We start from the raw sequence: 61,149 nt of genomic DNA on the forward strand, positions 1-61,149 counted from the left end.
CACATCAGTGATAAAGCCGGGCTTCCAAGTGACTCAGCAAGCACGCACCACATGGCTGCAGCAATGTGAATTTGACTGATGAAGGGTCTCCCTCGCAGTTCAATCACTCCACTGCGGATCAGCAGACACGTAATTATCTTAAAAAGACAAGATCACATGCTACTGTACTTTAAAATTTAAATGTATCTTTCATACATGCACATTTCAAATCTCCCCCCCATTCGAACATGAAAAGAAGGCTTGGAGCTTATATGTATAACTTGTGCTTTATTAGGCGAACAAAACAACCAAAATGTATAAACATGCATCGTTGTCAAAGAAACAGGGTTACAGTGGCTTGATGGGGTGTGGGCATCCAAATCTGAGGTAGAATGGGGGCAGGAAAACCTCTCTCTGTGAGATATAGAAGAGCAAAAATAAAAAATAATACTGACTGCTAAGACAGATCTCAAAACGTTCCATCAATAACAATATAACACACCCACCGATACTGTCAAATTCAATCAACAGAAGGAAAAGAAAATGTAGCATGTGTTTCTCATTAAGTGATTAATTTGTGTTTGTTGTCTTCCTGTGTTCAACATTCATATTTAAACTCTCACAAAGGCCAACACCGTTCCGTCGATCCAAAAATAATGACTGAAACGAATCTATGTGCAGTTTATACGGGCATCAGTTTCAATTAAAATACTTCTCAGGGTTTTTCCGAATATAGGATTGGCAGTTTTTAATTTTATATACAAGTTCCAGGTTTATCAAGAAGATTTGCATTTAGTTTGATTGTTTTAGATTTAATTCTTGCTAACAGCTACATACAAAATATATCACTCAATTTTCAGTTATAAGTATATATTTATACATTTGTAATTTAAATACATACACATTCATACAAATTTTGACGGGGCCACTTGAGCTCCACTCCCCTCCTACCGCCCCGCAGCCAACTCTTTCAACATGACGTACTTTCCCAGGACAACTGTGGTGTAAACTGTTTCCACCCACTGTCATACGACCAAAGCTTTTAAATAATCAGCAATAGTTACATGTTTGTGATACTGAATTATTTGGCTCCTGACTTCTATTCAAACCATTATCTATCAAAATGATCTCGCTAACAGAAGGTGTAGCTGCACGTAGCAGGGCCTTGCGTCTAGGATCCTATCAAAGAATAAACCTGATTGGGAAGTCCTTCAGTTCAGAAGTGTTCCATAAAGCTGGGCCTTGGTCAGACTGTCCTTCCTGGAAAGTCCCAGGGAGCCAAATTTTTGGTTGTACGGAGGAGGAGGGGGTGGGGCTGGCGGCGGCGACTGGCTCGCCTGTGCAGGCATACTGTGCATTTCCACTTGGTAGTGCTGCAGTTCTGCGGCCATCTCCAGGGTTCTCTGGTTCAGAGACTCGGTGGAGCTGTTGGGGCTGGGGTCTACATAATCTGTGCTCTGGCCGCCAGATGCCACATTGCCCTCCCTGTCTTTGGAGCTCCCTGAGTGGTAGAGGCTGTGCTCCGACCCCTGGCTGTCCTCAGCTCGGTACAAGTGGGCTTGGCTATGTGCCTGTCTCAGCCCTGGGCTGCATTCGGGACTGGGGCTGCCGGCTACCCACACCGGGTCCATGACACCCGCTGCGTGATGGTAATAGTCAGCCCCTTCCTGGAAGCTGCTGTAGAGAGGCCCGAGTCGGATCTTGGCCGGCCGGACAGAGAAGTGCTGCTCTGAGAAGCTGTAAGGTGAAGCCCGGCCTGGGCTGCGGTAGGTGTGGGCACTTAAGTCCTCCACACTAAGTTGTCTCCATCGGCCAATCAGTTCCTCCTCCTCGGGGGCTAACGTGCTGCCCCGGCGGCTGTCTCCGTAGGCAACACTTGGGGATGAAGAGGGAGGGAGTGGCTCATAGGGCTCACTGAAACAGGAGGACATGGTGCGGCTGTAGACAGGCGAGCTACCGTTCTGGTGGTGGCTCAGCTCCGTCTGCTGGAAGGGATGAGCGTTGGCAAAGCCTCTTGGACTGTCCCTCTCCCAGGATGAGTCACTCTTTCTCTCATAGTCCCCTGCATCTCTCCAGTCCATGTAGAGGGAATGGTGGCGTGGGGAGGAAGCTGCACTGCTGGGTGGGCCGTTGCCTTTGTCTTCAGACCCCCCTCCGCTGAAGCTTGAGTAGGAGCTGGAGCCTGCACCCAGTGTGGCAGGGAACTTAGGAAAGTGCTCCTGGGTGAAGCCAGCCCTCAACCCAACCGAGCCCTCCTCTGGGTTGCTGTCGGTGGAGTTTTGGGGCCCGTATAGCAGCTTCCTCTCACCGTGGAGGTCCATGCTGGGCCTCCGCTCACGGTGCCGGTCGTCTGGGCAGTACAGGGCCGTGTCGCTGCTGTACAGATCAGATTTGTAGGCTGCACGTAGCCCCAGTCGCTCTCCTGGTCCCAAGCGCTCCAAGATAAAGGCATGGTCCTGGGTTTGGGGGCTGGGGGAGCGGGAGGCCTGGCTGCTGCTGCACGCCTCGTCTGGCTTCTCGAGCACTTTGGCAATGAGAGAGGCCGGGACGGTGTCGGGGTAGGTGTGACAGAGAGGAGAGTCCTCCATGTGCATGGTCAGTCGCTCCTGAAAATCAGCAGGCAGCTAGAGATGTCAAAGAAAAGAGAAGGGCAAGGAAACACATGATATGAGTGTTTCTGTACCAGCATATTGAGTTATACTGTAGCAAGAGCTCACTACTGTCTCTGCTGTTTTTTGAGAAGGGTTTGGCATACTACAACAGTTACAGGCTTTAAAAAAAGCACCTTCTTCTATTCAGTTTCTTGAACCCTGTACACTCCGCTACAAAAGACTCCCACAACTATCTTCGTCTACAATAAAGTGCCTTTAGACTGTGCGATCGTTAAATGCAGGTTTATTGTATGTCACACTGAGTGATAGGTCTAATAAAGTTTTAGCTGCAGTCAGTGTCAGACTGTACGATTTCAATTTGCCAGACTGTCAAATTCTGCAGTGAATGTGTGGCGAATCGTAGTGCCACGATGGAAAGCAGAGTCATTAGGTTGCGTCATCCGTCTGCGTGGTGCTTACATTTTGAGTCTGGAAGGTCCCACAAACATATTTTTCATTACTCACTTTCTGGATCTTATTAATTTAATCATTTTACTGGCTAAATATCAGATTCACATATGCAAGTGGTCTAACAGATGTCTCTCTTTTAATTAATTTCTGATCAATTCTGTTGTTTAGTTTTTTCCAGTTAATATCAAAGATAAACAGAACTAGAAATTGATGAAAGAAAATATTAATTTTAATTGTCTTGTGTATGTATATTTGTTTATATTTTTTATTATAACATTAACAATGAGAACTCTGCACAGCATATATACTCAATGGATGTATCTTTGTAGAAAGATATCTATCTATACTATAGTTCACTTTTCTTAAATATGTGTCAGTGTGTCACAAAGTACAGTAGGTGATTTCTGAGTTATCACAACCACACACACCTGTGCATTTACCTAATCTAACTGGAATTATGTGTGTCACTCTTAAAATTTTAAAGGAAATCAGAGTGTCATTTTTAGAGACAAGAGACAAACTTAAAGGTGAGAAAACTGAGGAAAAGAAAAGAAAAACGTCTCTCTATTCCAATTCTTTCTCAATAAAAAAAAAGCCTCCATCCACTCTCTGTGCCTCTCCATAGCAACAAGCATTAAGCCAGCACATCATCAACAGGAATCTAGTCAGTTGTTCCTAATTGGCAATGAGAGGCAAGCTAATTATAACTTTGTAGATAGAGAAAAGACAAACACCACAGAGAACATGAAAAGACATTTTATCATAACAGTTTTATTACAACTTGGACCAAACTAAATGCCATTTAATTACTGTCCACACATTTTTCATTTGGGCTTGTTTTGAACAAGACCACAATTAGCTTTTATGTGGCGTTTAGAAATCGGAGCCCAACCATTTAATACCCTCCCTGTGCTTGTTTTGCAGCAAAACAAACGACTGAAGCACTTCAGTAGGCGCTGAAGAGCCACTGCACTTCTCAAAATGCTGCAGCGCCATTCATCAATATGCTTTCGATTAGCTCCCACCCACAGGACCAGCAAGCTGATGGACATACAGTCGGTGCATGTATAGCCTCTGACCCCCATTATGTTTGGCAATATGCCTGCAGATTTTAACTCTGTAACAGATCCTGTGCTGTGTACAGTATGTTTGTGCATCCTGCATATGTCTAGGGGGATATTTTATGAACCTTACGCAACCAAATGCAGTTTGCATTGATATTTCCATTAAGCCATATGAGCAAAATGTGTAGCGGCATTCTTTAACCTCGTGGACACTTGCCAGCTTTAAAATCCAACCTTGTCACATGGGCAAGGCACAAGGCCCAGGGCTGATGCAGCGGAAAGTGGCGCCAAGCTATGCCTAGTATTAAAACACTCATCAATACCCACATGCATTTCTTTTCACAAGCAGTGGTGGGGGAGCTAGATGAGGCTGCGGTGTGCTCTTCATTTACATTTTGCCACATACTGTAGTTTTAGCTCCTTGAACAGGCAGCTGTCCCTCACATTTGTGCACAATTTTTCCCTGAAGTAGTTTTCCATGGCGCTTCATGCTTAATCACTGTCACACAATTACATGATTACTAAACCTGGTGCTGTATAATTACACTCTGACTTGGCTGCATATTGAGTGACAGGAGGAGAAAGACTTTACTTTAGACTCACTGATGGGTGCAAACACATGATTCGTGCTACTGTTGCCTTTCATATCCGAGCCCACATGTAATTTCAGTTCAATGCCAAAAGAATTTAATGAGAATGAAAGCAGAAGGCAGTTGTGAATTCTAAATAATATTTCTCCTGTTTAACACACAATAAATGGACACGTGCCACAGCACCATCGTTTGAAGGAAAAAGATATATTCAATGAGAAGCACAAATGTTTAAGCCTGTAAAGAGTGACTGTTGAATTTGCCTCCTGTTTGTTTTGTCAATGTGCTTTTATTCTGTGAAAAAATCATCACAATAATGTTATAAAGATTTAATAAATTGAATAGTTTCGGTAAATATAAACAACATTTAATCTTTATTTTTCAGCGTGAGGTAACCACACTTAAAATATATTACATAGATATTTAATATACTGTAAAGCAGTCATGGCTTTCAAAGCATAACTACTGTTTATAAAGTAAATGCCTGTATATCTATGTTTGCAGGAAGCATGTTAAGCTGCGTTTTATTAACTCCCAACTTTTTTGAAACCTTGCCTCTTTCACTTCTCTCAGGTGAAGGTTATTTAGCCCAAAAAAACTGCTTTAATTCTCCAATCTCTGCCCCTCCTGCAGTGACCTACAGCAGTCACCACTCCACCGCGTCGTCTCTTATCTCTTCTGCCTCACAGAGGGCAAGATGACCTTCAGTTATAGACGAGACAGCAACATTTCTTTTTTTTTGGCCCATCTTGTGTCATGAGCTGAAATATCATCTTAGTGCTGCCTCACATCGTCTCTCCTCTTCTCCACAGATTACAGCTATTTACCAAATCATTCCCTTTTACTTAGCAATCACATTATAGTTCGCAGGAAAAAGGTTACCTTCGGCTGCTTGTGACCTTTGTGAAGTGAAAATTTAAATGTATTCAAATGTAAAACTTAAAGGGATTTGTAAGTCGGCCCCTGAGAGCTCAACACACTGCAAATTAAGAAAACACCTTCGACAATTTGTGTGCAGAAGTTTGAAAAATTGCTGCAAGGTGAGAAAACAAACAAATACAGAAAACACAACCAAATGCAGAAAAGCTGCAAGTAGTGCAGACGACAATCGAAAGACACTAAAAAATGATGCATATGCCCGGACACAGCTGGGACATGCTTGTTGTAACACCAAAAAAAACCTTATATTTTAGCTAATTTTCCAACACGGACTTACAGATAGCTTCCACGACTTCACTTGTGTGCATCTCTTTTTAGTGTCTGCAAACAGTTTCTGTTGTCGTTTGTGCCACAGAAATGAAAATGTATTTGTATTTTATTCCTATTGGCAAATTGATGAAGATCTTTCCTTAATTGCTTGTGTTTTGTCTGCTTTTATGTTTTTTTTTTTTCTTAAATTGCAGTGCGCTTAGCTGTCAGGGCCACCGTAGATTTGATTGAAATCTTAATAAAATTGATGAAACTGGTGAAAACATTTGAAACGTTTAAAAAAAAAGAAAGAACGGCACTAAATTCAACAACAACAACAACAAAAGATTTGAGCTTGATTACAAGAGTGAGTGACATGTAGAAGCGAGTGTAGGGCTCACCTCAGAGAGCTGGGCCCTGTAAAGAGATTTGTTGCACTGGAGAAGCTGAGCAGCCAGGTTGCAGTCCTTCCTGTACAGGTCCTATGGTGCCACAACATGACCACAATTGGAAGACAAAACATTTGGGGATGAATATTCATGTTGGTGAGTATTTTCATCATCTCCACTGATCAGGTCCCTGCAAATGTCACTTTTGTGCAGCATTATGAAGGTTAATAAGAGCAAAAGTGTCTCTGAATGCTGGTGTTTGATGAGTTTTGCTGTGACAACCTTAGTGAAGCATGACCAAAGAACTTTCTATGTTAATGATAGTATTCCTGTTATTCCCTCTATTATCTAGTGTTAGAACAGACAGGTAGGCCGCGATAAGAAAACCAGAAAAATGTTGCTAACTGTAGTGACAAATTGAGCAGACAGTAAAGAAAGTGGAGCTGATTTATGTGTATTATTCTCTAGAGATGGAAATATAAAGAGGCTCTTACATTATCTTCTCGCAGCTTCTCGATGGTGAGTTTCGCCTCCATCAGGTGGTTGTTGAGAACGATGATCTCTCGGCTCAGCGCTCGCTTCTCATCGTCATGGTGCTGAGACTGACGACAAGAAAAAGCAGTTTGGGAAATGACCAGCATGGAAAGCTCGACTACATTTATAAACACATTCAAATTAAATTAGAGTACTTCACAGCACTGAGCACATTTGCCATGACTTGTCTATATGCTTTAATAATTTATATTAAATAATAAAGTTAAAATATAGTTTAAATATAAACTAAATAACCAAATTCTCATTGATTTTAGGCTTTTTAAAGAGCAGCTTTATTCTATGAAAACTGGTTTCCTGACATATGTACAACATAAACAGGATGTATTGTCTGCAGAAGACTGCGTATGAGATTCTGGCTCTAAATATAAATAGATAAGTAGATACACTAAAGATACATTAAGCAACTTCACACATTGATGGTGTTTAAGTGGCAGCAAGAGATGCTGTAGCTCTTTTTTTTTTTTGTTGGTTACTATGGGTAACAAAGAAACCATGACGTCAGTGAACTAAGCACTCCACAGAAGTACATTTGCTTTTTTTGTTTTGATGAAGACAGAGTTTCATCTTCATGAAGCACATGTTTGAAAGAGAATTTCGCCTTTTTTGTGCGACATTTTGCTGCCATAAAATCTTTTTTTGAGGTTTTATTATTTGACAGCTGCAATAACAAAATGTGGCCTTGTGTTAGTTTAAGTGTGCAAAAGTTTTGTCTTTTCTCTTCAGACTTTTCCTCCTTTGCGCAGTGTAGCAGTGCAAGTAGAAGCTCAAAGTATATCACTGTGTTTATCTGTCTTGTAATTACATCCTCTATAGTTGGTGCAGGGCCACGGGGTCAGATGGGTTTGTGGCACCTCTGGAGTAAACAAGCTCTACGATTACATAGAGACTTACTCAGCACCTCTCTCACCCTTGAGGAGGGAAATACGTGAGATGAATCAATAACAGCTGATGAGGACACTTCACAAGAAAAAAAAAGAAGAAAACTGTTGGTCTTTATTTTAAAAAATGACAATTTCTCTTCCCACTAAAGCCGAGTGACCTTCAGCTCCTTATTAACCTAGTGTCTCACTGCTGTAGCATTGTAATCACGACAAGGACGGCGGGCCGTGATGATTATTATCTTTGGCTGTAACAAACCCATTCGCTGAGCGTTTTCAGTTGTCTATTCAACAGCAGAGACACCTGATTGTCATACAGTGTTCTCAGGGAGGCTAGTTAATTGTATCTTTCCACCGGCAAAAGCAGTGTCTGACAAATGAAGTGAGGTGCGGTGCACTGAGGAACAATGGGTTTGCTATCACTCTGCCATTGGAAGGAGGACAGCCAATTGTAATAAGCCATAATTAACGTCAGTGGTACCAACAGCAGGGCATATTCATATTCAAATTGGCTCTCCAAGTGTTCTGTACCATGTCTAAACCCCATGACTTGCTTATGTGCTTTTTCTTTCTTCTGTGTGTACAGGTACTTAACCGCAAGCATTGGAATTTATACAAGCACACACACACACACACACTCACACACACACAGAGGCTTAAACACTTACATCTCTGTGGATCTTCTCCTCCAGATCTTGGTTGATCCTCTGCAGTGCTGAGTAGCTGCTTTGTATTCTAAACGACACAATAAACGACATTGCTCACTTGCAGATAATAGTTTGTACGCACAGATGCAGTTTGTAGTAGCAGCCAGAGACCTCTCCAAACTAGAAATAAGCATATCGGCAGGCTCAGCAGTATACAAGTCAGAGCTGAATCGCACGCCTCAGGTTTCAGTTTATAGCACTTGTAAGTCTCACTCTACTGATATGATGATTTAGTGAATGTTTTATTCTGTAATTTGTGATCCAGATGGCAGAGACATATACTGGATAAAACAACAGTTCCAGATAGAAATCACTCACTCTCTGTGCCAGTGGATCCCAACGTGGGCGTCCCAAGATAAAGTTTAATTTTTCTCACTTTCATCTACATCTTCCCTTTTTCTTATGAAATGTTGGATACTGTGAACCAGTACAACTTATACTTTATACTTTATACTTTATGTCATGCATGCTATATTATACTATCATTGTATCCTGTATATTATATTGTGTTAACATGTTATACTGCTTTATTACATGTATGTAATATGTCATATTTACGCTGTTATAGTAGATGGTATTATATTCTTACACTATATACTATACATTGCAGCTTCTTAACACACTATGTCACTGTCACAGTACTGCACTATTAGTAGCTTTGTCATTTTAAGGTTAATTTCTTTTTTATATGCTTCTATTTATTTATCTTTGAATTTTTGAATTACTTTGTATTAAAATATCTTATCTTATCTTATCTTATCTCTTTGGTTCTTAAGCAGTTACTTTGGAAATATTTTATTATATAAGTTTTTGTATTTCTTTATCATCGACAGGTAAGTTTAAAAAAAGGTATTAAGTATAAGGCAAATAGAGACTCTTAGTTTCTCTTTAGATCCTGTCTGTGTTGAGATGTCCTGTACTGACACACAACTCAATACACTCTCAATACACGACTTGATGCAGTTTATCATTGCGCCTTGCATTTCATCAGATCTGTGAGAAAAGGTCAGCTGGTCCTCATTAGAAGGACGTACTGTCCTTTCTTATTTAGGCTATAAGGGTCTCTTCTCCTGAAACCTCCACAGTTTACTACATCTCTCCTCAATTTTAAAGCTGCTGTTCACTGGACCTGAACGCAAAACTGGCTAACTTTAGGTACCCATGGGTAAACGCTGCATTGTGAAAGTGCAGCACTTTGTGCCATATAAATGGAGAGAAAAACAAAGAATTTATAACTTGAAGATCTCATCCCACTGGATCAATTTAAACTTCAAACTGTTTGCACATGTGTGACTGAACTATCTTTGTTAGATGTCCATGTTTCCCTGCTGTATTCTTGTTTCTCTTAGCGACTTAAATCTTAATGAAAAACAAGGAATTTTGTCCAAAATCTTCTCACAACCCAGATCCTCAAACTTTTTCTTTGTCCCTGACTTCTCTTTTGTATATATATATCTATAATATAGATATATATATAATATATCCTAGGTAGTGGAAAGTAAATATATGTACTCAAGTACTATACAAATTTGAGGTATTCACTTTATGTGAGTATTTCCATTTTATTCTCCTTTATATGTCTGCTCTTCTACATTTCAGAGGGACATTATTCTTACTCTGCTACCTTTATTTGGCAGGTGAAATCAATAGTAACGATTAGATTTTTCGCAAAAAATTATATGATATGCTCATAAAATACACCAGTGGCCTGATCCTCAGGTTGAGAACCACTGTCTAAATTAAACCATTGTTTTGAAACTAGTCTGACTAGCTACAACAGTAAAACATTCCTTACACATACATACACTCAGAATAATAATAACTAATAATATAACATTCACAGAGGGAATAAAATTAATATATTGTTTTTAGTATATATAAGAGTCTGTTTACAGGTCCTGGGGAATATGACTGCAAAAGTGAAGTAAGTTTTATAAAACCCTCCTGTGGTTCCAGATGGAGCCGCGTGAAATCTGATAAACTGCCTCAAGTGATGTCATTTGAGTCAGTGTCGCTTGCGACTAAAGACAACAAGTTTGAAAATGAAAGAAATCTGGAGGTGTGAAAGTGAGCTTTACCAAAACTCTGTTGTGGCTTGAGGCTACATTAGCTGCTTCTAGCATAACACACCTGAATATCCACTTCAGCTGTTGCATTGTGGGTAATGTAGGCACCAGGTTTTGACAAAGAAGAAGAATGTGCGTAAGAAAAAAGACATCTCCAGTTCTGCTGCATAGATTTTTTGATACTTTTTTTGTCCATTATGAGTCAGACAATGTTATTAAATCTCTTTTATAATGCCACTACTTTAAAATTCAGGACTTTTTGTGTTATGAATTGTAGTATTGGTGCTTTTACTTGATTAAAGGATCTGAGAACTTGTTCCACCACTGTGTTGTACAGGTTGTCAGCCTACCTGCGCAGTTTATCAGTAAACTTGTCCAGTTCCTCCTGTGCACGGCGCAGCTCCGTCTCCAGGTACTGCCTTGTGGAGTCAAACTCACTCTGCAGCAGCTCCAGCTTGTGTGTCGTGTAGGAAAGCCTCTTCCGTAAGTCCTCCTTCTGCTCCAGCAATGAGCTGCACACACACACACACACACACACAGCAGATGATTGTGTTCAGGGCATATGGTGGAGCAAACGAGCTTGTAACTTGGGTATACGCGTATCTAAATGGACTTAAAAGGGTCTACATATCTTTTTAATGCACCCCTGAACGGCCATGCAACAGTGATGAGAGACATCATGAGAGGGTGATAAAAGCGGAAAAGTTGTGTGAGAAAGTGCTTTGTATGAAGAAAACATGGGACCAAAACACAGATCTCTAATTAAGAATCCAAGCAGGGGTAAGCAGGGATACTGAGATTTTTACTTCATTAGATCTTGGAGCATTAGATCTCTTTTTCAGCATTAAAGCTCTGCAGCACATCACAGAAAACCCAATCACCAGTGAGATTGGTCCCACCGAAAAAAGGAGAGGGTGTAATCTGTGATGAAATATGAGCCAATGAACTCTAATACATCACATGAATAGACTGTGAAGGCTCAGATTTACGGAACAGCGATACCCCCCACATGTAATTCACAGAGACAGCACAATGATGACTATTTTCAGAGTATGTGCATTACCTGGGCTTTAATCTAATAAAAGGGCAAGTGTGAGTGGGAAAAGAGGAAATGCCTGTTGCCATGATGGATCTGAGTGTGCACGGCTGGGCTTAATGGACCCTGTATTGACGGACAGATGGAGGAAGGAGGGTAATGACTCTATCTGCAGCCGGATAACAGATGAGTGGATGGAGATGTGGTCACGTTGCTCTTTTCCCTTCCTCTCTTTGTCTCTTTTTCTCTCTTTTAACAAGATCATAGATGCAGAGGGTGGGGGCTGAGAAGGACGGAAAACATAAATCAGGGGACTGGTTCCCTTCAGTGCTTTCAGGTATCATCCAGTTTCCAGCTCATTAATATGCATGATAATGTTTCTGCAATCAGTGGGATGAAAAGAAGACTGGGTCAGTCCAGAATGACAAGTAAGACTAAATATAACCAGTCTGTAATTTTAGTTTAAATTCTAGTTGTTGTTTTTTTGTCTTATGAACCACTTAAGCTGGATTATTAATCACAGACAGTTGATTCACAATCAATGCCAAACACACAAAACCCAGTGGTATGTAATGGGTGTGACACAAATGTATACAGGACCATGTATTGACTTGGTTTCCTTTTTGTTTTCTCTAATGTAATGTGTAGATAATGGCACGTGATCTCATGTGGGCTGGGCACCTTTAGGTGTACAAAAAAATAAGATGCAGCAAATTTAAGCCTTTTTTGTTGTTGATTGTGCTCCAAAAAACTTCTCACATGAGTGTTCTGTGATCTGACAATTTATGGATAAGGTTAAGGTATAGTTAGTAAAATGGTTATAATAAACTATAGTTGACTGTTGGTAGGAGTAGCAAGGTGTACCATGGTTTTTGGCATCAATTTACTATGTCTGCCTCTGACACAGCTCTGCACCAAGAATTGTTTGTACAAATAAATACAAATACAGTACTATGATAGGCTAATTGCTATATAATGATGTACTTTTCTTGGTACAAATCCTATTAGGAATATTTATTTCACACTAGGTCTGGAATATTGTCTATTTTTCAGGTGATTGCCACAATCTACAACAAAGTCAGTGAGTAAAACAGTACCTGCCTACAGAGTGATTCAATGAAAGTCTCAACTGACTGGTTGGCATTTCAGTGCCCCGTTACCCAGCAGCCCCCACCTCCTGCTTCTCCCTGATTGGCAGGCATTCGCAGGGGAATACAGGTGTTTGTTGGTTGATATAGGCTGAGTTCACGTGAAGTAGCTCCAGGGATGAAAAATCCCCCATTAGTGACCTCCTCTGTGAGCAGGAGCTGAGTCAGACATAATGAGTGCTTTCATTCCGGTGAGATGAGATGACGAGGCAGCATGACTTCTGGGCTCGGAGAGGCGGGATGAGGCTGCTTTAGCACCACTGGGCGGTGAGAGGAGACACCTCGTGGGCGGATGAACGGACAAACAGATAAAAAAACGGAGGACGGATGGAAAGATGGTGTCTGAGAATATCGCTCTTACCTCTTTTTCGGATGTTTGCCGCCATTTCGGGGGACTTTTAAGGCGGTTTTGCCAATGTATATCTTTTTCATGGTTTGTCTGTGTTCCTTCCCTCTCATGTGTTTATAGGGGTTGACCACAGGGAGCCGTCATGTGTGTTAGTTTTCCAAAGGAGACCAGCTAAGTCTGGTCTGCCGAGTTACTCAGTGCTCTACCTGTGTTGACCCTGCCAAACAAAGCAAACACACAGGTTGGCAACTATTAGTAACTACAGTTCAACCACGGATCCTGTTTGAAGACCAAAGTCAATATATATTTTGAAATGATAGTCATTTTAATGGCAAAATCCCCCCACGGTTTTGTACTTGGCAGGAAAAAGAAAAAGCTGAAACAGCATTTAACTCTGCACTAAATTCAGAGTAACAGACCATTTTAAAGGTTAGCAGCTCTTAAAAAGGTTAAAATCCCCCCACGGTGATGTAGCTTCGAGGCTAATGTTTTTTGTTTTTTTCGGTGTACATTTTCCTCACAATGTCACACTGTGTTGTTTCCTGCAAAGACACAGTGGAAGTCAAAATGAACGTATCTAAGACATCAGCGGTAAATGTCAAGTTTTGGTCTCAGCGCTTCAGACGTAAAGAGCAAGGGCTTCTTTCTGTTTTGCAGCAAAGTTCAACAATCACATAAGGACAAATCTATAAAGGGAGAGGCAGGATATATTCCACAGCTTGCACCTTTGTGGAATTTATCTTGGTTCAATAAAACTTATTTGCACAGTTTCCTTTAATCTGGAATTCCCACTGCATGTATTTGGAAACTGGGACGTAAAAATAAACAAGGAAAAATAAATAAATAAAACTATTTATTAAGAGTTTAAAACTAAAACACTCTTTTTTAAGATTGTGTGGGTGTGGTTTGATCAGATTTTGACAGTGGTCTGGCAACATAAACAAACAACACCATAACTGTTGTCACATATCTGATTAGTACACAGAAATACATCTTTAAACCAGTGAAAAGAGCACAAAGAAAAAAAAGAAATCTCTTATGTAAAATGACAAAGTGGTCTAAATTTAGCAAACTTTTTTGACTTCAATGTAGAATCCCGTCGCTCATAGTAGGAAGCTGAATGAGAAAATGTGTTTTCAGGCCCCTTGAAAGAAAATAAAATGTCTTTGTAGCTTTTATGCCTGCATTCGTGTTCTCGCTGGTCACCAACCTGCATCATGGTGGTTGATGAAAGGCCTTTGTGACAAGCAGACATCAGACTTATCAGTGAAAACAAACATCCCTCTAACCCTTCCTGCAAACACAACGTCTTCATCTCCTATATGTCCAAACACAAAGGACGTGAACTGACACATCCACCCAGGTCCGAATGAAAAGAGTCTGACAAGGCCAATACACCGAAGCTTCTTTTCCAAATACCAAAAACCGTCCCCTCAACCCCCTGTGTCTCGATGGCTTCCACAGCACAGGTGCAGCTGTCAACCCACAGACAAATGGTGCGGGTTATTAGATGAGACGGCCCGTCAAAGCTTGATCAAAGCTCCTCTGATCCGAGTCCTGGACCGTCCACTCGGACAGGAAACAGTGACCGACAATGCATGTGACTGCAGTAAGTTATAGCCGAGAAAAGCATCACGTTTGGGGATGTTGTATCCGTAGATACCGTACACACGCACACACACGCACACACACACACACACACACACACATTGACATTGAGAAACATGTTGATCCTCTGACACCCAGTTGTTGGGAGGTGATTTATGCTGCTGGCTGAGGAGGCAGGGAGACATGTACTCCTCCAGATGGTGACAGCTCACCACCGCCACTGGAGCCTTCACTCCAGCTGCTCCCCTCTGAGTCATAGCAGACCGGCTCTGGATGTGTGTGTGTGTGTGTGTGTGTGTGTGTGTGTGTGTGTATGTGTGTGTGTGTAAGATTTGGTGGGTTTGAGCGTGTCTTTGTGCACATATGACGCTGTTAGTTAGTGTATATATAGCAATTTATGAGTTTATACATGTGCGTGTATGCTCTTATACCTGTGCGTCACCATGTGTTTTTGTGTAAGTGTGTGTTTGTGTGCTGCGGCATGAGCTCTGCCCATTCAATCCCCTTCTCCCAGGAATGAAATAAACCAACAGTCTCAAACATAAAAGTCAAAAAGGACAGCTGTTAGCGACACATTTCTGGCCACGTTAGGTGTCCGCTGTCGAACCGCCAACGCACAACAACTCTCACTCCTTCGCTCATTCACTCGCTTGCTTTTTCTTCCTTTAGCCGATCCTCACACTGCAGCAAAACCATAGACGGGGCTCGTTCAGATGCCGCTGCCTGCCACCCACTCATGCCATGCTGACATTTGAGAGGAACTCAGAGCATTGAAAAGAAGAGGAAGGGGAGGTGGTAGAGGAGGAGGAGGACATTAAAGTTGGGGACTGGGTGAAGAGGGAAAAGCAGGAAGCGTTTGAGGGGAATGCTAGCCAGAGTAGTGGCAATTTAGCCAAAGACAGGAAACATGGAGAAGCCATCACCAAATTGGAGAGGAAAAGCAAAGAGAGTGGGTGTGAAGTCAATGAAAATCATAATTTCTCTTTCTTCTTCCTCTCCTCTTCCCCGCCTTTTCTGTTTCTCCCTTTCTGCCTTCCTGATCGCATCTACCTTGCAGATAATTTGGCTCTCAGGAAAAGCCCTTATCACAAGCCCAGACCTCAGCATTAGAGTGGGGGGGACCCAAGTGGCTGACTCATCCAGCAGCAGCAGAGAAAGAAGACGAAGAAGACGCTCTTTCTGCCCTGTATGCCTTCAGATTAACAAGGTAGCTAACCTGCAGCAGTCACTCAGCCCAGTGACACGTGAAGTATGACTCAACCACCTCAACTCTCAAATTAGGGTACTATTCTGTGAGTGTATGTGGGTTTATGTCTCTGCTGTTCCTCTGTCCAGCATTGATTAACTCGGGAGCAGACACCTAAGTAGTTACACACCAACTACCAACATCATTAGCAGCAGCAGGGGATAATGACCCGCTGAACGGATTTCATGTGCTGCTGATGGCACTCGGCACAGGGGAGTTTGTAATCACGAAAACCATCCCGAGAGGATTTTTAGGATGAGCGGAAGAGGTTGGATGGAGGCTAGCTGAGCTCCAAATACGAACCAAAAACATAATCAAAATATACACAGTTCTGTTGTATTGAAACCCCAAAAACATCAAACACAAAGAACAAATTGAGTCCAACATCAGAACAAACTGTAAGCAGACATTTAGACATACAATTGGGAAAAATCTAAAGGGGTTTTGCTTCAGGTACTGGCGTAGCGGTTTAAAACCCCCAAATTGGGACCCTTAAGTGTTCATGCACAAGCTTATGCGCGCACCATTTCATCGGGATGGCGGGGACAATCGACAAGTCGAGTATCATGGATGGCATAAATGCAGCATTTTTATTGCTGGCTACCTTACGAAGGAGAAAGTCTCCAGGAGCTCTTTAGAAAAAGCTGACTTTCTGACACTTAGCATACTGACAGGTCCTGTCAGAAAGAGCCAAAAGCGACATAAGCTGATGCTTGCCCATAATTTAATAGGCATTATTTTAATTGTGGTGAAAACCAGGACAATTTTGTAGTGAATATTGAAAACCAGGGAGTGTTTTACAGATAAGGGACATCTAGTCAGTGAGAAGATGAAATAAGATCAGAGATGGGCAGTTTTAGTATACATGAATGAGTTCAACATCTAATTACGCTTATTTGCAGAGAGTTAAAAAAAGAAGATCAATACCACTCTCATGTCTGCACAGTAAATATGAAGCTACATGCAGCACCTGGTCAGCTCAGCTTAGCACAGAGAGTGGAAACAGCAAGCCTGTCTGTGTCCAAAGGTAATAAAATCTCACTGTGTTACTGATAAATTATGTAGGTTGAGATAAATACAAGTTTGGAGTCAAGGCAAGATTACCCAAAAGCCATGGGAGCACCGACATAAACACACATGTACAACCACACACTAAGCGCGTTAAACACACGAACACAAGCACATTCTGTCCTACAAAAAACAGCATCAGCCTCCAGACAAGAAAATCATGTTACGGTGCCAGTGAATCCTTCTGAGAGCTGTCCTAGCAAAACCACCGAGACCTCGTCTTCTTCCGACCCAGAATCCACACACTTACAATGAAACTTGGAAAACTCTCACTCAATTTGTAATTCAAAAGTTTCCTGGTGATTTACTGGGCGTTCAAAATCAGTGATTCTGAATTGCTTTAGCATTTAAATGTTTCAATAAAGTTGAGAGTAAGAAAATCCCAATTCTGTCCACACTCTTTGATTGAGTATCCTTCTTTTTTGGTTTCCTAAAATAGGTTACTAATTATCGTGGCATTTGGCTCAATAATTATCTTTTTTTTTTACATTAAAATAAGGCCAACGTTTCAGCCACAACCAAACAGGAGATGGGACGGAGAAGCACAAGCAGCTTTCAAAGGGGTTCAGCTCATTAAAAATAGAACAGACACAAACACACATACGTGGACACACACAGACATGTGCACAAAAAAAACACACACACACACACACACACACACACACAGAACACCACCCACCATCACAACATATTGTTTACGAGTGCAGCTCGAATGGACAGGTAGTGATTAGACACAACAAAGGAACCACCTCTGCAAATCTGCTAGGATACAGTGTACTGCTCTGTGTTCCCATGTACGTGTGTGTGTGTGTGTGTGTGTGTGTGTATAAGCATTTGCCTCACGCTGTTATACACATATAGCAGGCGGCTCAGATGTACTTACTGGTCCATCTATAACTCTCAAGAGATAGCCTAAAAAGCCTCCACTCAGGGACGCATGAATGGCGCTTTTACGAAAAAAGAGACTATACTGAGAAAATATAGGAAGCAATATAGCACTAACAGCTTTCCAACATAGTGCCATTAATCCAGTGGCATATAAAAAAAAGTATAGTGTGACCTCCCGGATCATGACAGGCAAACAAGCAACAGAAATCGGAAAGCAAACAGGAATTTATGTGTTTAATTTCCTTTAAACCTCCCTCACAGTTTGATACCTCTAATTAGGAAGGTCACAGTCATTTTACATTTTAAATGTGTTCAAAACAATTGTTAGAAAATACATTTACGCTTTTTTTTTTTGTAGGGAGTTATGAAAGTTACTGTGCAGTTAATATAAGGCTACAGCCAGCTGCTTGTTGGCTTAGCTTGGCATTGACTGGAAGCAGCTAGCCTGTCTCCGTCTAAGGGTAATGAAATCTGTCCTTCAAGCACCTCTAAAGATCATTTATTAAAATGTTATATCTTGTTTGTGTAACCGGTTCAAAAACTGAAGTACAAAAACAATAAGCAGTGTTTTTTATGGAGATCTATCTGGTCATAACTCTTGACATGCGTATGTCGAACTAGTCCTTCAAGTTGTGTAAGTTACACAGTTTTTGTGTGGATTAAACAAAAAATATATAACATGTTAATTATTGAGCTCTAGAGATACTGCTAGTCGAATGTTCTTACCTTCAGACAAAGCCAGGCAAGCTGTTTCACGTTTCCAAGTTTTATTCTAAGCTAAGTGTATTTTGGCTTTACATTTAACAGAGAGATATTAAAAAGTGTCAATCTCCTCATACAACTTTCTGAAAATATGTACAGCTACAGCCTTAGCTGGGTTTACCATTAGGGTATGGTGGCTTATGTTAGTTAATGTTAGCAAAATTACAGCTATACAGCATTATACAGTCACTTCACCGACTCTTTGACTCCACTAATGTTACATCTCTACTTGAGCATTTAGCATCATTCAATTAGATTACTATATAAACATTCAGCTCAAGTCAAATCACCAAAACATTTAGCTATGGCAGCTGCTAAATGCAGTGAAGCCATTCAGCAATTTGCATGGCCGACTGCTTCATTGTCATTGAGGAATAAATCTGACCTGTACAGTCTGACCACTGGGGCTAAAGAGGGCAAAGGAGAAGAGGAATAATGGGGTTCAGATGATAAGATGCACTTAATGACCCCCAGAGGAGCTGTCAGCGCTTCACCAGAGAGAGAGAGAGACCTAGACACAGAGTGGGAGAGAGAGGCTGACTGTTCAGACCACAGAGGATCGCGGAGCGCATTAGACCAACGCCGTCCACTTAAACAGATCAAAACTAACCTCTAGCCTCTTCAGACCAGCCTCTCTCCCACAACACTTTCAAACACATGAATGTCTGCTCTTCTGTATCACCACTTCATCTGTAATAAAAGTGATTCTGGAGATCTAACTCATCTGGGATGATAAAATGAGTTTAATATTTCTCTTGTTGACATTAATTATATTCATATTTACACTGGTTATGTAGATTGCACGGGAAGTGACTCCCACCTGAACAAGTGAAGAAAATACTTCATCAAATGGTCAAGTTAAGTTGAAATTAAAGGAAATACTCTCATTCGCAAAGAGTTAGATGACACCACTCATATATCCGTCATATCTGTCTTATATCTACAATTTGAAGCTGCCACTTGCGGCTGGTTGGCTTAGTTTAGCATAAAGACTGGAAACAGTGGGGTGCAAGCAGCCTAATTCTTTCCAAAGGTAACAACAAAATCTGCCTAGCAGCACTCATAAAGCTCACTAATTAACATGTGTCTGGTTTTTCTCATTTGTTCGATCCATAAAAACAACTCCTGGCTGTAGCTTCATAACTAAAAGGACAGACATGAGAGTGGTAGCGATCGTCTCTTTTAACCCTCAGCAATAAAGTGAACGAGCATAATCAAAATCAGAATCACTTATATTGGCCAGGTATGTGCACACATATGAGGAATTTGAGTCCGGTATTAAGTTGCTCTTAATGTACAAACACAGACAAAGCATAAATAAACAGGACTTAACAAAATAGACATAATAAGAATAATAATGAAATCCTGAATAGATATTGTGGAGAAACATAAAAAAGAAAAATGCAGATGTGAAAGGGGTCACTGAATAATTTAATGGGTGTAAAAACAATATGAATCACATGCTATTAGTAAAGTATCTATGTTGGTTTAATAAATTTAATAAAACATATTAAACTTGCGCATCTGCATTTCTATGACTAATGGGTATTTTCCATCTGCTGATGAAGATCATGTGATGTGATCGAAAGCTTTTCTCTCAGTGATGCTGGCGAATATTTTGAACTTTTGTAACTATTTATTGGCAAATTGACCGTGTGCCATTTAATACTGTGCTTAATTTTAGAATAATGATTAATTAGTAATAAATTCGTTTTTTAGAGTAACAACACTGACTGACAGTGTGTTTAATGGAATCATTGAAAGCCATAAAACAGTGTTAAACTTTGGTTTTCTTGCCACCCAAGGACGCCATTTCATGATCACTCTTTCAGAAAGCAGCATTAAATTTTGGGGGCTGTCAATCATCCTGGAGGAGCAGTTGTCACTTAGGTTTTTTTTGTTTTTGTTTTTTCAAGAGGTGTCAGTCTCATTTCTAAAATAAAAACCCCTTCAAATGGTTTTCAGCAGAAGATGTTTGACATTTGCTTGAATATTCACTTCTAACACTTTAAAAACTTGAAATCTGTTTATCCGACCAAGAGGGCTCCTACGCTCTGAAACTCGCTGCTCCAATGTGTCTCCATGTAAAATTTACATCTCTATCTCTGCCACAGGGCCCCCGACACAGGAACCCGGCCAAGGGAGGGACAGAAATTGCGAAAGAGAAGGTGAGAGAGTGTGAGAGAGAGGGAGAAAGAGAGAGGGGAAGAGATTTCAGGACATTTCATCATTTAGACTGGAAGGCGTCTCTGAGATGAGGTGTGGGGGGGGATTTAGAGGTTGGGTCAGACTCTCAGGTAGATCCAGCTTCCTGTTTAACCTCATCACAGCTTCTTCAGAGGCCTTGTTTCCCATTCAGCAAAGAGCGAGGAGGAGAAAAAAAAAAGCACAGGACTACCCCCACTTATCTCGGCAGAGCTGCTATAATTCAATTAAAGCTGTGACACAGAGGTGAGGACAATTGATGTCTGATATTGGAGAAACACCCCGTCAGATTAATTAGCCCTCATCGGCTGCTTAAACGGCTTTTAAACTGTAATCTGCCTGAAATCGTAATAACACCATTGGTAATCGAACACAAAAGGGAAAGCTCAGGAATCTATTTCCATCTGTGCTGGATTAATAATGGTTCATTAGTAATAGTATCAATTACAAGGTGCCTACTGTAGGACAGTGAGGTAAAAAAGAGAGAGAGAGAGAGAGGGAGATGAGGGAGGAACTGCAAAAAAAAAGCAGATCCTCTCCCGCATCTCGTCATGTTTGCTTTGCTGCTTTAACTCCCGTGTAATGCAACTTTAATCAGAAAAGTGGCTGAGCACTTGTAATTTTGTAATGAGCTCATTAAAATCTGTTTATGCAGGCGTCGGTTCAGTTATTACCAAGGCTTTGTTTGAACATTTGAGACTGTCAGGCTTATTTTAATACATAGAAATCGTTCATTAGAGCTACTATAGCTTAGTTTTTTCCGTACTGGTAAAGCAGCGTTATCATGCAGAGTAATTAATCAGTGTTATAGGTGCATTCCGACAGGTGACTGTCTTGAAATCATGCAGAAGCAGATCTGTTAGAGTCGAAGAATAGACATTTTTACTACCATAACACAATCAAGACTAATTTAAAAAAAAAAAACCTCTTGATTGATCCTTTAAGAAAATGCTTTTACAGTAACGCCACATATGCTGCAGTGAATTTTCTGGACAAGAGATTCCCTGCGTACAAGCATCAGCCAAAAAAAAAAAAAACCTTTTATCTTTGACAAACTCTCAGAGAAGCAGATCATTCCCAACAGCACTGCATCAATACACAGAGAGCACGAACTGACACTGTGAGTGCAGCCACATCACATACAGATGAGCACATATACACACACATTCACACATATTCACACAACCAAGCCAGCTTTGTAATCCAAATCAAAGATGCAAACGTTACCTTCCGCTCACGCAGAGCTTCATCCTGGAGACCAAGAGATAAAATCCTGCTGCCTGAGCCTCGCCGGGAGAATGGAGAAACCCCCTTTCTATGTGCTATCTGGATTGGCTTACCCAGCTCTCCCTTAAAGCTCAGAGAAACCCCACTGCACGCACACCACCCCGCCACCACCACCACCACCACCACCACCGCTGCCGCTGCCGCCGCCTCCAACAACCACCACGCCACTCCAACAGCAACAGCAGCAGCTGAGCCAGGAGGGAAGACAGGGGGGGAGTGAGGGAGAGAGACTATGCAAGAGTGGAAAGACAGAGAGGAAGAGTGGGAGGGAAGGAGCTTAAAGGAAGAAGACAGGGAGAACGCGGGGGCGTGATGATGGAGTGCTGAAAGATATGTGCAGAGAGAGAGATGGAGAGAGAGAGAGAGAGAGAGAGAGAGAGAGAGAGAGAGAGAGAGAGAGAGAGGGAGAAGCTTACCTGATGGTGTCTATGCCGTTCATCTCTTCATCAGGCACCTAAAGGAAATGACAGCATGTTAGTGGAGGGGACCCATCAAACTGGCCTGCCAAGTAGAGCATCGCTGCAGCACACACACTCACCGGAAAGCAGAAATGAAACATACATATTCAGCAGGCATGCTCTCTGTTTCCCTCTGTTTTTGTTTATGTTTCGTCTCCCCCCTCTCTCTTTCCCCCCTCCCGCTCCCTCATTCGCTCCTCTCCCTCCATCTCTGCTCGTGAGCAACGCTCATCAGACTGCACCTGGCTGTCTACGTCTGCGCTTACTCGAGGTGAGAAGAGAACAATTGTATCATACCAAGAGTGTGAGGGGGGAGAGAGTGAGAAAGAGAGGCAAAGAAGGGGAGAGAGGGAGGGGGAGTGTGGAGGGAGAGCGGAAACCTCCATTGCAGCCAGACTGCAGATACATGGCAAGCCCCCCCATGAGGGATACTGGCAGCAACTCAATATCCTTGTCGAGGTGCTGAATCGGAGAAAGAGGGAGCAAAGACACAGAGAGAGAAAGAGAAAGAGACAAAGAGGAGGAGGAAGGGGGGGTGTGCGGAAAGAGATAGAGCAAGGGGGGAGGTTGAGGGGGAACAGGTGGTTCAATCTGTTGAATCTTACATCTCAAGTCCCAGGCTGTTCAGGAGAATACGTTTTATACGCGTCTGCTGCTGGCCCTTTTTCTGAAGGCGATGAATTATGCATCATCTTGAGAATATTCCCCAGTATTCTCATCTTCATTCAGATTTAGGGTGCAGGCCTGATCAAGTGTGGCATCCATGCTGCTGTGTTATCACGCTTCATGATATGGTGCACGCTGGAAAGTAAGCGTCAGTGTTAGGGGAGGGGATTGTCTAGTCGTTCACTTGTGTCATTAATGAAGGAAGCAACCGTTGTGAAGAGATTATTTGATCTCTGGGGTCAGTGAGAAACATAACCGATAGAAAACCAACACAAAAAAAACGTGCTTTTAAGCCGGGGGGATGCTTAACGAGTTGAGTGTGCATCTTCAGTGAGTGCGCAGCAGAAGGCCGTGTGCCTGTGAAGAATGTTTTCGTTACTGCTCTCGCACAAGTACAAGGACTCGTGTGAGGAGATGAAACTTTGGGTAGCGACACACACTCGCACACTACACTGAGATGAACACCAACAGCCTCACATGCCTGCCTCTCCGCCCCCACACCACCCACCTCTTTTCAAGCAGTTGCTAAGGTGACGGCAAAGGCTGAATTTTAATCAGACAATAAATTAAGGCAATGTGATCTTCTCCTTTATTATTAAATGACAGCGGTGCTGCTTTCGGAGATCTGTCAAGTATGTTTTGGGTTTTCGGGGAGGAACACTAACGGACTGCAAATTAGAGCTCTTCGTGGACAGTGCAATAACTCATCACTCAGGGACGCTTCACACTGTCCAGGGAATGCAAAACATAGTGATGTTTGAGCTAAAAAAAAATTCTATTTTATGGTTTTTAATAACTAAAATAACACATTTTGAAATAAGTGGAGGATAGCCGGATGGATTATCATCTACCAGTGAGATGAGTGTCATGCTGAGACTGCAAATACACTCACTTTTGATGCAGTAATTGCTAATTGAGCTTTCAGGTCTGTCTTCCAGTGACATGCACACTGCCGCTGTAAGTCTAGGGGAAACCACTGGTTGCTATTCCTAAAGAAAAACAGTTCTTTAAACAGGTTCTCTGCATCCACAGCCATTTTAGCAAGGTGAGGTCTCAAGCTGAGTAAATGATTGATGTCACGCAATAAATGCTGGTGAGTGGGCTGAGTCAGTAAATGACTGCATTGTTAAGTTGAGATTGTGTGGAGGAGCTGCTGATGGGTAGAATGCTAATGAGCTGACCCATAAAAACCTGTTCACTGGTCAGCATGAAGCACCGCTCCTGGGCACACTCACATCACACATCGTCATCCATCTGAACTTGAACGGTAGCTCGTCTGTGTGGCTCAGCGGAATAGCTCACATTAAGACAAAGGAATCAATGTTAAAATTTTTTATTTTTAAAGGTTACTTCAAACTTTTTGGCCCTTGAAAATTATTTGTGACTTTTCTTTAAAAGGTCCACTGTGTAGGATTTAGTGGCATCTAGCGGTGTAGTTGTATATTTCAACTCACTTGTTTCACCACGTGAACAGGCCTGTCTAGAGCCAGTGTTTGGTTTGTCTGTTCTGGGCTGCTGTAGAAACATGGCGGACTCCAGAGAAGGAGACCTGCTGCATCTGTAGATAAAAATGGCTCTAATCTAATGTAGCAAAAACACAACAAGTTCCATATACAGGTGATTACACACTATTGAAAATATACCTATGAACATTTTATTCCATTTCTGACAATAGATCCTCCTAAATGTTACACACTGGACCTTTAAATCTGCAACAAATGATTTTTGGCAGTGAACAACAAAGATGATGTAAAATGATGATATTAAAATTGCAACTATTATGTTAGTAATGGAAATATTTTCAGAATATTGTCCTTTCTTGAGATGAATTCATCAGCAATGGCCCCAAGCCAATTTGAGTTTGAGACCCCTGATGTAGCTCGCTCCAACTTTGCCTGTCTGCTCTCAGCTGCTGAGCAGGACGTGTACAGTTGGAGTCTTTAGAGCTATTTTTTTTACTAAAAACATCTGCCTGCTGTGACTGAAAGCAACACTAACAAGAGCAGTGACAGTGAACCAATTAAGTTTGATTATAGCAGCTTTTTTTTTTGGTGGGGTTTTTTATTCTTTTAATTCTACCTCACATGGGTGTGATTTTATTTCTCTGACTTTATGTTGCCTCCTGGAATGCTTTTAATCCTGGTTTCAGCCACGTAAGGCAGTTTGTAACTTTGTTTTGAAAAGTGCTGTATAAATAAATTATTAGGATTATTGTTTTTATATTTACCAACAGATCAAATGACAATGTGTATGTCAGAAAGGTCATTCATGTAACCCACAGATAATAATCACCTAGCTAGCTAGCTAGCTGTTGAAGTTAGATCTATAACGCCCATTTTGCTTTTTGCTTCCCTTTCAGTATATATATACAGTATGTGAGCGTGTGTATGCAAATATATGTGGGAATAAGGGCATGTCTACATATCTACCATTTTTGTTTTGTGTTTTTTCTTGTGAGACATGAAACATTAGACATGATGTGCCTTCTGGGACAATAAAGCTTTCTTTCTTTCTTTGTTTAATAATTTTTGATTTATTGCTGCATGGATTATTTCCTGCATGCTGTTGTTAAAATCTTTATTAAAACAAAACCCCACAGTGTAGAGTACATTAGACAAAGAACTTGTAACTTAATGATTTGCCCATCTCTTCCTGTACCTCTTTACACTCTGAATAATAGGGCGGTAAAGCCCTAGAAAAATCAAGAACAGCTCACTCAAATCATCCAAAGACTCAATTTATTCAGATATCACTTCAAACTCTGTGAAAAACAATTTCCGCTCCAATCATAACATATGTTCTGAGGCTTGGCTTTGATTAAAGACTGGGATGACTTTCATCACTCACCATGTTGATGCCCCTGGGCAGAGAGGCAGATCTGTAGGGGTATCTGGGGAAGTCACAATGAAACTCCGGAAAGGGACTCTTCATCTCAAACCCTTGACTGAACTCTGGAGGAGGTGGGATCACGTGGGTCTCGTCTATCTCCTGCTGTGGCGGTGTCTCTCTTATCTCCAGGTCCTGTGGCTTCTCATCCCTCCTCACACTGTCAATGTCTGTCTCCAGATAGGTTTTCTGTGCCGAGTCAAGGGGAGTCTGCTCTTCTTTGGTTGTCTTCTGCTCGAGTAAAGAGGCCTGCTGTCGGGCCATTGAGCAGGGCAGCCCGGGGCTCCACTGTGTCTCCTCTTCGGTCTTGTCTTCAGGCTGAGCTGGGATTGTAGTGGTGAAGCTGGAGGGCGAGAGTGGTTTCCCAAATGCTTGCAGGCAGTTTGGGTCAAGCACGTTGGAGGTCACCTCATCCAAAAACTGCGAAAACTTCAGTTTGGCTTCAACCTTTTCCTCCAGCAGACACTTTAGTTTTACACTTTTAGTGCTGCCATGGGTCCATGCGGAGCCCCTCCCCTGACCCAGCCCACCGCTGTCTGTCCATGCCTCGAGCTTGTTGTGGTTGCTGCCTCCTCTCTGCTCCGCCTGTGGATGAGATCCACCATGAGGCCCCCTTGAAAGACTCTCCCACCTTCTCTCCTCTCTCAGTTGCGTCTGAAAAGCTTCCTGGCTTTGCTTCTTGATAGAGCTGTGCAGGATACAGGTCGCTCCTGAACTCCAGCTGTACAAACTGCCAGTGCCCTCGCTGCTGCCTCCTGAGCTGTTGCTGGGGACACTGGGGCTGGATGGCTGGCTGGGTAAGGACTGGTAAGATGAGGGACCTATGAGGTCCTCCAGCCAGAGGTGATCACCATTAAACATGGGAGCTCCAAAAGAGGCCCAAGACTTTGGTGATGTCTGGTCCTGCTTTTCTCTCCTTCTCTGGGAGAGGATGCAGGCTGCGCTTTTTGTCCCATCCATCGGCTTGAGTCTCGTCTGCATTAATGTGTTCTTTCACTAATTGTTGCAACTGGCAGATGATCCACGGTCCAGTGAGCAGTTCCAATTTTAAAGAGTTCTACCCCAATCCTGTCTCATTATTGTACAAGCCTGCCCTAAAAGAGATCCAATACATTTCACTCTAGGCTGAACAGATGGCCTCCTTTAGTGCCAGGATAACCCCCTGCTATGTCAGGCAAGGACATCCATGACTTAAAATTTAATGCAGAGAATTATGGAGACATCCCATTAAGTCAGTCTAATAAAACAATCACAGCTTATTTGCCTACAAACACCATAATATCTATATATGTTTACGCTGTCTGAGGCCAAAGTCAAAGACAGTGAAAACCACAGCTCTTCTGCTGTTAATCTGCAGAAGCTTCAGGTTTTGGTTTAATGAGATGGAATTTTAGCACAATCATAGCAAGTGTCTTTGCTAGTTGAGCAGAGCGTACTCCGAGGGTGCTGTTCTTAATTAGACCATCTATTGATAGCAGAGCAGGCAAAGCTTTTTCAGCTTTTTCCAGGTCAGTGGTCGTAGAAGAGCATTGATCCAACAGAGCACATAGCAGCTGACACACAGACTAATGAACAGTCTTGTTGAGTAATAGATTACGGTAATCTTAACGCATAGCTCTCATTAACAAAACAGTGGTCTCTAAGACATACTGTATGTTTGAAATATAAAGAGACTTTCTCTTGTGGAAAAATAGTTAAGAATAAAGGTGCAAATCTAAATTAATACAGCTGTACTTGTTTCAAAATATAAAATTACACCTTTTAATCTCTATAATGTGACACATTTCCACAAATGAATAGTTCAATGTTTTGAATGTTTGTCAGTGTTTGTCAGGTTTTTGTAGAGAGTTAGATGAAATAATTGATACCACTCATGTCTGAGTGTGAAGTACAGAGCTGGAGCCAGGAGGCGTTTAGCAATGCTTAGAGGTGTTGGTAAGCACATTCTTTAACTTTAGCTCTAACTCTAATTCTTTACCTCTGATTCAAGTCTTTATGCTACGCCAACCACCTCCAAGGTCAAACAGCTACTTAAAATAAACAAATAATTGTATTATTTACAGTATAGTAGTAATTCCTTTACCGTTTTCAAGCCGTATTAGTAAGTTGTATTAGTTAATATTTATTATAATACTTATTGATAATTCCACAATTTCAAACATACAGTATATCTTATCTATACTATTTAGTTAAAGGAACAGTGCGGACCAGTAGAGCCAATGTTTGTCCATTTTGGGCTACTGTGCAACATGGCGGCCTCCGTAGAAGAGGACCTGCTCCCTCTGTGGATAAAAACTGCTTTATTAAGGTGACACAAACACAACAATTCTTGTATCAGGAGACTTCAGAGCTATAGGGCAAATATTACTGAAGCAGAGTAGGCCGTCAGACTTTGTTGAATGACTAATGTTTTCAACGACAGGTGCATCAAACTGAACAATAAAGATTGTCGTCCTACTCCATGTGCTCCAGTATACTTTGGACTAAATACCTCCTTCTTCATCTCACACAACAATTCTTATTTTCAGGTGATTATACACTATATATTGATAAGATCATCGTAATCCGCTACTCAGAAGGACCCTTAAGCCAAATGCCTCCTAGCTACAGCTTCATTCTTGGTATAGATCTTCTTCATCTAACTCTAAAGTAAAAGTGAAAGCATATTTCTCAAAATGTCAAACTATTCCTTTAAATTACATATTTAAATTTGTTTTGGTAACCGTATTGAAGCAGTGTTTGTCTTTGCTTTTTCTACTCCCTATGCACATAGTAATTCTACATTCATGCACTAACACACACACACCCAGTCTTGCACCCATTTATTATCTGTGAAAACAAAATATGTAGTTGGCTAACTTTACCTAATTAGCCCTGGCTGCTGTTAAATACATAGTTTCACATTTTGTAATGCTTCTTTATCTCCCCCTGAATTTAATGAAATCCTGATATGCATTCAATCTGTATCATGAAGACAGCTTCCACATACTGAACCGTGTATTCATATGGGCTTACTGTAGCTCTAATGTTCATCAATATTCAGGTGGTTACATAACTGCATCGATAACACTTCTGTTAGTCTGTGCATGGGAGGAGTGTAAGAGAGCGGGAATGGCAAGTGAGTGGCAGCAGTTTGACAGAAATTAAATGCTGCACACCAAGCCGGGCCGGGTGGATTCTCTTTAATGTAAGACCCTAATCTAAAGCAGAAATTAAAAATAAAACTGAACTGAAAATGAGGGCTTGTTAGTCTCCTAGAATATGCAACGGGTAAAACCACGTGCAGCATCCATCATTTCAACTTGTGGTCTTCTGTACTGTGTGTAATAATGTACTTCCCACCACAAACAAAAATAATGTATTCTTGGCTGCAAAGATCTCTCAACCATACGTCTTTAATATTCCAAGCCATTATGATCTAATTTGATGTCTGAGCATAAGACCATAGAGGAGACCTTCAACTTGCCCTACCTATACAGTCTTTCCCAAAGTCTTTCCCTTGGATCAGAGAGGGATGATATACTGTACGGTGCATCTTGTCATGCAGGAGCCAGACTGTCTTGGTCTCCAGGGGTATCATTAGCGCTGCATCCGATATGTAGGGTTTTAGCCACGACTGGGTGGCCTGTTATGCGCATGCGTTCCTCCAGACTTGGGCCCCACACCCTGCCTGCTGCTACAGCCCAGCCAGCTCACAGGACACCCAAGGGACCACCCTGTCTGGTACCAGGGAGGAATCACCAAGCCTTCAGCACACAGAGACATATCTCTATATCATTTTCTCTCTGCTCCATCCCTTTTCCCTCTTTCTTCAGGCCTGCTCCATTGTGCCGCCATTTCTCACCATTTTCCAGACAGGCTCAGGCCTCTTCTATGATGAATGTCTTTAATAATCTATTTTCAATCTCAGGAGGAGGAGAGGGGTGGGAGCCAATTTAGAACTATCGCCCTGACGGGAGAGACTGTCAGCCCATGGCTGCCCAGAGGTAATGGTGCTGAAATGGATTCCTGCTACAAGCGCAGAGGTGGAGATAATTGGTGATGCTTGCTTGCTTAGTGATTGCACTCTGCTTTCCCTTGCTGGCTAGTTGTGTCGCTGCCTGGCTCCTGACTGGGCTGAGCCTCTGCAGGGGCCACATTCTGCTTCCCTTACTAAGCGTGCAGAGCAGACTAAATGCCACAGCTGATCAGCTCTGGCCATGAGGAAGTATGGCCTTGTGCCGCTCAGCTGTTACTATGGCAGTGTGTTTTGTCGCTGCTCAGCCTGTCCTCATCAGATCAAAGTGCTCTTCTCCCACATGTGCACACAGCCTCATGCCAAGCACTGGCTGGACAGGAGGTCAGTTTGATGCTTCTCAAAATGACAAAAGCCAGTTTAACTTGTGGCTGAATTACAACAAAAAGCAGCATGGAACATATATTAGAGATGGCAGTGACAAAGAGCGGGCCGATCCCTTCCACACAGGGCAGATAAATCTAAAACGCTGGAAGAAAAAGTAATCTCCTATTTCCTCTCTGCACCATTTAATGTTTTTACCCTACAAACTGATAAAATGTGTCAGTGAATTAATAGCTTGTATGAGAGCACCAGAAAGCCGACCTAAAACATAAAAACGATGTGCTATCAGCGAGATCACTGCCTCCCTCTCCTGCTCATCTTTTAAAGCAACAGGCAAAGCAACGATTGATTTCAGATTGTTAGAAGCATTTTCAGAGAATCACTTAACCTGTTCCAGTCTTCAGGTCTGCATATTGGATGTTGGAGTATAGAGCTTACTAACTGTGTCTTGTATCTTTAGCTGAGCCCGTCAATACTTGCTAACAGGAACAGGTGCGCGTGTGAAAAGCCAAGATGAGGAAACAGCGTGTCATCAGATGTGGCATTAGTAATCCATCTCATGCAGAGACACTTGTCAATGCCTCCGGACCTGTGGGGTCGCTTTCAGAGAACCACACTGTGCAATCAAATGAGAATGGGCTAAATTGAATAAGGGCCAGCTTATTCTGGAGGTGTAGAGATAGGTTTCCTGGGATCCCTGCAGAACACACAGTAAGGTCTGCAATAACATCAGTCAGACAGCAATTACAGAAGCACATAATGCATACCATAAGGGCAATAAGCATCTGTTTCAAACACAAAGCATGTTAGCACAGACAAAACAAGTTTCTGGTTTAATCTTAACAAAGCGTTCACCAACAGCTCTGTGCTCGATCAAATACTTCATACAGCATCTTATTCTATAGCTTTACTTCTTATAGGTTCAGAGTGGATGTACCCTGTATGATATTTCTATAAGGATGCGCTACTGGGGAGGGGGACCAGCTGACCTCAATACATGTCATTATCATACCACAGTTTTCTGTCAACAGAGCCTGTCATGCAACTGTGTGTGTGCTCCCCCAACTCAGTCACACAGCAAATGGTGACTGTAGCATCGTGCAGCAGATTAACTGAGCTGTTATCACGAGCGTCGACAGACTTCACGGTTGAACAGACGAAGAAACGAGCGCCACCTGCAGAAATTCCCACTTCATCGACAGAAAGGCAACAGAAGAAGTCCTGGTGACACTTCAAAACAAGGGACACAACATTTTGAGTCGTTACAAAGGAAAAAAACAGGAACGAATGAGGAACTAACTTCTAGTGAACCATTAGTTATTGAGCAACTCCTAATGAAACAAAGAAAAAGAGAAGCCCTAATGATTAGTTAATGATAGGTTAATTAAGTAACAAGTCTGAGGAACGGATGGAAACTACTTGGTAATCGATGAATCATTAATCAGTACTTCACTAATAATTCCTAATGGGGGACTATATAGTAAATAATGATCAGACTGGAAGATCCTCATGAATCATTAGGTAACGACTGGTTCATTAATATCGGTGAATTGATCATTCTGACCACTTTCTTAATGAGTTGTTCCTAATTAAGTCTAAAGCAGCCGTTGAGTGGCACAAAACTAGTAACGACTCATTTATTACTAATGACTTAAACATTAGTTAATTAGTTAGCATCCCATTAAGACTAAATAACAGAAACAGCTCTCTGTTACGCAATACAGCTCAACCGCACCAATACCTACATCCTCTAAAATTATCATAAAGTTGAAAGAATACCTCTCTAAAATAATATAAAAGAAAACCTAAACATTATCTGCATTAGATTTACCTTACATTAGGTCCTTTAGTTAAATTTTGGACTAGGCTACTTTACTTTCAAATGCCATTAATTATTTAGCTAAACTATTTGTTCTACTAATATTATTTTCCCATACAACTATTCATAACCATAACCTCACTTAACACAATTGCAGCAGAGGCTGAAGGGAATGTCATTAGTTTTGAAGATATTTTGTCACAAACCAAAGTACATTGACAAATTGAAATTGTGGCCTGATGATGGCTCTAAGTAAAAGGTTAAAGGACCAGTGTGGTCGATTCAGTGGCCTCTTGTGGTCAAGTTACAGGTTGCAAACAACTGAATACAGCTCAGCCTCCCAGGCGTGTAGGAGAAGCTATAACGGCCGCAAAATACCCTATCTAGAGCCAGTGTTTGCTTTGTCTATTCTGGGCTACTGTTGAAATATGGCGGTTCAACAGTACCCGCTCCCTCTGTAGATAAAAATTCTTATTTTCAGGTGCTTAAAGGCTAATAAAAACATACCTATGAATATCATATAGCATATATCATATATATGTTACACACTGGACCTTTAAGGGATGATCAAAGTTATTACAAGAGACCTTTTTTTCCACAGCAGTCACAAAATAGTAAAGTACCATGTTACTAGCACTCTGACCTGAATGGAACTGAATCCTAATTAGTATCCTTGATAATATGGCTGCTGTGAAAAAGGTTTATTCATCCTGAGGGGGACATGGATGTCTGTACCAAATTCCATGGCAATCCATCCAAACTTTAAGAACTTATTTAGCCAGAAACCATAAAGATCATTCTCTGAACAGCACGTATATCTGTATCAAATGTCTGTTTTTGAGACATTTTAATAAAAGCTAAATTATCTGCTTGATGGTGGCGCTAAAGGAAAAGACAGAGAATAACCAAAGTCATTATGCTTCGTCTTCTGAGGACCATGAATGCCTGTACAAAATGTAATAGTATCATCCACAGAGTCTCACCCTAGCGTGGCTAAAAACCACTTTATTCTAGCCTGTGCTCTGTGTAAACAATAGACAAAGTTTCTGTGCATCCATGTGTAAAGCTACAGTTTATTAAATAGATATCAATTATCTCATTATGTTTACTAAACGTTCCCAAGATATCCAGTATGTAGTGTGCATCAAGGCACCCACCGAGGTAATGTTGGTCCAAATAAATTACTTTCAGAAAACATCTACCTACAAGTTTCTGGCCACCAACCAAGAAAACATATTTAGAGCAAATTGCTTGTCAAGAAGATAAATGTGGCAGCAGTGTATGAGAGTACTGTTTCCACGGTTATTTTTCGGTAACTTTTCTTGTGGCCTCACACACACACACACACACACACACACACACACACACACACACACACACACACACACACACACAGACACACACACACACACGGACACACATATACAGACACGGACACACACACAAAGGTTGCCAATTATAGTAACTGTGTGATGAGGTTTCTCATACTGAGCCCCATGCTACCTTTGCCTCTAATCCTTTGTTATTAATTATATCTTCAACAAGCCTACACAGTTCTTGTGGTGTCAGCACCGAGTATCCATGGCAACAGCCGGTTGGTCCCAGCTTTCAGGGATGCGCGCGCGCACACACACACACACACACACACACAGACACACACACAGACACACTCTGCTGCCTGACAAAACCGTGCCTTGCTGACAAGATGAATAACTCAACTGTTGAAAAATATACAATAAAATTAAAATAAATCCTGCCCCCTCCGAGCATTGAGGCTCCCATGCTTCTCCTTTCTCACACTCTCATAGGCAGGAAACAATACTCAGCGCCATTACCATAGTGACCAGAATTGGTAAAGATGCCTGTTGCTAAATTCAAACCAAGCAAAATAGGATCAAGCAAGACAATCTCTAAAAATGTGTCCCTTCCTGTATCTTCAGTATATAGAGGTAGAATTCACCTACATTTACTCAAGTACTATACTATAACTTACAAATTACATTAATTGTGTGTTTCCAAGCATTTTTAAAATAATTTTATACTTCTACACTGCTACATTTCAGAGGGAAATATAATACTTTTGACATTTATGATGGGCTTATAAAATATGATACAGATTGTTAACTACAACATTAAATGCTACTTACACCCGGTTGCAACAATAATAACATTACAATGGGATATTTAAGACTACAACACTGCTCTGCTTTGAGTGCTTTTACTTTTCATGCTTTTACTACATTTTACTAATAATTTTATTACTTAAACGGAAACTAACTTTACACATCAAAGTCTGCAGGTCTTGGAGAGTAGGCTACTACTGCACAATGTGAAAGCTGTGTAAAGCTTTTGTGCTTCCACCGGGGGCTACACAAGACTGCCTCAAGTGATGTCACTTGAGTCGGCGTCGGTTTGGGGGCTGAAGACTACGACTCTGAAAATGAAAAGAATCTGGAAGGTGCAGAGCTAGAAAGAAGTGAGCGTAGCAGACTTCTGTAGCCGGCTCCTCATCTCTGCTTGAGGCTAGCAGCTCGAGGTTACATTAGCAGCTAATAGCATAGCACGCCCGAATCTCCGAGGCCAACAGTTCGAGTTGCACTGTGGGTAATGTAGGCGGCAGGTTTTGACAAGGAAGAAATGTGTGGGATAAAGGCTGCAGCATCAGTTTTGATAATTTTTTTTTACCTGTCCACCATGAGTCCAACAATGTTATACAAGTGCAGTTAGCAGTCAGTCTGTGAGAACATAGAAACACCTGAAAATGTCTGAACTCTTCCTTAATATTTATTTTATTATTAATTAATCTTAATAATGCTATTTTCTGCTATATATAGGCCTACCTTAATGAGGTGTTATTTTCATCTAAGAAGGATAAACCTCAGATATTTTAATATATCTGGTACAGCAGGATAGCTCATTAACTTCCAATTAGGCCTAATGTTAGTTCACTGAAAGCAGATTAGCATTTTGTTGTTCTTTGCAGTGATATTTTGGTACCTGGAAAAATGGGCCGAGTGAGAGAGTTTAGTAAAAAGAGAAAGCTTCAAAGCATCGTACGTTGTCTCAGATATAAACATGTTTTCGTCAAGTGGGTTCTTGTTGCATTGATTTATATTTGGTGTATGCTTTATTTTGATTTCACCTTTAAGTCTAAATCGTGTTTTCTGGTTATGTTTTCCCGCTTTTCATTATTCTGTATAGCTTCTCCAGAAAATGAAGACACAGAAAGTGGGGTTTCTTAAATTGCTCCTCCTCTCTGTAACGTCCCAATCTAGTTAAACATGAGCTCCCTCTTGTGGTTTCTTCCACTATGTGCATGTAAGATGAGAATGGATCTCCATCAGCTGAGGTTGGCCTGACACTGACATCAAGGTTTAATGACAGGACAGATCTGCCCAAAGATACACGGCTGTAGTTTCACCTCCACTGGTGAACTTTCACAAGGAAGTGACTCCTTGCCAAACACGAGGCCGCGGGTTTAACAAGAAATGTTTAATCATCCTGGTGGACAATTACAGCCAAATAGCACCATCTACTGCTGAATTGTACAACAGTGGAACAGTGGTGGGGGAAAGTTCTTAGATCACTTACATAAGTAAAATTGTTATATTTAACAATATAAAAATATGAAATCAATACGATATCAATACACGTGTAGTATTTTATACTTAATATACAGGTTGGAGGTCTACTCCAGTGATTCCCACTGAATCTGAGGGTTATGAGATGATTAATTGGATATTAGCACAAAGCTGTGCTACATATATTTGTATTAATTTTTGGGACTTTTCAGCAGCCTTAAACCTTCTGCAAAGTATAGAGAGGAAATCCTTTAGTTATTATTATTAGACAACTTTTTGTAACAGGTCACAAGCCATAAAGGTTGGGAATCGCTTGCTTCAACACGATATAAATTAATTTAAATGAAGCATGATCTACATGCAATCTAGTAAAAAGTACAATATATCCCCCTGAAATACATTGGAGCGGAAGTATAAAGTAGAACATGTAAAAGTGCCTAAAAATTTTACTTAATCACTTTCAACCAATGGCAAAGACCAGCCACTGAGGTTTCTCCACATTCCTTTATTCATCCAACTACTTCATCTGCACTCAATGCACTCATTAGCTATAAAGGTTAAAGGGGCTAAAAGTTAAAAAATATAAATATAATATAAATATATAACATATAAAATCATTAAATGTTTCAAAAATGATTTTATTGTTGTCACAAGACGAATACAATCGATACAAAATACCACTTGATCTGTCATTGAGAAATATCACCAGACATGATATATGTTTCCCAATGAGTGAGTGTAACTGTGAAACTCCTCAATAATGTTTAGTTATGCATACATTTTCATATCTGTGCAATATACAGGCACATACAATGCAATCTGCAAACATATAGAACATATGTAGTTCAACCTACAATATATAAAAACACATTAGAAAAGTGTAGTAACATTGTGCTGCATGACATCCAGGTCCAATGTAAAAGCGTAAACTCGCAGAACACGAGTATAAAAGTTTGAGGGATATAAAGCGTAAATGTTTTATGCAGTTTGTGCGCATTAACAACAAAAACAGTAACAAAGAATGACAGCATCAGTGAAGCCATACACACTGTGCCCTGATATACAGCGGGTAAAATGAGTATCGAACACGTCACCATTTTTCTCAGTAAATATATTTCTAAAGGTGCTATTGACATGAAATTTTCACCAGATGTTGGTTACAACCCATGCAATCCACACATGCAAAGAAATCAAACCATATATGTCCATAAATTAAGTTGTGTGTAATAATGTGAAATGACACAGGGAAAAAGTATTGAACACGTGACGAAAGGGAGGTGCAAAAAGGCATGGAAAGCCAAGACACCAGCTGAAATCTATCAGTAATTAGAAAGCAATCCTGCCACGTGTCAGTGTAAATTAATATCAGCTGGTTCAGTCCCAACTGATGGCCTATAAAAAGGTGTCTCATTACACAAGAAACATCTCATGATGGGTAAAACCAAAGAGCTCTCTCAAGACCTTCGCAACCTTATTGTTGCAAAATATACTGATGGCATTGGTTACAGAAGGATTTCTCAACTTCTGAATGTTCCAGTGAGCACTATCCGGAAGTGGAAGGAATATCATTTCACCATAAACCGGCCACGACTAGGTGCTCCTCACAAGATTTCTGACAGAGGAGTGAAAAGAATTATCACAAGAGTTGTCCAAGAGCCAAGGACCACTTGTGGAGAGCTTCAGAAAGACCTGGAATAAGCAGGTACAACTGTTTCAAAGAAAACAATAAGTAATGCACTCAACCGCCATGGCCTGTATGCACGCTCACCTCGCAAGACTTCATTGCTGAAGAAAAAGCATGTTGAAGCGAGTTTAAAGTTTGCTGCACAACATTTAGACAAGCCTGTGAAATACTGGGAGATTATGGTCTGGTCAGATGAGACCAAAACTCAACTCTTTGGATGCCATAATACACAGCATGTTTGGAGGTCAAATGGCACTGCACATCACCCCAAAAACAACATACCAACAGTGAAGTTTGGAGGTGGGAACATCATGGTGTGGGGCTGTTTTTCAGCAATATACGGCACTGGCAAACTTCATATAACTGAAGGAAGGATGAATGGAAAAATGTACGGAGACATTCTTGATAAAAATCTGCTGCCATCTACCAGGATGATGAAGATTAAACAAGGGTGGACATTTCAGAAAGACAATGATCCCAAACACACAGCCAAGGAAACTCTCAATTGGTTTCAGAGAAAGAAAATAAAGCTGCTAGAATGGCCCAACCAATCACCTGACTTGAATCCAATAGAAAATCTATGGAAAGAACTAAAGATCAGAGTTCATAGAAGAGGCCCACGGAAACTTAAAGATATGAAGACTGTGCGGTAGAACGGGCCAAAATCACACCTGAGCAACGCATGTGACTAGTTTCTCCATACAGGAGGCGTCTTGAAGCTGTCATTACCAACAAAGGCTTTTGTACGAAATATTAAGTATAATTTCAGTAAGCGTGTTCAATACCTTTTCCTTGTGTCATTCCATTTTATTACACATAACTTTAATTTGTGAAATTATTTATTTTGGTTTCTTTGCGTATGGATTGCACCGGTTGTTACCAACATCTGGTGAAAGTTTCATGACAATAACACCTTTTTTAAAATATATTTACTGAGAAAAATGGTGATGTTTTCAATACTTATTTTACCAGGTGTATATAGCCCTTTAAAACAGATATGAATATATTACACATGCAAAATGTAATATATTGTTTTGGTTGCTATTTGTTTACCTGGCTGTTGATTTTTAAGTCTATAAAAGATCCAATGCAGGAAAAAAAACAACTACTATAGCAGAAACATTCTACCACCCTGGTCTTAGTGAACATGCCAAAGACTTATAAAAAAAAAAAAAAAGTAAAGAAACCGACTAACTCCAATGCACATATACTGATGTATATATACTGTCAATGCTCCAATGTAAGAAGAAAAAAAGAAGATAAACAGGTACACCAATAGTATGATTAAAAGGCACTGATAAGTAATGAATCTGGTGTTTCTCCTCCAAAACAGTATTAAGTGGAAATAGTGTATGGCACCTATTGTAACTCTAACTAATTGAAAATACATTCCCCCACTCATCAATAATACCCTATCCCAAAACAAAACAGCATCAAATATTTATAAAACCCTGAAAAAGTAGGAAACTTTGTAGACTGCATTACCAATTACATACCTAAATCCTATAAAAGTAGCTGTTATTTTTTTTTTATTTTATTCAACGTAGTGCATCCTTAATAGTTTAACCGTTTTTAGGTTACTCCTTTTTTGCAGGCTGCTCGATGAGTTTCCCCTTGTGGTACTTCTGTCCGATCCCGTAGGGGACATGTGCAGATATGGTCCCTAGTTCCTTGGCCCCGTCAATGTGGAACATCTGGTCGTCGAAGAAGATGTGGGGTTTTATCTTCTGCAGCAGAGGCCCTTTGGGCGCCCCGGCCAGGAAGAGAGCCTCGTCGATCTCCAGGCCCCAGCTGCGGAGAGTCTTCAGGACACGAGCCCCAGAGCTGGCAGCGCTGCGGGCCGTGACCAGGAAGGTTCGGATGGGACAGTTCATACGCTCGTTCTTGGCGTAGAATTTTCTCTGTAGTTTCCCGAGAGACTCCAGGAAACACTTTAAGGGACCCTGAAAAGAGACAAAGAATTTAATTCATTCATAAAGTTTTGAAATAAGCAACACAGGGACAGATTAAAGTGGAATCAGTGAAGGAATGAACCCAACACCAGCATCTTTATATAAATGAAATGTTTATATGTAGTTAGGATTATTTTATAATTAATAGAAAAATCTCTCTCTTCCTCTTTGTTATTCTTTCTTTACACTAGATTGATCTACACACTGGTTGCAGCACCTTTGAATCTGAAAAACTGCTCTGTGATTATGCAACTGCTTTTTGATTGAGCATATTAATAAAAGCAGTATGCAAATGAAAAGTTTAAAAACACACGCACACCAGTTCACACAAGGAGTACAGTGATGCCTAAGTTGATTTAAAATACATTTAGAGCCAGCAGAGCAGGTTCCCAAACCCTGCAGACATTTTCCACAGCCTTGCTTTGACCCCTACAGGTGTTGTTGTGATAGCTGATAAGACTGGGTGAACTCTTCTGTTCAGCTTGTGTGTTTCTTATTGCGCCTGTGGCTCCTTGACCTCTCCTGTCACATCTGTTTTATTTATGTTATCTGGGGTTTCTGCCACTGTATACAGCATGTGCAAACAGAAAATCTAAACTAATAACAGAGAAGACTTAAGAGTACTTAGCAATGGACAGTTAAAAGAAAACAAATTGATGCTGCATCATATTTTTTATTCCACATACTCGTCTTCCAACTCTTTTTCTGTGGATTCGCAGCTACAACCAATCATTAATGGGCCGTTCACATTCACATGAATCCCAGCGAGGAAATCTTTTGAGGGTGACCGCCACTTTCTAACCAAAGGGTTGAAAAGCTTCTGAAAGAGCATTTCAGCCATCAAAGCACAATAAATCTATCAGCTGAAACCCAGACTGAGGAATTTGTTTATGAGGGTAAATCTGCAGTATTCAATGAAAAGAGGAAAACTCAACAAACCTAAAAAACCTGTGCAATTTCTACAGAATGTCTCTTCACCCCTTGTTCTTTTATAAACAGTGTATTCTAGTGCCAGTGATGTTAAAGTACACAGAAACAACCATCAGTTACCTGAGCGAGAGGTTTGTTCTCAAACTCCTTCTCGTGCTCAAAGAAGGTGTCCAGGCCGTGTTTCTTGACAATAATCTCTGACTCGTCCGAGAAGAGGACGGCGTCGCCATCAAACGCCACTCTCAGCTGCGTGTCGCTCAACTGATTCTCTTTATCTGTTTCTTGCATAAACATGGTGGCTGCAGCAATGCCTGAAGGAGGGAAGGGATGGTTAAAAGCATGCTTGGGGTCAGAAATTGTTCATCTTTAAAAAGGAATATTCTGAAGGATTTCAGGACTGTAAACCTGTTGCCATCAAGGGAAGCCTGTTCTGATCATCCACTTCCTTATAAATAAATCTGGAGCCTTTAATAGGTGATGGTATACAATCAACTACTCGCTGTTATTCATTTGTATTTCAAGTCTGTCCGTGTACGGCTCAGATGAGCCTGATTTGAAATCCTGCCATGGTTGAGGCAGTGTTAGCATGTATGTGCATGAATGTGGGCTTGGATATGGATATCTGTAATTTTGAGACGCTTGAAGTGAATTTTATTATAAAATGTATAGGAGTAGTGCTGCAAATAATGATTATTTTCTGTATCAAATCTATAAATCATTTAGTTAATAAGACGTCGAAGGGTTATGGAAAAAAATGGCAAATAAAATTATAGAGAGAAATAAGTTATACCTGTATTGTTATAAAAGAATATACAAAACCTGATTGACTTATTGGTTATAGTACTAGGAGCTGTATTAGTGTTACACGATCACAGTTCCCTGGATCCCAAAGTGACATCTTCAAATACCTTATTTTGAATTTACAGTGACAGAAAACAGATAAAAAAAAAAACAGCAAATCATAAATCACATGCTGTCTTCCACCAGCTCCTTCTCGCTGCGTAGTGTGGGGTCGAGAATGAGTCACACACAAAATCAACATGCAAGTGTGGGAATATCAGTGTGGTACAAATACACCTCTAGGCTGCTGATGTACTGATGTATTTATTAAGCAGTAAAGTTGTGTGTGATAGACATCAGGGTTATAATCCAACTTACCTTCCTCGATGGCCTCTGTGACTTTCTCCGAGTCCTTGGAGAGGTAAAGGTTTGTCATGTACGCCTTTAGGTAGCCTGTGGGACTTTTTCCTCCTGTCATACAGAATCTCTCTATGGTCAGATCTGAAAAGTATAAAAGCAAGTTAGAGATGTGCTGAAGAAAGAAATCCCCATTCTAATTACACTATAACAGCTCTTCTTCATTTCTACTGTGTAATTACTGGACTGGGTGCTGTTCTTCATTATGCCTGTTGCTGCTGCAGCAGGCAAGCCACCACCGTGCTGAAACAATCAACAATGTTTGGTTTAGGGCGCAGCGTACCATAGTAATTAATGCTGTTTATGAGGCGCACTCCGACTTGGGCATGGTTGTTAGTCATTAATACGATGTCAAACAGCTCCTCGCTGTCTGGATAGAGCTCCCTCAGACGAGAGTTGACATTCATCAGCGCCTGCGTGAGAGGACAGACTGCGTTACACCAAAAGACAGGATGTTGTGTCACAGCATTCAACATGAGGTTACAACACGACCTGGAGAACATTTGAACCAGAGTTTAGTAACACGGTTTTAAAAAAGATAACTTCAGGGCATGAAAACAAGACTGAAAGAAAGGAATGTGCTTTATAAACCACAAAGGCCATCATCAGTATCACATAATGGTGTCTTATAACAGGTATATTGGTATCAGTGTGTACTTCAGCTGATAAGTAACATGATATTACAGAACAGAAATGTCAAGGATATGTTTGAGGTAGGTTAGAAGCTGACGTCAAGAAGTTTGTTTTTTAACTGGAAAATATCTCATCGCTACCTATCCTGGCCATTTTCATAATTAACAAATTTGAGGGATTTAGATAGATAGATAGATAGATAGATAGATAGATAGATAGATAGATAGATAGATAGATAGATAGATAGATAGATAGATAGATAGATAGATAGCTTTATTAATCCCACAATGGGGAAATTCACTTGTCACAGCAACATTTGAGTGAAATAAATAGGCTAGAGATATACATTTTCTATATCTTTGCAAGTTAGTGATGAACATACATGATAAATCCTAAATATCTTCAAAGTTGGTTATTAGGTACACTACAATACACCAGTCCTGCAATAAGTTCTATCTTCACAAAGGTTCAAATGTTTATTTTGTAGGCTTTAGTGAGTGGCGCTGTTGTTGTATTATAATGAGAAGTGTTTCTAATATTTTGTCCACACTGTTTATATAAATGAGTGTAGGCTAAATATAAGAAACATCTCTCATTATAGCCCCTTATAATGCAACAGCAACACAAATTACAGCTTCCAAAATGACCATCAAGTTGAATCAACACCTTTCTAAAACAGCGTCAACAAAGAGTCACAATTATAACCTTCATAAAAATGGGATTTATTACAGGACTGTTGTATTAGACTGCAATAGTTTGAGCTAGGTGTTCCTAATAAACTGGCAACTGAGTGCATATATCCATATATTGAAGCAATTATAACTTCTATACTGGTAAGTAAGGACATTTCTAGTGATTCTAGTAATTCAGAGGAATTAAACCAACACATCTGTTACTCAGTTTCAGCTAAAAAAAAAAGGGTGTTATTGTGGCATTTCTGCCATTAAGAAGCTGCTTGTGGAGAAGACAAGGAGCAATGGTGCAATGGAAATAATTAACATGTTCCAGTGAGTCATTGATCACTTTATACCCGAAATCCAGGCAGGTTTACATTTGGAGAAAGCCAAACAAAGCCTTAATCCACAGTGTCTGCTGCCAGCTGTGGTGGCAGGTCTGTATATCTCCTCACTGAGAAGTGTTGCATAACAGCTAAGATAATTTTACAGTAACAAGATGCAATCATGGTGACAATGCCCCAGAGTGGTCTGAGGAACAGCAGGTCTGCACAATCACCGGCTCTGAACATCAACCAACCTTTATGGGTTAAGTTGAACAGTAGGTTTTTCCACCTTTTCATTCTTTAAAAAAATTTAGATTTTCTTGCTGAAGACTGCTGTGATTTCATGGGTTGTATGATTGCATACCAGGAAGGAGTGAAGCGGTTTTGAACATTTGCTTTAACATGCAGTTTTTTTTGCCCTTTAGCAGAGGAGAGTCTGGATTTGTTTGTCTTTAAATGAGGAAATTATAAGTAAGTGAGGAACCACCATCATAACAGAAGTAGATGACATGACCTCCTGATATCGGACGTTTAAAGAATGAATGAACAGACAGTAAAGAAACACCTAACTTAAAGGAAGTAACCATTTTTACGATTGCAGTGGATCCGACAGTGCCAAATGCCAAATACATGACTCACTGAGGTGTGGCCTTACATGCAATATCCCTTAAATAGTCTCAGCACAAACACTAGACTCTAGATCTGGATACGGGGCTTAAAAACCAGCATGCAGAGATCACAGTCTTTGTTTTTGTAAAGCAAGTTGCTCCTGGTGTGGACTGTGTCAACAACCTGCTTTAAGCTCAATTTCAGGGACCAGACCCTGCAAATACCCTGAAGCACCCTACAAACACCCTACAAACACCCTGCAGAGACTTGCAGCAGGGCTTCAGGCCTACCTTGACGAAGGGGAAAGCAGGTCCTGGCTTCAGAGGCTCGTTTTCATGCTCCACTTGATGAGCCACATACTTCTCCAGTCCTTCTTCCTCATAGATCTTCCTCTCTGCCACCATGTTGAAGAGGGTGCGTGAGGAGACAGCGATGGTGACAGCATACCGGGGTTTGGGCTGTGAGAGGATAAATGTGCATGCAACAGTAGGTTTGTTTAGCACTTATAAAGTCACACAAAGTGTATGCAAGAAAGCATGCGCAGCTAACACACACACACACACACACACACGCTTATGGTAGTAAACTTTTTCAGGAAAACACTCACAGGTCTCGGTTTGTTTGTTTTGAGGTTGTCAAAAAAAGCTTTGGCCGCAGCCCAGTCTTTCTCCTCTCCGTTGTCTTCAGCTGGAGCCGAATTGTTTGGGTTGATTTCACTCATGTTTTTTTATAAACTTTTGGAAGTCCTAAGACTCTTTACAGACACAGAATAAAGGTGAGGCAGCTGCAGCTTGCCGAACTTTCCCGGAAATGCGCTGAGAGGAAGCTTGGTGGGCTTGTCCTCCGGCAGTGACGCACGCAGGTCTGGGCATCATTTGGTTGGGTGTGAGAGAGTTAGTGCACAGGGGGCCAGAAGTATGTGGACACCCCCTGGCATACAGTGATATTTAGACAACAGAGCTTACAACTTTGTGGCAAAACTTTGGGGAAAATGTCCTTTTTTCCCTTTTTTCAACATGATAATGCAGACAGTTGGTCCATAATGGTTCTCACAGGTTTGGTGGGTCCAGGTGTAACATCATGTAACATTATTAACACTCTTGTGGCTGAATGGGGGCAAATCACTGCAAGACTGGAGGCTGTTATAGCATTTTAAGTTTATTAATGCCAGTGGTTGGGTGGAATAAGATGTTAAACAGTTATATGTGGGTTTAATGGTGTCCACATACAGCATTATATGTGTCCAAGGTTTGAGTCAGTAATGTGGAGGTTAATGGATGTAAAGTTTATTTGTACAGAACCTTTCTTACACAGAGGAAATTCAAAATGTTTTAGAAAAAAGAAAGCTTATTTTACCTGTAGGAGAAAAATGTTGGGGTAGTAACTCAAAAAAATTTAACATATTAGTCATAACTCTCTTAAAAATGTATATAATTGCTTTACTTGTTACTCTATTCTAACAGTAATGAGTTACACTACTGGTTATATTACTTTTCTGCTACTCCCCACAAAATTGCTAATGGTGGCATCCTTCCTCCCCAAAATCCAGACTTATGATGATTAAAATCCAGTTTGTTAAAATTAAAGTAATGGAGTATTTCCATTTTCAAAACTAGTTTCCTCCACTTTTACAAAAATGAATCCAAGGATGTGATTGGATTGTCAAATCAGTAGAGGGTGACAACCAAAGTAACATTGTACCTAATTATTTTTTGAGGGAGTATTATTAGTAATTAGTTACACTGCTAGTTACTGGGGAAAGGAATATTGTTACTGTAATATTATTTCTAGTAATGAGTTACTGCCCAACACTGATGACCACAGACACTGACATTAAGTATACAATAGGGGTATTATTATTTAATCTGCAACAGCTGTAAGAAATAATAATAATATAATAACAGTGGCTTAAAATTGTTATCTGATGTTTATAGATGAATACATTTACATATCATGTGAAAACAGCTGCTTATCATGTAAAGTCAACACTGTTATTCCCCAATCTCGTCTGGTAGTGATACTTTAAAAGACATCATTGACATAATCAGAGAGGTCACCAACTTAAATCTAAAATTCAGTTGGGACACAAAATTGATCTGAAGGTCTCACTTTGTTTGTAAAACCAACACTGTTTATTCTGGGACTGCTACAACCTGACATCCATTAAATAAGAAAAACACAAATATAAATATATTCACATTGGAAACATCAGTTAGTTACTTTAAGAAATCTTGCAAGATGAGGAAGAAATGTATTATTGTCTTTATTCTGTTATTCAATACACAATTTATTTGAAACTTTCTACATAAAGTCTTTACCTGAAATACTTTAGATATATATATATATATATATATATATATATATATATATATATATATAAAGTTATGACTGAGGTTTTTCTTTTAGTTTTGTGTATATGTTACCTAAGGATGTCATATTTTGATATCGGTTTGAAATGTTTGGTATGTACATAACTGCACAACAAATATAATGATTCATGATAGATATGGATGTGCCTTTATACTTGAATTAATTAATTTTGTTACGTTGCCTCACCAGATAAGGCACATTGCAATTGTGCACTATTATTTGTAGCCTATTCAATTCAATTAAATATTTCATTACATGAGGACGCCGTTTTAAAAATCACAAGTCACATTCATCGATTTTAATCCAGTTTATTTTCTGTAACATCCCAATCAGGGACGGCTGGTATATATGGGCTAACAGGGCTAAAAATGAAAAACTATTATTAAAAACCTTAGAACATATTGTTTTAACTTTTGGTAGAACCTAGAGCAGCAACAGCACCAAAAAATGACACAAAAAAACCCCAGGATATATGATATAGCTTGGGTGTACAAAAGGCTTTTATTTTGAAGGTGCGTTTAGGAGAAGTGACGAATTACGACGCACCTCGTTATCTCTCGTGTGTGTGTTTTCCGCCGATAGGTAACGGATGTCCGTTGTTTAACATTGTTTATAAGTATAATGTGAATGCTGATGTTTGAGTGGTTAGCAGTCGGTAACTTGACGTAGTTCAGGTGGTTAATTGCTCAGCAGGGGGCCGACATGTGCCATCGTTTATTTAATACCCGGTTTAGCCAGTAGATGGCGCTATTGGACCAGTTAACATATTATTATGGTTAATATGTATTTCTGTTGGCTTATTTATGTCATTATTATTGTTGCACATGTACAGGAGAGTTGTATATATTTTCCTGCGTATGTAAGCACATTTATTATTATGGAGATGATGATTTATAATGTGATTTATTATTATTATTATTATTATTATTATTATTATTATTATTATTATTATTTTTCCAGAACTGTGACAACACTGAGTGTTCAATAAATCACCGCAGTCATCAGATCTGCCGGCAAAGAAGACATACCGCATCTTGTTTGCTGTATAACCCTAAACGAGCTAGCATTAGTCCTTCCCACGCTAAATTCATTCAGCCCAAGCATTTTTTTTTGTTTTAAGGGGGTCAGAAACCCCCCTTCATATGCTGCCCAAAGGCTGACAGTGACCTTCGACCAATCACAGCGCAGTAGCAACAGTACAGTGAGGCTAGTTCGTAGAAGAACATGGAGAGCGGGAAGTGAGAAACTGTAGTAATGGCGGGCGTTAGCATGAATATGAACGAAGTGGATTATTTACTTTCTAATCAGTTTTCTTTAATGTCTTTGGAGGAAGAATTTGAAGTGGAGAGATTGGGGACACATCATCCAAACGTTTTACAATTAACACAAAAGGACAAACGACAAAATCGTAACTTTTGTGTTACGTGGTTTCAGCAAAAGGACTGGCTAACGGCAAGTGTAGCTAGGAAATCACTTTTCTGTTTCCCATGTTTGCTGTTTGGAGGAGATTCTTGGACCCAACAAGGAATTGTGGATTTGAAACATTTATTCGACAAAATTAGGAAACATGGATGCAGCATGAGCCACATTGGAAATGCTGTAAAGCTGTCGTTGCTGGGTAAAGTGAACATCGCCTGTCAGCTTAATGAGGGTCACTGCACCGCTGTACAGAGACACAACGAGCTGGTAAAGAAAAACAGGCATTCACTATCACCGATTGTGGACTGTATTACATTTTGTGGGGGACACGAGCTTGCCCTGCGGGGTTCAGACGAATCTCCCACTTCACTCCAGCGGGGCGTGTTTCTGGACCTCGTCGACCTGTTCTCTTTTTTAGACAGCCAGTTAGCCGATCACCTGTCAAACACACAGGTTGCAAAGTACACGTCCAAGACCAGCCAAAATGAGGTGCTTGACTGTATGTTAGAGATTTATGGACAAAAACTGGCGGTTGAAACATCCCAGGCATCTTTTGTGGCTGTGCAAGCTGACGAGACAACAGATGTGGCCTGTGTAAGCCAGTGCGTGATTGTGCTAAGGTACATCACTGAAGCGTCCATGGTGGTGGACAGATTCCTCACTTTCTCCCCGTTAGTGGACAGAACTGTGGCGGGACTAGAAACACTGCTGCAGGAGAAGCTGAGAACAGACTGATCACACACACACACAGTGGCGTGCACAAGGGGGGGGGCAGGGGGGGAGGTCGCCCCCCTCGTGGCCCAATTGTTGAAAAACGCGTGCTAAAGTGCCCTCTACAGTGGTGAGGACGTGCTATATGTGCCCTTTTTTTTCTTTCCACCCCTGCCCATCAAAAAGTCTGTGCACGCCACTGCACACACATATGACGGGGCAGCTGTAATGAGCGGCGCATCATCCGGCCTACAGGCCAGGTTAATGGAAACGTTGCCTCACGCGAACTGTGTGCACTGCTATGCCCACCAGTTAAACCTCCTCATGCAACAGGCCTGCTCATCTCACACACCCGTCAGAATATTTTTTGCCAACGTCTCAGCTTTTGCGACGTTTTTCCCCAAGAGAACTGCAGTTCTGGATGAAGTGTGTGGCAGGAGGATCCCAGCGTCAGGACAGACAAGGTGGAACTTTAAAAGCCGCACCGTCCACACCGTGTTTGACCATCAGGACACTTTAAAAGTGTGTTTTGAAAAAATACGGGATGATTAGTCTTGGGACAGCGTGTCAATCCAACAAGCGCACGGCCTGTCTGCACTTCTGGGGGACGTTAGCTTTCTTTTCTTTTTATCATTTTTCCACTCTGCCCTCATGCATGTCGATATTCTCTACAGCATTCTTCAGAAACGGACCACAGATTCACTCAAAATGAGACAGGCCCTGGAGAATTTTTTCGTGCTCCATATGAACTGAACTGAACTGAAGGACAGGCTGACCACAGACGACAATCAGCCACATCCAGATGTGGACACAGCTGCAGCCGCTGCAAAAAAAAATGTCACTGTTATATTCATAGAGCATATTTACTGTACAAGTTAATTTAAAGTATGAACGATGAGGGCAGTGGGGGTCATATCGCGCAGCCCTTAATTACAGTGTGATCATCACGGTCATCACGGTGATGGCGGAGACAAATGTAGGAGAGTGGGCGGGGTTAAACGTTTAACTCCACCCACATTGAGGTCTGCGGGTCTGCAGTCACTCTTGCATGGGATAAGACCTTCGCGTATGGATAAGGTTGGGAAAAGGCGAAAGGAATGTCTCAAATTTACATAAGTGGAAGCAGGGATGAATGTGTGTGTTGGATGATCTGCAAACGCAGATTCAACACTTCACACACGGAACGTAGGAGTCGCAAATGAAATTTCAAGACAGATGCACATGTGAGACGTGATATATTTTTACAAATTGGTATGATTTAATTTGTAAGTTTCCAAACATTTGAATAAATCATTACACCTTTGAGCAAATACCAATTTACAAGTCACGAATGTTAAATTTGCGATTGCAAATTATATCATACGCGTGGATTGAGGTGTTTGCATATACAAATAATATTGAGACATATCTCTCTCCATAGCACAGTGCTGTGACGTAATGGTCGAGCAGTCAAAGGCTCGCTTTGAGAAAGCCAGGCACTTGATGTCTTTCGAACTGATTGACCCTAAACTCTTTCCGCTGTAAGAACACTTTCCAGCAGAAGCAGCTGGACATTGCATGTGAACATTACCCAGTGATCTGCAGACAGAAACTGAAAGGTGAGCTGATGGTGATGTAGAGCAGTGTGGAGTTTGCGGGCCTAATGTCCGCAATGTCACTGTTGAGGATGCCGACTGAGAACAATCTTCAGAGCACTTTTTCTGAAACACTGAAAGTAACACAAATTGCTATCACAACCCCCATGAAATCTGCAGAGTCAGAGAAGTGTTTCAGTACACTGAAGAGGATAAAATCCTTTCTTAGAAGTAGAATGGGACAGGGCAGGCTAAACGCACTGGCTATGCTGTCCATCGAGCGGGACTTCATCAAAAAATCAGCGGACTTTAATGGTAATTGGCCTGTTTGCGTCACAGAAAGGCCGCCGATGTGAGCTGCTCTTTAAATAAGGTAGGCCTAAGCTCTCAAACAAATATTGTTATTTTTGCTTTGGTTTTGTAAATAGTTTTACTTCTTTAAACATGAGCTCCCTCTTGTGGCTTCTTCCACTATGTGCATGTAAGATGAGAATGGATCTCCATCAGTTGAGGTTGGCCAGACACTGACATCAAGGTTTAATGACAGGACAGATCTGCCCAAAGATACACGGCTGTAGTTTCACCTCCACTGGTGAACTTTCACAAGGAAGTGACTCCTTGCCAAACACAAGGTTGTGGGCTTAACAAGAAATGTTTAATCATCCTGGTGGACAATTGCAGCCAAATAGCACCATCTACTGCTGAAATGTACAAAGAACAGTGCTGGGGAAAGTTCTTATATCATTTACATAAGTAAAATTATTATATTTAACAATATAAAAATATGAAATCAATACGATATCAATACACGTGTAGTATTTTATACTTAATATACAGGTTGGAGGTCTACTCCAGTGATTCCCAAGCTAGAGGTCTGGGCCCCTCCCAACATGAATCTGAGGGCTATGAGATGATTAATGGGATAGAAGCTGTGCTGCATATATTTGGATTCATTTTTAGGACTTTTCAGCAGCCTTAAAACATCTGCAAAATATAGCGAGGAAATCTTTTTTATTATTATTAGACACAACTTTTTGTAACAGGTCACAAGCCATAAAGGTTGGGAGTCACTTGTTTTAACATGATATCATTTTTTGATCTACATGCAATCTAGTGGAGTAAAAAGTATAATATATCCCCCTGGAACACATTGTAGTAGAAGTATAAAGTAGAACTCATGTAAAATAACCTAAAAATTTTACTTAATTACTTAATTACTTAATTGTGGCTCAGAGGCAGAGGGGGTCGTCCCCTAATCGGAAGGTTGTTGGTTCAATCCCTGGCTCCTGGTGCCTTGAGCAAGATACTGAACCCCGAATTGCTCCCGATGCCATGCATCACTGTGTGAATGTGTATGAATGAGTTAGTTTCTGTTCGATGGACTTTGCCATCACTGAGTGAATGTGTGTGAAAGGGTGAATATGCCACGTAGTGTAAAAGTGCTTTGAGTGGTCGGAAGACTAAAAAGGCGCTATACAAGTACAATACATTCCTTTATTCATCCAACTACTTACTCTGCACTCAATGCACTCATTAGCTATAAAGGTTAAAGGGGCTAAAAGTTAGAAAATACAAATAGCATATAATATATAACATATAAAATCATTAAATGTTTCATAATGTTTTATGCAGTTTGTGCGCATTAACAACAAAAACAGTAATAAAGAATGACAGCATCAGTGTTCGTTATAAGCCATACACATTTTGCCCTGATAGATAACCCTATATAACTAATATGAATATGTTACACATGCAAAATGTGTAATATATTGTTTTGGTTGCTATTTTTGTTTTACCTGGCTGTTGATTTTTAAGTCTATGAAAGATCCAATGCAGAAAAAAACAACAACTACTATAGCAGAAACATTCTACCACCCTGGTCTTAGTGAACATGCCAAAGACTTATAACCCAATATATATATATATATATATACTGTCAATGTAAAAAAAAAGATAAACAGGTACACCAATAGTATGATTAAAAGGCACTGATAAGTAATGGATCTGGTGTTTCTCCTCCAAAACAGTATTAAGTGGAAATAGTGTATGGCACCAATTGTAACTCTAACTAATTGAAAATACATTCCCCCACTCATCAATAATACCCTATCCCAAAACAAAACCGCATCAAATATTTATAAAACCCTGAAAAAGGAAACTTTGAAGACTGCATTACCAATTACATACCTATATCCTATAAAAGTAGCTGTTATTTTTTTATTTTCCCTGAACACAATATTTTATTTTGTCGGAAATCAACGTAGTGCATCCTTAATAGTTTAACCGTTTTTAGGTTACTCCTTTTTTGCAGGCTGCTCGATGAGTTTCCCGTCATGGTACTTCTGTCCGATCCCGTAGGGGACATGTGCAGATATGGTTCCTAGTTCCTTGGCCCCGTCAATGTGGGACATCTGGTCGTCGAAGAAGATGTGGGGTTTTATCTGCTGCAGCAGAGGCCCTTTGGGCGCCCCGGCCAGGAAGAGAGCCTCGTCGATCTCCAGGCCCCAGCTGCGGAGAGTCTTCAGGACACGAGCCCCAGAGCTGTCAGCACTGCGGGCCGTGACCAGGAAGGTTCGGATGGGACAGTTCATACGCTCGTTCTTGGCGTAGAATTTTCTCTGGAATTTCCCGAGAGACTCCAGGAAACACATTAAGGGACCCTGAAAAGAGACAAAGAATTTAATTAATTCATAAAGTTTTGAAATAAGCAACACAGGGACAGATTAAAGTGGAATCGGTCCCGACACCAGCATCTTTATATAAATGAAATGTGTATATGTAGTTAGGATTATTTTTTAATTATTAATAGAAAAATCTCTCTCTTCCTCTTTATTATTGTTTTTGTTACATTAGATTAATCTTACACACTGGTTGCAGCACCTTTGAATCTGAAAAACTGCTCTATGATTATGCAACTGCTTTTTGATTGAGCATATTAATAAAAGCAGTATGCAAATAAAGAGTTAAAAACACACACACACACACACACACACACACACACACCAGGTCAAACAAGGACAACAGTGATGCCTGAGTTGATTTAAAATACATTTAGAGTCAGCAGAGCAGGTTCCCAAACCCTGCAGACATTTTCCACAGCCTTGCTTTGACCCATACAGGTGTTGTTGTGATAGCTGATAAGACTGGGTGAACTCTTCTTGTAACTGCCCCTGTCGCCAGTTTATTTTCTGTATTAGCACTTTTTATTATTTTGTTTCTTCTGAATTGTATGTTTACAGCAAGACGGAACTAATTATTTGTTCCGCCCGAGTGTTTCACCCGAGTGCCTTTTTAGCCACCCACCGAGGAAACTTTACCGCGAAAGAGACTGCCTTTTCCACTGTGGTAGTGTTTAAGTACATAAGTTTACAAAGAAAATAGACAGAAGAAGAGACAGGAGATTTAAAAGGATGTTTAGCACCTCTTTGTGATAAGCAGCAATGAGTTCTCACGGGTTGACCAGCATTAAAGCCCTGTATTCTAATCAAGACCTCTTGCTTAATGCCTGTCACTGGAGGAGCTACACTTCTGTTCAGCTTGTGTGTTTCTTATTGCGCCTGTGGCTCCTTGACCTCTTCTGTCACATCTGTTTTATTTATGTTATCTGGGGTTTCTGCCACTGTATACAGCATGTGCAAACAGAAAATCTAAACCAATAACAGAGAAGACTTAAGAGTACTTAGCAATGGACAGTTAAAAGAAAACAAATTGATGCTGCATCATATTTTTTATTCCACATACTCGTCTTCCTTTTCAAAACCCGCCGCCTACATTACCCCTCAGAGATTTGGGTGTGTTATGCTCGTAAAAACAACTCTTTTTCTGTGGATTCGCAGCTACAACCAATCATTAATGGGCCGTTCACATTCACATGAATCCCAGCGAGGAAATCTTTTGAGGGTGACCACCACTTTCAGCCTTTCATTTTCAGCCATCAAAGCACAATAAATCTATCAGCTGAAACCCAGACTGAGGAATTTGTTTATGAGGGTAAATCTGCAGTATTCAATGAAAAGAGGAAAACTCAACAAACCTAAAAAACCTGTGCAATTTCTACAGAATGTCACTTCACCCCTTGTTCTTTTATATACAGTGTATTCTAGTGCCAGTGATGTTAAAGTACACAGAAACAACCATCAGTTACCTGAGCGAGAGGTTTGTTCTCAAACTCCTTCTCGTTCTCTAAGAAGGCTTCCAGGCCGTGTTGCTTGAAAATGATCTCTGACTCGTCCGAGAAGAGGACGGCGTCGCCATCAAACGCCACTCTCAGCTGCGTGTTGCTCAACTGGTTCTCTTTATCTGTTTCTTGCATAAACATGGTGGCTGCAGCAATGCCTGAAGGAGGGAAGGGATGGTTAAAAGCATGCTTGGGGTCAGAAATTGTTCATCTTTAAAAAGGAATATTCTGAAGGATTTCAGGACTGTAAACCTGTTGCCATCAAGGGAAGCCTGCTCTGATCATCCACTTCCTCATAAATAAATCTGGAGCCTTTAATAGGTGATGGTATACAATCAACTACTCGCTGTTATTCATTTGTATTTCAAGTCTGTCCGTTTACGGGTCAGATGAGCCTGATTTGAAATCCTGCCATGGTTGAGGCAGTGTTAGCATGCATCACGTGTATGTGCATGAATGTGGGCTTGGATATGGATATCTGTAATTTTGAGACGCTTGAAGTGAATTTTATTATAAAATGTATAGGAGTAGTGCTGCAAATAATGATTATTTTCTGTATCAAATTTATAAATAAATATATAAATATATAAATCATTTAGTTAATAAGACATGGAAGGGTTATGGAGAAAAATGGCAAATAAAAATAAATTATAGAGAGAAATAAGTTATACCTGTATTGTTATAAATATTGATTGACTTATTGGTTACAGTACTAAGAGCTGTATTATAAAGTGTTACATGATCACAGTTCCCTGGATCCCAAAGTGACATCTTCAAATACCATATTTTTAATTTACAGTGAAAGCAGCAAATCATCACATTTAAGAAGCTAGACAGGGAGCCATGAATCGCATGCTGTCTTCAACCAGCTCCTTCTCGCTGCGTAGTGTGGGGTCAAGAATGAGTCACACACAAAATCAACATGCAAGTGTGTGAATATCAGTGTGGTACCAATACACCTATAGGCTGCTGATGTACTGATGTATTTATTAAACAGTAAAGTTAGTTTTTTTTTTAAGTGGTGTGTGATAGAAATCAGGGTTATAATCCAACTTACCTTCCTTGATGGCCTCTATGACTTTCTCCGAGTCCTTGGAGAGGTAAAGGTTTGTCATGTACGCCTTTAGGTAGCCTGTGGGACTTTTCCCTCCTGTCGCACAGATTCTCTCTATGGTCAGATCTGAAAAGTATAGAAGCAAGTTGGAGATGTGCTGAAGAAAGAAATCCCCATTCTAAATGCAGCAGGCATGCCGCCACCTTGCTGAAACAATCAACAATGTTTGGTTTAGGGCGCAGCGTACCATAGTAATTAATGCTGTTTATGAGGCGCACTCCGACTTGGGCATGGTTGTTAGTCATTAATACGATGTCAAACAGCTCCTTGCTGTCTGGATAGAGCTCCCTCAGACGAGAGTTGACATTCATCAGCGCCTGCGTGAGAGGACAGACTGCGTTACACCAAAAGACAGGATGTTGTGTCAGAGCATTCAACATGAGGTTACAACACGACCTGGAGAACATTTGAACCACAGTTTAGTAACACGGAAAACAAGACTGAAAGAAAGGAATGTGCTTTATAAACCACAAAGGCCATCATCAGTATCACATAATGGTGTCTTATAACAGGTATATTGGTATCAGTGTGTACTTCAGCTGATAAGTAACATGATATTACAGAACAGAAATGTCAAGGATATGTTTGAGGTAGGTTAGAAGCTGACGTCAAGAAGTTTGTTTTTTAACTGGAAAATATCCCATCGCTACCTATCCTGGCCATTTTCATAATTAACAAATTTGAGGGATTTAGATAGATAGATAGATAGATAGATAGATAGATAGATAGATAGATAGATAGATAGATAGATAGATAGATAGATAGATAGATAAATTAGTGATGAACATACATGATAAATCCTAAATATCTTCAAAGTTGGTTATTAGGTACACTACAATACACCAGTCCTGCAATAAGTTCTATCTTCACAGAGGTTAAAATGTTCATTTTGTAGAGGTGCCTGGTTAGCTCAGTCGGTAGAGCTGGCAAACCAACCAAAGTTGAGTCCTTGCTGCAGCGGCCCAGGGTTCGAATCCGACCTGAGGCCCTTTGCTGCATGTCATCCCCTCTCTCTGCCCCCCTTTCCTGTCTGTCTTCAGCTGTCACTATCATGAAGGCAATAAAAAGCCCCAAAAATAAAAAAGTTTATTTTGTAGGCTCTAGTGAGTGGCGTAAGTGTTTCTAATACTTGTCCACACTGTTTATATAAATGAGTGTGGGCTAAATATAAGAAACATCTCTCATTATAGCCCCTTATAATTCAACAGCGGAGGACCCAAAACTTCCCTTTCCCTGGCCACATCGGCCAACTCTGACTGGGTGATCCCGAGACGTTCCCAGGCCAATGTGGAGATATAATCTCTCCACCTGATCCTCGGTCTGCACCGTGGCCTCCTCCCAGCTGGGAGCACCCTCCTGAGCTAACCCATTTCGGCCGCTTGTGACCACAATCTCATTCTTTCGGTCATGACCCATCGCTCATGACCATAGGTGAGGGTAGGACGAAAGATTGACCGGTAGATCGAGAGCTTCGCCTTTCGGCTCAACTCTCTTTCCGTGACAACAGTGCGATAAAGGGACTGCAAAACCCTGCTGCCCCGATTCTCAGGCCAATCTCCTGCTCCATTCTACCCCTGAGGTACTTGAACTCCTTCACTTGGGGTAAGGACTCACTCCCTACCCTGAGTAGACAATCCACCGGTTTCCTGCTAAGAACCATGGCCTCCGATTTAGAGGTGCTGATCCTCATCCCAGCTGCCTGACACTCAGCTGCGAACCCATCCAGTGAGTGCTGAAGGTCACAGGCCGATGATGCCAATGTAATCCTCAGCCCACCGAACTGCAACCCCCCCCCTGACAAAGTGCAGCCCTTGCGGAGGCCAACACCCACTGGAAACGAGTCCGACTTACGACCAAGAATCCGGACACAACTCTTGCTTTGGAAATACAGGGATTGGATGGCCCTGAGAAGTGACCCCCTCACCTCATAATCCCGCAGCACTTCCCACAGGATATTCTGGGGAACCTGGTCATATGCCTTCTCCAAATCCACAAAGCACATGTAGACCGGATGGGTATATTCCCAGGCCCCTTCCAGGAAACCTGCGAGAGTGAAGAGTTGGTCTGTTGTTCCACGACCAGGACAGAACCCGCACCGTTCCTTTTCGATCAGAAGTTCAACAATCAACCGAACCCTCCTTTCCAGCACCCTAGCCTAAACTTTCCCAGGGAGGCTGAGTAGTGTGATGTCTCTGTAGTTTGCACTGGTCCCCCTTTTTAAATAGGGGAACCAAGACAGCCCCTAAACACCCCGAGCCTTCACCATTTCTGGGCGAATCTCATCAATCCCTGGGGCTTTGCCACTGTGGACTTGTTTGACTACCTCAGTGACCTCCCGTAGGGAAATTGATGTAGATCTCCCATCATCCTCCAGCCCTGCCTCTATCACAGAGGGCTGGTTTGTTGGACTAGTCGGGTTCAGGAGTTCCCCAAAGTGTTCTTTCCACCGCCCAATTACCTCCTCAGTTAAGGTCAGCAGCGTCCCATCCCCGCTGTACACAGCTTGAATGGTTCCCCGCTTCCCCCTCCTGAGGTGTCGGACGGTTCTCCAGAAGCGCCTGGGTGCCGTCTGAAAATCCTTCTCCATGAATTCTCCAAACTCCTCCCACACCCGCTGTTTTGCTTCCCTCACAGCTGTTGAAGGTCTCTCGGCCAGGGGCCTCCTCCAGACGTTCCCAGTTCACCCGTACTACACGTTTGGGTATACCAGGTCTGTCCAGTGGCTTCCCCCGCCACCTAACCCAACTCACCACCAGATGGTGATCAGTTGACAGCTCCGCCCCTCTCTTTACCCGAGTGTACAACACATGCGGTCTCACGTCTGATGATACGATCACAAAATCGATCATAGACCTTTGGCCGAGGGTGCTCTGGTACCACGTACACGTATGAGCATCCCTGTGTATGAACATGGTGTTCGTTATGGACAATCCATGACTAGCACAGAAGTCCAGTAACAAAACACTGCTCGGGTTCAAATCGGGGAGGCTGTTCCTCACAATCATGCACCTTCAAGTGTCTCCATCATTGCCCACATGTGCGTTGAAGTCTCCCAGGAGAACTATGGAGTCCCGTACTGGAGCCCTATACAGGACTTCATTCAGGGTCTACAAGAAGGCTGAATACTCTGCACTGCACACCCCACACCCATTGGTGGCTCCAGAGTTTTTCTGTTGCAGGTGATATGGGGATGCTCAGCACATAAGAGAAGGTGCTTTGAATTTTGGGGCGTTTCATTATGGAGGTCGCATCGGACCACCCTTGGTATATATACACGCATACACGCCTGCATTAACTATACTCGTTCTGTGACTATAAGCATATATATACCTACGTAAAAGTATTCAATATAAGGGCTATAGATACAACATACATAAGCCTGCCTATGTAAACCTCTGAAAATAATATTTTACACAATTCTGTCACAGTCGAGCCCTGAATACAACGGAGCAGCAAACAGCAGCAACAGAAGGCAACCGATACTGTGTACGCTTCAGCCTAAAATGCTCAGATCACGCAATCACACAGCCAGTTACCAACACTAGTCTAATGATGAATCAGCAGTGTTCCTATTGTTGGAGCATCATAGATGTAACTATAAAGAGCCAAGATTTGTGCTTCAACCACCAAATTAATTACATTTGTAATAGCCAACAGAAGGGAAAATCATGCACTTACCATAGACATCTTCACAACAAAACAATAGGTCTGTTGCTGTGATTGAGTGCGAAGGCATCAATGATGTTGTCGCAGTCAAGGGTCCTCGTTCTCTCCGTGTTTATAGCCAAAAGTGCCAGATTACTGGTCCGAGTGTCTCCACTGCTGTTCCTCAGGTAGTTTTTTACATGGCTGGTAAACTGTGTTTATATCCATATATTGAAGCAATTATAACTTCTATACTGGTAAGTAAGGACATTTCTAGTGCAGCAAACAAAGTGTAGTCATTCAGAGGAATTAAACCAACACATCTGTTACTCAGTTTCAGCTAAAAAAAAGGGTGTTATTGTGGCATTTCTGCCATTGAGAAGCTGCTTGTAGAGAAGACAAGGAGCGATGGTGCAATGGAAATAATTAACATGTTCCAGTGAGTCATTGATCACTTTATACCCGACATTCAGGCAGGTTTACATTTGGAGAAAGCCAAACGAAGCCTTAAACCCACAGTGTCTGCTGCCAGCTGTGGTGGCAGGTCTGTATATCTCCTCACTGAGAAGTGTTGCGTAACAGCTAAGATCATTTTACAGTAACAAGATGCAATCATGGTGACAATGCCCCAGAGTGGTCTGAGGAACAGCAGGTCTGCACAATCACCGGCTCTGAACATCAACCAACCTTTATGGGAAGTTGAACAGTAGGTTTTTCCACCTTTTCGTCCTTCAAAAAATTTTGATTTTCTTGCTGAAGACTGGTATGATTTCATGGTTTGTATGATTGCATACCAGGAAGGGGTGAAGCAGTTTTGAAGGCAAAAAGCGGCTTTAACATGCAGTTTTTAATAGAAGGTTTCTGTAATTTGCCCTTTAGCAGAGGAAAGTCTGAATTTGTTTGTCTTAAAATTAGGAAATTATAAGTCAGTGAGGAACCTCCATCATAGCAGAAGTAGATGACATGACCTCCTGATATCAGCCTAACTTAAAGGAAGTAACACTTTTTACGATTGCAGTGGATCCGACAGTGCCAAATGCCAAATACATGACTCACTGAGGTGTGGCCTTACATGCAATATCCCTTAAAAAGTCTCAGCACAAAAACTAGACTCGAGATCTGGATACAGGGCTTAAAAACCAGCATGCAGAGATCACAGTCTTTGTTTTTGTAAAGCAAGTTGCTCCTGGTGTGGACTGTGTCAACAACCTGCTTTAAGCTCAATTTCATGGATCAGACCCTGCAAACACCCTGCAAACACCCTGCAAACACCCTACAAACACCCTGTAGAGACTTGCAGCAGGGCTTCAGGCCTACCTTGACGAAGGGGAAAGCAGGTCCTGGCTTCAGAGGCTTGTTTTCATGCTCCACCTGATGAGCCACATACTTCTCCAGTCCTTCTTCCTCATAGATCTTCCTCTCTGCCACCATGTTGAAGAGGGTGCGTGAGGAGACAGCGATGGTGACAGCATACCGGGGTTTGGGCTGTGAGAGGATGAAAAAAAACATTAAATGTGCATGCAACAGTAGGTTTGTTTAGCACTTATAAAGCCACACAAAGTGTATGCAAGAAAGTATGCGCAGCTAACACCCCCACACACACACCCACACACACACACACACACACACAGCTTATGGTAGTAAACTTTTTCAGGAAAATACTCACAGGTCTCGTTTTGTTTGCAGCTTTGGCCGCAGCACAGTCTTTCTCCTCTCCATTGTTTTCAACTGGAGCCCAACCGTTTGGGTTGATTTCAGTCATGTTTTATAAACGTTTGTAAGTCCTAAGACTCTTTATAGACACAGAATAATCGGAGGCAGCTTCAGCTTGGTGAACTGATCCCGGAAATGCGAGAGATAGCCTGGTGGGCGTATCCTCCGCCAGTGACGCACGCAGGTCTGGGCATCACTTGGCACCCCTGGCATACAGTGATATTTAGACAACAGAGCTTACAACTTTGTGGCAAAAGTTTGGGGAAATTGTCCTTTTTTACCTTTTTTCAACATGATAATGCAGAAAGTTGGTCCATAATGAACTGAATGAATAAATATATTCACACTGGAAACATCAGTTAGGTACTTCAAGAAATTTTGCAAGATAAGGAAAAAACTTATCATTGTCTTAATACTGCTATTGAATACATAATTTATTTGAAACTTTCTACATAAAGTCTTTACCTGAAATACTTTAGATATATATAAGGTATATTACCTGAAGAATGAAATGAACACGACAAAAAATGCAGCTGATTGCATAATACTTTATGTCCTATTTGACATGCTTAAGCTTAATTGTATTCCCAGGGTATA

At 41.1% G+C, this 61,149-nt stretch overlaps 2 protein-coding genes across 11 annotated transcripts; both read right to left on the reverse strand.

The window, feature by feature from the left end:
• Positions 1–247: 247 nt before the first annotated feature.
• Positions 248–22,720, reverse strand: si:dkey-174m14.3 (uncharacterized protein LOC563117 homolog). 3 transcript variants are annotated; one of them, XM_051409493.1, is made up of 8 exons: positions 22,614–22,720; positions 22,492–22,529; positions 13,024–13,228; positions 10,829–10,990; positions 8,374–8,440; positions 6,767–6,874; positions 6,285–6,365; positions 248–2,603 (listed from the first exon to the last, which is right to left on the reverse strand). In XM_051409493.1, exons 3-8 carry the CDS (start codon positions 13,119–13,121, stop codon positions 1,191–1,193), a joined length of 1,929 nt encoding a protein of 642 aa, XP_051265453.1. In that variant the 5' UTR covers positions 13,122–13,228; positions 22,492–22,529; positions 22,614–22,720; the 3' UTR covers positions 248–1,190. The 3 variants fall into 3 exon arrangements, with proteins under 3 accessions (XP_051265453.1, XP_051265452.1, XP_051265454.1); XM_051409492.1 differs by lacking the exons at positions 22,492–22,529; positions 22,614–22,720 and adding an exon at positions 22,016–22,303; XM_051409494.1 differs by lacking the exons at positions 13,024–13,228; positions 22,492–22,529; positions 22,614–22,720 and adding an exon at positions 22,016–22,305.
• Positions 22,721–36,441: 13,721 nt separating this feature from the next.
• LOC127367879 (cytosolic 5'-nucleotidase 1A-like) lies at positions 36,442–60,702 on the reverse strand. Of its 8 annotated transcripts, XR_007885557.1 has the most exons (7): positions 60,506–60,702; positions 60,157–60,324; positions 55,382–55,511; positions 55,138–55,260; positions 54,048–54,238; positions 52,091–52,563; positions 36,442–39,004 (listed from the first exon to the last, which is right to left on the reverse strand). XR_007885557.1 is itself a non-coding variant. In XM_051408096.1 (6 exons), exons 1-6 carry the CDS (start codon positions 60,599–60,601, stop codon positions 39,086–39,088), a joined length of 1,074 nt encoding a protein of 357 aa, XP_051264056.1. In that variant the 5' UTR covers positions 60,602–60,698; the 3' UTR covers positions 36,442–39,085. The 8 variants fall into 8 exon arrangements, 7 of the variants coding, with proteins under 7 accessions (XP_051264056.1, XP_051264055.1, XP_051264054.1 ...); XM_051408096.1 differs by lacking the exon at positions 52,091–52,563 and having other exon boundaries at positions 36,442–39,451; positions 60,506–60,698; XM_051408095.1 differs by lacking the exons at positions 52,091–52,563; positions 54,048–54,238 and adding an exon at positions 40,511–40,701 and having other exon boundaries at positions 36,442–39,451; positions 60,506–60,696.
• Between the last annotated feature and the right edge of the window lie 447 nt (positions 60,703–61,149).

The sequence above is a fragment of the Dicentrarchus labrax genome, unplaced genomic scaffold (assembly GCF_905237075.1).
Source record: "Dicentrarchus labrax unplaced genomic scaffold, dlabrax2021, whole genome shotgun sequence".
NCBI classification, from domain to species: Eukaryota; Metazoa; Chordata; class Actinopteri; family Moronidae; genus Dicentrarchus; species Dicentrarchus labrax.

What these genes read in the sequence shown, in the direction of transcription:
- si:dkey-174m14.3 (XM_051409493.1), bottom strand. Translation starts at nt 13,121, where the DNA reads ATGAGAGGGAAGGAACACAGACAAACCATGAAAAAGATATACATTGGC. An exon ending in AGGAGAAGATCCACAGAGAT is followed by an intron (nt 6,875 to 8,373) that starts GTAAGTGTTTAA and finishes TCTTGTCGTCAG; the next exon opens with TCTCAGCACCATGACGATGA. An exon ending in AGAAGCTGCGAGAAGATAAT is followed by an intron (nt 6,366 to 6,766) that starts GTAAGAGCCTCT and finishes GTGGCACCATAG; the next exon opens with GACCTGTACAGGAAGGACTG.
- LOC127367879 (XM_051408091.1), bottom strand. Translation starts at nt 44,550, where the DNA reads ATGAGTGAAATCAACCCAAACAATTCGGCTCCAGCTGAAGACAACGGA. An exon ending in AAACAAACAAACCGAGACCT is followed by an intron (nt 44,288 to 44,436) that starts GTGAGTGTTTTC and finishes ATCCTCTCACAG; the next exon opens with CCCAAACCCCGGTATGCTGT. An exon ending in AGAACAAACCTCTCGCTCAG is followed by an intron (nt 39,452 to 40,510) that starts GTAACTGATGGT and finishes GTCTCTTTTCAG; the next exon opens with GGTCCCTTAAAGTGTTTCCT.